At 38.7% G+C, this 69573-nt stretch overlaps 8 protein-coding genes across 15 annotated transcripts; 5 read left to right on the top strand and 3 right to left on the bottom strand.

Moving 5' to 3' along the window:
- Positions 1–18456: 18456 nt before the first annotated feature.
- Positions 18457–23491, top strand: LOC130747503 (phosphatidylinositol/phosphatidylcholine transfer protein SFH6-like). Of its 2 annotated transcripts, XM_057600458.1 has the most exons (14): positions 18463–18759; positions 18885–19188; positions 19295–19394; positions 19502–19768; positions 19857–19934; positions 20045–20146; positions 20244–20293; positions 20456–20555; positions 20658–20756; positions 20909–21022; positions 21283–21427; positions 22339–22742; positions 23021–23095; positions 23178–23491. In XM_057600458.1, the coding sequence occupies exons 1-14, from the start codon at positions 18690–18692 to the stop codon at positions 23196–23198; spliced, it is 1929 nt and encodes a 642-aa protein (XP_057456441.1). In that variant the 5' UTR covers positions 18463–18689; the 3' UTR covers positions 23199–23491. The 2 variants fall into 2 exon arrangements, with proteins under 2 accessions (XP_057456440.1, XP_057456441.1); XM_057600457.1 differs by having other exon boundaries at positions 18457–18759; positions 23021–23491.
- Positions 23492–24429: 938 nt separating this feature from the next.
- Positions 24430–30917, bottom strand: LOC130747504 (phosphatidylinositol/phosphatidylcholine transfer protein SFH3-like). 3 transcript variants are annotated; one of them, XM_057600461.1, is made up of 15 exons: positions 30787–30917; positions 30171–30319; positions 29483–29735; positions 28825–28924; positions 28461–28727; positions 28162–28239; positions 27366–27467; positions 27220–27269; positions 26848–26947; positions 26668–26760; positions 26494–26541; positions 26109–26217; positions 25555–25907; positions 25183–25254; positions 24430–25085 (listed from the first exon to the last, which is right to left on the bottom strand). In XM_057600461.1, exons 2-15 carry the CDS (start codon positions 30214–30216, stop codon positions 25074–25076), a joined length of 1683 nt encoding a protein of 560 aa, XP_057456444.1. In that variant the 5' UTR covers positions 30217–30319; positions 30787–30917; the 3' UTR covers positions 24430–25073. The 3 variants fall into 3 exon arrangements, with proteins under 3 accessions (XP_057456444.1, XP_057456442.1, XP_057456443.1); XM_057600459.1 differs by lacking the exon at positions 30787–30917 and adding an exon at positions 30581–30771; XM_057600460.1 differs by lacking the exon at positions 30787–30917 and adding an exon at positions 30581–30771 and having other exon boundaries at positions 30171–30313.
- Positions 30918–33464: 2547 nt separating this feature from the next.
- On the bottom strand, positions 33465–37314 carry LOC130745034 (uncharacterized). The gene is made up of 3 exons (XM_057597184.1): positions 37156–37314; positions 34292–34595; positions 33465–34090 (listed from the first exon to the last, which is right to left on the bottom strand). Exons 1-3 carry the CDS (start codon positions 37312–37314, stop codon positions 33465–33467), a joined length of 1089 nt encoding a protein of 362 aa, XP_057453167.1.
- Positions 37315–39639: 2325 nt separating this feature from the next.
- Positions 39640–45692, top strand: LOC130747500 (bifunctional dihydrofolate reductase-thymidylate synthase-like). Of its 5 annotated transcripts, XM_057600451.1 has the most exons (13): positions 39845–39977; positions 40260–40724; positions 40827–41226; positions 41304–41348; positions 41555–41620; positions 42394–42455; positions 42545–42619; positions 42714–42879; positions 42975–43098; positions 43449–43555; positions 43670–43832; positions 44249–44371; positions 45464–45692. In XM_057600451.1, exons 1-11 carry the CDS (start codon positions 39937–39939, stop codon positions 43778–43780), a joined length of 1662 nt encoding a protein of 553 aa, XP_057456434.1. In that variant the 5' UTR covers positions 39845–39936; the 3' UTR covers positions 43781–43832; positions 44249–44371; positions 45464–45692. The 5 variants fall into 5 exon arrangements, with proteins under 5 accessions (XP_057456436.1, XP_057456437.1, XP_057456435.1 ...); XM_057600453.1 differs by lacking the exons at positions 39845–39977; positions 45464–45692 and adding an exon at positions 39640–39799 and having other exon boundaries at positions 44249–44517; XM_057600454.1 differs by lacking the exon at positions 45464–45692 and having other exon boundaries at positions 39839–39973; positions 44249–44517.
- A 723-nt stretch (positions 45693–46415) lies between these two features.
- On the bottom strand, positions 46416–47871 carry LOC130747501 (uncharacterized). Its single transcript, XM_057600455.1, has one exon. It carries the CDS (start codon positions 47525–47527, stop codon positions 46559–46561), a length of 969 nt encoding a protein of 322 aa, XP_057456438.1. The 5' UTR covers positions 47528–47871; the 3' UTR covers positions 46416–46558.
- Positions 47872–52967: 5096 nt separating this feature from the next.
- Positions 52968–55103, top strand: LOC130745033 (uncharacterized). The gene has a single exon (XM_057597183.1). The coding sequence runs from the start codon at positions 52968–52970 to the stop codon at positions 55101–55103; it is 2136 nt and encodes a 711-aa protein (XP_057453166.1).
- A 1105-nt stretch (positions 55104–56208) lies between these two features.
- On the top strand, positions 56209–57783 carry LOC130745031 (uncharacterized). The gene has a single exon (XM_057597182.1). The coding sequence runs from the start codon at positions 56209–56211 to the stop codon at positions 57781–57783; it is 1575 nt and encodes a 524-aa protein (XP_057453165.1).
- A 9391-nt stretch (positions 57784–67174) lies between these two features.
- On the top strand, positions 67175–69003 carry LOC130747499 (40S ribosomal protein S25-2). Its single transcript, XM_057600449.1, has 4 exons — positions 67175–67306; positions 67389–67463; positions 67664–67798; positions 68708–69003. Exons 1-4 carry the CDS (start codon positions 67304–67306, stop codon positions 68819–68821), a joined length of 327 nt encoding a protein of 108 aa, XP_057456432.1. The 5' UTR covers positions 67175–67303; the 3' UTR covers positions 68822–69003.
- Positions 69004–69573: the final 570 nt, after the last annotated feature.

Raw genomic sequence — 69573 nt, 5'->3', positions numbered from 1 at the left:
TTGTTGGCGTCCAGACAGATATTACTTCAGAAGGTTCACACATCAGAGAATGCAGCAGACATGTTGACTAAGCCAGTCACCAGTGACAAGTTTAAGCATTGCTTGAACTTGTTGCATGTTCTCCAATGTTAAGCAGAGGAGGCTCACAATCCCAGAAATCAGAATCAGGAAACTAAAGCAGCAGATCTTCATAGGGGGAGTCCGGAATTCGCCAAGGTGGAGATTGTTGAGATTTGGCTCATTATATCTTTAGTTTATTAGGATTGATTTAATGGGGATTGTAAAAGGTTTTAAGGGATTGTTATAGGATTTATTAGGATTTTATTGTAAAATAGATATCAATAGAATCCACTATAAATAGGATAACAATGTAACCCTAAAAACACAAGAGACACAAGAGGCACTAGTGCAATTGAGAGAGATTGCAATTGCTGAGTGATTGTATTCAGGTTCGAATCAATAAATGGAACTATAGCTGCTCTATAGTCGCAGAGGTAGGCAATTTGGCCGAACTGCGTGAACAAAGCTTTGTGTGTTTCTCTCTACTCTGATCTGTATTTGTGTTGCTGTTCTAACAATTGGTATCAGAGCCGATGGTTCATGAGACCATGACGGCTCCTTGTGTCGAAAGTCTTCCTAGCAGTGTGGCTAGGCAGCGGGTTCCGTTGGCAGCGAACGGCGGTGCAAGGTGGATAACTTCCGCAGACGGGAGGACCATGAGTTATGTGGTTGAGGGACTCACACTTGAGGGGGAGATTGTTGGAATCAAGTGTTGGAGTCAAGTCCCACATCGGAGAAGTCAAGGTGAGAGGGAGAGTTTATAAGGAGATGGACCCATAAACCTAATGCCTTAAGGTTTTGAGTTAAGATGTGGTGTCCAAGATCTCCTTGGTGTTTCCCCTCGACCTTGCCTCATGGGTCCTCGCCGTGACTCTCCCCAACAAGTGGTATCAGAGCCGATGGTTCGTGGGACCATGGTAACGGCTGGACAACTTCCGCTGAGGGACCGATGGTTAGTAACCATGGTAACGGTCGGGTAACTTCTGCGGAGGGGCCGATGGTTAGTAACCATAGTGAAGGCTGATATCTTCCGCTGCGAAGGGAGGTCAACAAGGATTGCAGAAGACGTTGTGAGAGGAGAAACCGACGGATCTGAAAGACACGGAACAAGGTGGAGATCTGTCTACTTTCAAGAGGCGATGACCACGCCAGGGAAGGAGAAGTGGATGGATACCAAGGTGGAGGAGTGAAGCAACATGGTGTTGAGCAAGGTGGAGTTCAATCCCAGAAATCAGAATCAGGAAACTAAAGCAGCAGATCTTCATAGGGGGAGTCCGGAATTCACCAAGGTGGAGATTGTTGAGATTTGACTCATTATATTTTGGGCTAAAATCTTTAGTTTATTAGGATTTGATTTAATGTGGATTGTAAAAGGTTTAAGGGATTGTTATAGGATTTATTAGGATTTTATTGTAAAATAGAGATCAATAGAATCCACTATAAATAGGATAACAATGTAACCCTAAAAGTTGTACTTGGTACCACATGCTTCATGCCACAAGTAATACAAAGGAGCTATAGCTACTCTTTAGCCGCAGAGGTAGGCAATTTGGCCGAACTGCGTGACCAAAGATGCTGTGTGCTTTATCTGTGATTTCTCGCTCTACTACTCAGTGCAATCGAGGTGCCTGAATTCCCAACACTTTCATTTTTGCAAGTGTAACCAAAACAAATTATAAGTTTGAAAACTCATCATTTAAAAATATAATTAAGAGTCACACTCAATTCACTCTCTCAAAAATAATTGGCATCCTCTCTTTTTTTTTTCTCATTTCATAGTCACACATAAATGAGATGATTATCTATTATTTTTAAAATTTTAAATGATAATCCTTATTTTTCTAAAAATGATGCTATTTTTTAGCACATTTTAATTAAAAATACACGTGCAAGTCACACTAAGCCAGTCTAGTTAATAATTAGTTTATCAAAATATCACTACTCACTTTGTAATTTATATTTATATCTCATTATTTTTTTCTACAAAATTTTACTTTGGGGGAGTGAAAAAAATAATTTATATAACTAGTTTATGTGAATTCAAAAAAATAGGTATATATTAGGTTAATAGACATATGATCAGATACTATACCCCTGGCTCAGGTAAACACTTCTAAGTTCTAATCACATTCTTAACATGGACATGTTGTCCCAGCTTAAATAAATGGACATATTTGTCTACAACATTCGAGTGGCCCAACATTGACTGTGATACTCAATATTCTCATATGTATTCGACATTTTGCTCACACCTTATTTCTTGTAGCAAGTTTGTAATTAAATTGTCGGTGATTTACAGATGAATTTTTTATATAATTGTTTTATTTTTGATTGTTTATTTCATTCGCTAACATTTTAATGGCCTGACATGGATCTGATTGCAATGGAAAGAAGTCGTCTAAAAAGAGTGGTTGTGTTACAAAGTAATGCGATCGAATTGGCTATCATGTGTCCAATTTTCATATCATATATTCTTGGATGAAGATTCTACATCTCTCCTATCAATAAAATTGTGTTATGAGGACAAGAGTAAGACTGTAAGACAAAGAATAAGAAATTAAAGGACAAGAGAAGATTTATATATTTTTATTCACCCATGTATAGTATTTTTTTTATCATGTTTAATTTTCGTTCAAAATGTTTTATTTATATTTTGGAAAGAGCTATCGGACGTCCAAGTGGTCAAAAGCCATTACCAAAACGATTAAGGCTTAAATACAATGACAAAGATTACCCATTTGTTTTAAAATTTTAAAAGAAAGTGAATGTGTTGGGTGTGTAAAAAATAAAGAGAGATGTGTAAAAATGAATCCTTAGTTTCAGATAATTAGGAAAGAGGAAGTCCCAAAGTTCCACTAACCCAATCAGCTAATTAAATTTCTCTGATTCCATTAAAAATCATGCATCCGTTAATCTCATTAAACACTATTTGATGATGATATCTCCTATAGAGACTATAGAGTGTCTAAGGATGACAATTTTTATATGAAGATGAAAGACTACCCTGTTTGGAGTTCTAACCTTGGGAATTTTTTTTCCGTGTGATGGTGACACGACTGAAAACCCCTTGAGAAAAAATTAGGGATAGGGTCGAGAGTTAGCTCAAGTGGTAAGAACTAGGGACATAAGAGTTGTGGAGGAGAAGATCTAGGGTTCGAATCCTGGAAGGAAAATTTAAAGAGATTTTCTAACTTACTAACAACTAAACCACTAACATTTGTCTATAAAAAAAAATCAAAAGTCTCTGTCCGCTAGATATTCATCTCAAAATACAATGGTACTCTTAATAAAAAGTTAAAAAAGCAAATAAATAAAATATAAAAGGCATTAAATACATATTTATGTGTTTTTTATTATGTCGAATATTGATTTATTATTACATAAAGACTTAACATTTTGAACCATGACGTGAGTGTTGGATGATTTATTTTTACATATATAAAATGAAAATTTACCTTTGTAATTTGGATGAGTTAAATGCTCGATAAAATAGTGTGTGAGAGACTTCACTTTAACTAAATGTGTTGGATGTTAAATTTTTCATTTTGAATTGCTAATTGGTAGATTTTATATACTTTGCGATTTCGTTTAACTTTATTTGAACCTTAATATATTTATATTGAATTGGTGTAATTGGTAATCTTTAAAATAATTTCCTAAACCTTTGAATTTAGATATTCAAATGAATTTTAAAAGAGTTTAATGGACATGCACTGACAGTGTAAAATAGTTTTACATAGACATCCAATTGATTTTCGCCAAATCAGAAAATATCTTATTCTTTTAATTAAAATTAAAGTCAAATGTAATTATCTCTCATATGTGGCATGCTTTGATTGGATGACACTGTCAGTGCATATCCATTAAACTCATTTTAAAATACTTAATAACGTGTTCAGCTCGTGAGGATTGGAAGTGGAAATGATATAAATATTCACCCCGCCACTACAAATGAAAATACTCCTAGGAACGAGGGCGAGTCCAGAGGATATATACAAGACATAGCAGGAAGACACTCCTAACCCCACCCGCATAGGTGCCACAAGAGTGACCATAAAATAACACCACTATGGGCAGCACAGAATTGTCATTTTGTTGACAAATTGTCCCTAATTAAGATGTTGTTTGGTTTCGGTATATGTTCTGTTAAATGCAATAGTATCTCGTTTTAGCAAATTGGCATTGCCTTCACTGATAAGAAAAGCAGGCATAAATATGTGGGTGGTTGTAGTAGATCAGAAAGTGAAAGCCAACACAACATATGCCGCCCCTTCTTTCTTCTGGTGCCTCTTTTTTCACTTGACTATAGTTTTGATAAAATTACACTTACTTTTCTTTCATCTACTTTTTGTTAATAAATTTACTTTATATTACATATTTTTTTTTGGTACATGGAAAAAATGACAATAAAGACAACAAATAAGGAAGAAAAGAAAATTAGCCACATCCCACGAGAGGGGCAATCTCAACAGGAGGGGTAATCCAAGAGGAGAAATCAACTCTGAACCTAAACCCCATCCTTGCTAAAGCATCATCCGGCACGTTCCTTTCTCGAGGAGCATGATGAAGAGATACTTCCCACTCCTGGTCAAGTAAGCTCATACGAATACAAGTGCAGAGATTTGTTGCCAGAGAGCACATCAACCACGTCCAAGCAATTAGAGGTTACATATTATATATTTCTCTTTTAGTGTAGGTGTAAATGAAGTTGTTTCTATATCTACTGTGATCCACTTATATATACATTTTAAATTAAATGCAAATTTCATGCATTATCAGAGTAAAATAGTCGACATTTAGTATGGTATGTCATGCACCAGTCACAAACTCACAATCCTTTTATTTTAATTAAATTAACAAATTATTTTTTAATTTGGCAGAAAAACAAAATAAAACACCGACAGAAGTACAGAACATAATCTTTCTAGTAATTACCATGCATGCATGATTCTTAACCTATATGGGGTCTGATTAGATTCAAAATCTATGACATTTGGGGGTTAATTTGTCCATTAATTGATAAAAGTTAAAGAGGAAGTGTGTTGGGAAGCATGACACAATTGTTTAGGTGAAAGAAAAGATATGTATTGGGTATACAATCACCATGCATATAGAAATTAAAATCATCATGGGAACTGTTATTGCATCATTATCTTGAAAGTTCAAGTCCCACTACTCAGCCTCTGAAGAATGGTAACTTTGTGCTGATGGTAACAGTAAATAAAAAAGAAAACAGGAACAAGCAATTGGAGAAAATGGAAGCATAGAAGCACGTTTATTGTATGTTTGGATAAATAACTTAATTATTTATGATAATAAGTATTTATTGCATAAGCGCTCATTCATAAGTTAATTTGATAAATTTATAAAATAAGTTATAATCAGAATTTTATTCATAAACTAATGTATGTAACTGATGAAATAAGTTCAAAACAATTTACGCGTAGACTATATATATGTTGTTCACATATATTTTCACAAACACCTTAATTACATCAGCAATTAAGTTAAGTTATAATGAGACTTTTATATAAATCTTATGAAAGACAAATTATGTTGTACTAGTAGCATGTAGATAAATCTTATAGCTAATTACATCCAAATTAACCTAGTGATGATCCATTATTGTTATACCATTGCTCGGAGTGTGTAGGTGGTGCACCGAGCGGAGAACATTAAGAGTGTGGTGAAGTAGTGTGAGTCCAGAGTGGGAATATATCAATAAAGATGTAGCTAAACCCGACCCAGTTGCCTACCCATGATCAGAACCAAGTGAGTGAAGAAGGTATCCTGCGTTTTGGATCTATCGAATGTGAAGGTGTGTGTGAGAAAGGAGACCTAGCTCTAGAGGGCAGTATTAATTCAGAGCGAATACGAGAGAACGACCCTGATGAATTGGTATCTGCTGGTGCTTCCAAAAAGTCGAGCCATGCGACTGTAGTAAATAGCCAAGGCCTTGCAGTGGTGTTGCGCAGACAACCTTTGTTGGGTGTGCTCTCATCAAAGGGGAGTGAAGGGTTTGGAATCAATTCTACTGGTGTGGTATCAAGTAGGAGGAAGGAGCGGTCTCAGGGTTTCTCAAGAGTTTCTCCTTCCTGTTCATCAATGTCAGATTCAAGAATTGAGGTCTATAATAGAAGGTTCTGGCTCAGGAATGCTGATGAAGAGGCAGGGAATATTTGGAATTTAGGCAAACTTCTTGGCGTTTCTTATACAGGTGACAATAGGGATATGGTTGAGAAATTGAAGGAGATGGAAGCAAGGGACTATGCAGAAATGTCAAAGGCTAGTAACTGTGATGGAGGGGAGGCTCAAATTGGTGATTAATGATCATTCTCAGTCTAAACGCGAGGGGGATGGGAAGTAGTCTCAAACAAAAAACTGTAAGAGGCACTATTTCTCATTACAAGGCAAATTTGGTTTGCATTCAGGAAACTAAACTACAGGAAGTGGATCTCAGGATGTGTAGACAAATATGGGGGGACGTGGATTTTGAATGGTTAATGTCACCAGCAGTGAATAGAGGAGGTGGACTCTTGTGCATTTGGAGGAAAAGTTTATTCCATGTTGAAAGGTCTGTTGTTGATGCTAATTTCCTTTGTCTGGTAGTGAGATTTTCTGGGGATGATTCTTTATGTTGCTTGTTGAATGTTTATGCTCCGTGCGATAGAGAAGGAAAGAGGCAGCTGTGGAACCGTCTTGTTGAGCTAAAGAACAGTTTTGTAGCTAATTTATGGTGTGTGGTTGGAGACTTTAACGCAATAAGGTCTCCGGTAGAAAGGAAAGGGTCCGGTGTAGCTTCTTATTTACATAGACCGGAGTCGGAAGATTTTAATAATTTCATTGATGATATGGAGCTATTAGATACTCCCTTGTTAGGGAGAAAGTTCACCTGGGTTCGTCCGAATGGAAGGCAGATGAGCAGATTGGATAGGGTGTTGGTTTCACCGGAATGGCTAAATAAGTGGCCTGGCTATGTTCAGGAGGTGTTACAGAGAGACATATCTGACCACTGTCCATTGTTATTCAGAAGAACTTGTCAGAATTGGGGCCCTAAGCCCTTTAGGGTCCTTAATTGCTGGTATGATGATGCTAGATTTAGAGGCTTTGTGGAAGATTCTTGGAGGGAGTTACAAGTTAATGGCAATGGGATTTTTATTCTTAAAGAGAAACTTAAATTGATTAAAGAAAAGCTGAAGCAATGGAATAAAGAAGTGTTTAGGGATCTACATCGGAGGAAATCAGAAGTGGTGACGAAGTTAAATGAAATTGAGAAATTGGCAGAAGATCAAGATTTGGAGGAGGAGGATATTGAATTGAGAAGGAAGCTTGGTGCGGATTTCAGGCAGTGCGCTAAGCAAATTGAATCTCTAACATTCCAGAAATCAAGAGTTAGATGGGTGCAAGAAGGAGATGCTAACTCCAGCTATTTTCACGCTATGTTAAACTTCAGAAGGAAATTTAATTCTATTTCTGGTATGCAGGTTAATGGAACTTGGGAGGAGGATCCCTCTGTAGTCAAGGAGGAGGTGAAGTCATTTTTTACTCATAAATTCAGAACAGCGGGTTAGTTGCGCCCTCAATTAGATGGCATCCCATTCAGATCTCTTTCAGAGGCATCTGTAACTTTTCTGGAATCTGAGTTTTCACCGGAGGAGATTAAAGATGCTGTCTGGAGTTGTGCCAGTGACAAGAGCCCCGGACCTGATGGTATAAATTTTAGATTCATCAAAATTTTCTGGGGAGCTTTGGAGGAGGATTTCAGAAGGTTGGTTGGGGAGTTTCATGCGAGTGGGGTGTGGCCTCGTGGTTGTAACGCTTTGTTCATATCTCTAATTCCCAAAGTGGAGTCTCCGCAAAATCTTCACGAATTTAGACCTATTTCACTCGTGAACTGTATGTATAAGGTGATATCTAAACTTCTTTCAAATAGGCTGAAAACAGTGATTCACACAGTTATTGATGAATGTCAGTCAGCTTTTGTGGGTGGCAGAAATATGTTGGATGGTGTTTTAATTGCAAATGAGATTGTACACGAGGCTAAGAGGAGGAAAAAACCAACTTTTGTTATGAAAGTTGACTATGAGAAGGCTTACGATTCAGTGGAATGGAGTTTTCTGTTTTACATGCTTAGGCGAATGGGGTTTGGTGCTAAATGGATAGGATGGATCAGGAACTGTCTTCAGTCAGCTTCAGTCTCTGTGCTAGTAAATGGAAGTCCGTCTGGGGAGTTTTGTATGGAAAAGGGATTGAGACAGGGCGACCCGTTGGCCCCCTTTTTATTTTTAATTGTTGGTGAGGGCTTGAGTGGACTGATGAGGAGGGCCAATGAATTGAATCAATTTACTGGTTTTAAGGTAGCTGGGGAGGATACTGTTGATGTCTCATTGCTGCAGTTTGCCGACGACACCATCTTTTTTGGAGAAGCATCTTTGAACAATATGTTTGTGGTCAAAAGTATACTGCACTGTTTTGAACTGGTTGCTGGTCTAAAGGTTAATTTTTTTAAAAGTAAAATCGCAGGTATTTGTGTTGAACCCATTTGGATGAGAAGTGCAATGTCTATGCTTCATTGTCATGAGATGAAGGTCCCTTTTGTCTATTTGGGTATTCCGGTGGGGGGAAATCCGAGGCGGTTATCTTTCTGGGATCCAGTGTTAGAAAAATTACGCAGTAGGTTGTCGAAGTGGAAACAACGTCATCTATCCTTCGGGGGTAGACTTTGTTTAATAAAATCTGTACTATCCTCTATCCCTCTGTTTTATCTGTCGTTCTTTAGAATGCCTGCTGGATTTTTAGCTAGATGTAAAAGTATTCTTCGTCGTTTTCTATGGGGAGAGAATACTAGGGAGGGAAACAAGCTTGCCTGGGTGCGGTGGGACAAAATTTGTAAACCAGTAGGTGAGGGTGGGTGGGTTGGGAGTAAAGGATTGGAAGACTTTTAATTGGGCGTTAGTTGCTAAGTGGCGATGGCGGCTGCTAAAAGAGGAAAACAACTTGTGGTGTCGTATTCTAAATGCTAAATATAGGGGAATAGTAAAACCAAATGACTCGATCTGGTGGAAAGATTTGATGGCGATTTGTGAGGAGAACAATTGGTTCTATGATGCTGTTTGTCGTCGAACTGGTGATGGAAAGAAGTTTTTATTCTGGGAAGAGGATTGGTGGGGTACTGGATTATTGAAAGATAAATTTCAGCGCTTGTTTAATTTGTCAGCTCAAAAGAAGAATTCATTTTTTGATATGGGTGTTTGGGATGCTAATGATTGGACTTGGGTTTTTTCCTGGACTAGACCGCTACTTGCCCGAGAACTCGACAAAGTTGAGGAATAAAGAACTCTGCTGAGGAGTTTTTCACCAAAATTAAACCAACAGGATTCCTGGTGCTGGCTGAAGGATGGTTCTGGAATTTATAGCGTTAAGTCTGCGTATGATTCGCTACAAGAAAGCCCGGCGTTTGTGGAAGGGAATGTTTTTAATAGAATTTGGAAGACCAAAGCTCCCTCTAACTCAATAGCTGTGGCCTGGAAAATCCTTCTTAATAGGATCCAAACTAAGGCTGATTTGGCTCATAGGAGTGTGTTACCTGCTAATTCTGGATTGGAATGTGGTTTATGTATGAGTAAGGATGAGAATTGTTCTCATCTCATTTTTGAATGTATGACTAGTTGGATTGTGTGGACGAAGGTATGCAACTGGCTTGGTGTTCGAACTGTTCTGCAGAAAGATCCTAAGGCATGCTTTATTCAATTTTGTGAGGTACTGGGTGCAGGTATGCGTTTTCCTAAATCGATGGGGATGATCTGGATTGCTACTGTTTGTGCAATTTGGTATCAAAGGAATAACTCTGTTTTTAAAGGAGAGGCAGTGGAGGTGGATAGGATTTTTGAGTCCATTCAGTTCAGAACATGGCTTTGGCTAAAAGCAAAGGTTAGGGGTTTCTCAGTGTCTCATTACGAATGGATCTCAAATCCTACGTATTGTCTCAGTATGGTAGGAGAGTGATTTTCTTGATTGGTGATACTTTGACAAGTCGAGCTGGTGAGTTGGTGGTTTGTAGGTACTGATCTGGAACTTAAAGGCTGTGTTGATCTGCTTGTTGGTGAATTGAGCCTTATATACTTATAAAATGCTATCTTGTGTGAATGACGGGTGGTGGCAATTATATTTCGGCTCTGTGGGGCTAGGCAAAGGTTGGTATAGCAGAACAAGTGTTGAAGCTTCTCAATTCTAGGAGTGGCTATCTAATCTTCTTATATGTTGGAGATTTTTGGATGTTGTGTCATATTTCTGGAGTTATTTGGTTCATGACAAGTCTATTGTTCAGTGGAGGTGGGCAGTAGTAAAAACACTTCATGTTGAAGTGATACGTGATGAAAGTTGGAGGTATAATCATAGCATGTGGGAGATTTCTTTGATAGCAGTGTGTAATTAGTGGATATTTCTCAAGATTTTGAAGGCCTGGTAAAGGAGAGAATTTATTATTGTTTAATTCAGGGCATGGTTGCCATGGAGGTTTTTGTGGAATGTAAGCATGTGGGAACCTGCTGCTTCTTTAGTTGGGGTTGGGAAGGGAATTTAGATTTTTTGTAAACCCTCTTGGAAATTACTTCATGTCCTTACATAATTGGTACTCTTTTTCCTTACTAGGTTTTTCCAAGGGGGTTTTATCCTAGTAAGGTTTTAATGAGGCCTATTATGTATTGACGATTTTCAAGTGGGTTGTAGGTGGGGTAGATTTTATCATTGGTAGGTTGGTTGTCTTATACTTGTTTTCTTTTCTTATCTCTTTCTCTTCATCTCCCTATTTGTATTGGGTTGAAGTACCCCTTATACTTCTATTCAATATTATTCTTATTGCCTATCAAAAAAAAAACACCTAAAGAGTGTAGACCACAAGAGAGATGAAAAAAGATGAGAGATTAGTAATAAATGTGACATATGATGTGAATCTATTTGGAAGAAAAAGATAAAAAAAAAAAATGTTTAGAAATGTCTGTACTATTCTGGTGGGAACCAATCATCACCCAAAATATATACATGCAAAAAAATATAAATCTAGGGGTCAAGTCAGTTTAATACTGTCTCCGGTCATATTTATAAGCATGAAAGAGAAGAAAAATCTTGGTCCTTTTTATAAGAACCAAATGAAAGTTTGAGCTATATTAATTACTCCCTCCGTTCCTATATGTAAGTCTATTTTACCTAATTCTCTTAGATTAAGAAAAGTAGTTACAAGCAATAAATTTATAAAAGAATTTATTCACTTTCCTAGACTATCCTTATTTAATTTCTTATAAATTTCTCTCTCCAAGTTATTATTTCAAAACCTCATTGTCCCTTTCATATTAAATATGAGGATAGTTTTGGAAAAAAATAATTAATGCTCCATTGATGTTGTAAATGGACTTATATTTAGGAACAAGAAAAACACTAAAAAATGACCTTATAATAAGGAACGGAGGGAGTATTTTTTTCCAATGATGCCCTTATTAATTCTAACTTGTAGAATGTGTCTCATTAATTATTCTCTCTCTTTCCCACTTTCAAGACAAATTTAATGCATTTTATCTAGTTAATAACAAAGGGTAATTTTGGAAGTTTATTTTGATTCAAGACAAATTTAATGCAATTTATCTAATTTTACTACATTTCTTAAACTATGTGAATTTTTTGTTGTTGCTTATAAATAGGACCGGAAGGAGTACTATCAAACAGAATGTTTCAAATTTATAAGAGCACCACAATTATAGAGATCAAGCATGTAATTAGAATGTCATTAATTGTAGGAAGCTTATGAGATAATAAATGTAATAGATCCAAAAATTTATTGTTATGGAGGCAATATACAATATGTGGAATATTATTCTTAAAAGTTTGTATATACATCATATTGTGGGGGCATTTTCTACCATATGGTAACATAATAATACTTATTATATCAATACTCTAATATACCCTTACTATATTTTTTAAATCAAGTGGGGGCAAATGCTCGGGCAAATGCCCATACCACTGTTAACCTGAATCCGTGTCTGGATTTAGTTGTGTAATATTGAATCATTAACTCCAACAACATTAAATAAGACGTACTTCATCTTGAACGACATTAATTATTACGGATATTATTAAGTCTAGATCTTATTAGTCCTCGTTACTTCATGTTTGTGATTTTTCAAATTTTTGTTTGTGGTTATTATCTGCATATAAATGCTAACATGTGTTCGCTTGGCAGCCATTGGATACTTGGCAGTGTGTGCAGCACTTGCCCACGAAAAAGAGAAGAGATTCTAGAGGCCCATGTTTGTTACTAGTAGTTTGAATGATTGCATTCGGGTCAACATCTTGGGCTACGTCGTTGTTGTTGTGTTGTTGTACAAACTACAAACACAATCTCGTAATTGCCCATACTCTTCACCATCATAATGTTTGTGTTTGCGGCGCGTACTGTCTTTTTCTCCGTGGCTTACATATCCAGGCAAAAAATATAGAATTTGAAAAAAAAATTGATTGTTGTAAATATTATAGTAATTATTGCTTAATATAAAAAGTTAAAATGAGATCATTAATGATAAAATAATTAGTCACACCGTTAATATGTAATAACGCTCTTACATGAATCTTAGATCAATGGATTTGGATACTCGGTGAAATTGGGGAAATTGTCCAATTCTTCATACTGAATTATGAGGTACATTCATGGTCCAGGCTTGCTCAAGCTTGAGCTATTTCTAAAGTGTTAATTGAGAGTGATTATGAGGTTGTTATGGATTTGTTGAATTTATAAAGTGACTCACTTTTTCCCTTCCAATTCGTGAGAGAATTCTTATCTTTAATTGGTCGATCAAGATCACAATTTTCATTGCAAACACATTTTGAAAATAGCAAATTTTATTGCACATTTTTTTGCAAAAAGGTAAACGGTGTTGAGCTCTTTTAGGATGTTTTAGAATCTTCTTCCTTTTAGTATAGTCTCTTTCATGTTTAATTTATGTAATGCTTTTTACTTAAAGTATTAGTTTCTTTTATCTGACCTTGTAATCTCGTTTACTCATGAAAAAAAAAACTAAGTACCTATCTTTTTTCACCTCACACGTTATCAATAAATTTTCATTAACATCCCAATTTAATTCTTACCGAAAAAAAAAAGCAGAGAAATGGAATATATAGTATGTAATATGAAAAAAAATACAAAAAAAAAAGTTACTCCATGAATGGTGTGCAAGTGTGAACAATTCAAAACTCTCTTATCGGCTGTGTTTCCTTCTATGATATCTTCATAAGTGTTTTCCAAGCCCGACTAGTAAATAGCGTTTGTTGATTATTTATATTGGGCTGAAAGTTTTGGTTGAAATAAGAAATAGGAAAGCAATGACATACTGGGCTTAGTTAGTCCATAACTGTTTCTCTAAAAACTTATTGGCTTCGTTAGTCTAGAACTGTTTCTCCCCGAAAGCTTCTATGGAAAACAGCTGCTGTAGATTGCTGATTTTGGCCCAGTTTGGAAGAGCTTATTTGAGCTTATCTGACAGCATAAGCTCTTATGCCAGTGTTTGGGAGGGCTTATGCAAACAGCTTATGACCTGCCATAAGCTATTTTCAGCTTATTTTCATAAGCTACTTAGGATAGCTTATGAAAAACAACTTATGCTTATATACAGCTTATTTTTAATTTATTTCAATAAATTTTCAAAAATAACTTATGAATAAGCGCTTATGTCATAAGCGCTTATGACCATAAGTGCTTAATTAAGCTGTTTTTCCAAACGGGACCTTTATCAAGTTTAGATCCCCTTTTGGAAACAGTGTAGTCTTTGTCTCTAACTGCCAGGCAGGGTGGTTGAAGGATTTATGCTGCTCAACCGAGACCCCTTTAATGCTTTTTTCTCTACACTGTTTTCTTTTTTTTTTTTTGGTCAAAGGTTCATGATTCATTCAATAAAAGAGTTGCCTGAAGGCACTTACAACAGATGTTCATTCATTGAACGAAAGAAATTTGGGCCTTTAGCCCAAATCAACTTACAAGGTAGTTCAAAAACAATTAAGCCCATGACTACTTAGGACATCTAAACAAAGTTAGAACTAAGTGAGATTACAGCCAAACTACTTGCAAGACACACCAAAGGAAATAGGCCCAACAGGCCTATGAACTTTATTGCATTTTAGTTGGGGCCCTGTGAATATGGTTGAATGTACTGTGGCCCAGCCACCTTTCTGGGCTTTGACCCACTTTGAATGAATCGTCATCCTTTGACCAAAAAAAATTCACTAGGATCTAGTCTTAACAAATAAATCTAGGAAAGCTGCTATAGTGGTTATAGAAGGGGAGTTTCATTCATAGCTACAAGTTCCTCCCTCCGTTCCAGAAAGTTTGTTGTTTTGCACCATTTTTCAATATCCCAAAATGTTTGTTATTTTAGAAAATCAATACATTTTTTGCTAATTTTTTTCCATCTATACCCTCATTTAATACAATTTCTCTCACTTATCACATTTCATATTAACCAACCACAACTCTTCTCTATTAATTACATTCTTCTCTATCTAAGTATAATTTAATAGTTGCACATCATACTAGTAAAATTAAATAAGGGTAATGTAGTCAAATTATACTATCAATAATTGTTTTCTTACTCTTTGCCCCGTTTGGAAAAACAGCTTAATTAAGCACTTATGGTCATAAGCGCTTATGACATAAGCGCTTATTCATAAGCTATTTTTGAAAATTTATTGAAATAAATTAAAAATAAGTTGTATATAAGCATAAGCTGTTTTTCATAAGCTATCCTGAGTAGCTTATGAAAATAAGCTGAAAATAGCTTATGGCAGGTCATAAGCTGTTTGCATAAGCCCTCCAAAACACTGGCATAAGAGCTTATGCTGTCAGATAAGCTCAAATAAGCTCTTCCAAACTGGGCTTACCACAACCTTAAACTACAAACTTTATGGAACGGATGGAGTAATAGATTTAAATTAACTCAATAAAACAATGGTTACTTTTTTACTAAAATTTGATTTAAAAATATTGATCAGGTAGCCTTTATTGGTGTGTGTGCGTTGTGCAATTCGAATGGTGGAGTTGATCTTGACAGATCAAACATATGTTGGATTCCAAAGTTGCAGTACAAAACAGTTGATATGAACTTCACACTGATCATAAATTCAAATTTGGACCACACAGCTCGTTGAGATCTTCATGAATCACCAACTCTATCCCATGTTTGTTTCTTTGTTTGACCTAAGAATCATGCAATGTTTGCTTTCTGGCTCTGCCCTTAATTACTTGGATTTTACGGCAAGTGGCAATGTTTGACCACTGTCCAATTAATTTTAGATAAGTATAATTTAACTCTTGTGATGTTGTTTTTTTAGCTGTTTTGGTGTAACTAGCTAGTGTGGGTTTTTTCAATGATTTCACCTATATAAAAATTTGTTGTCGCAGCTTGTATCGAATCAGATTATATTTTGCCCCAAACCAACTTGTGTATACCCTACCTCAACCTGGACCCCTAGAATCCTTTGGTAATACGTACCGCAATATTTTTTTCTCAACAGTTCAAAAGTGTAGTCATATGTAAGGAAAATATGTTTTTAAAATTTTACGGAATAGTTTTGACGGTCTCATATTTCAGCGTTACATATTCTCTTTAGTAACAGTTTATAATAACATTATAATAAAACTATGATAAAATATAACCTATTATGTGAAAAAATAACAACAATATTATCAAAATGTAACTTATATTGTTAAGCTTTAAAATGACAATTGACAAATAGTTTGAGTTAAAATAAATTTTATATGTGACTGTTATTTTGACTTTGAGACGGTCTTGGAGTAATGGTATAACTGGTAGCTAGGTGCATGTTTGACCAAAATTGCATGCTGTGGCTGATATCCACTCATTCATTTCATTACTGGCAAACAAGTTCCAGCACTTTTTTTCATTGCTTCAATTTATAGGGACATGATAACATGGGACGTGTAATAAGGAAGACAGAACACTACTTAGGACCATAAACCTTGTAATTTCTTTGCCATTACTTCCCATATTCACAAAAAAAAAGTGAGTATCATTATGATTGGTAAAAAACACTCACTCAAAAAAAGATGTAGATGTTTTCGGTTTTGCCTCCATGAAGAGTTGCACAAAAAAAGATAAGCAATACAAAAAGCAACTTGATGATTATATAAAATAAAAAAAAAGCAACTTTGATAAGACAGCATGTTGAGATAGATATCACGCGGGACTATTTAGTATTTTATTAAAGAAGTAAGTTTTTTTTATAAGGTTGTCTAAATGACTCATCAGAAAGTTTGAGTTAAATAACTTATCATTTAATTATATTGGAGATAAGTGAGTTGAAAATAAATTAGTAAAATTTTAACTCACTTATCTTTTATGTAATTGGATGAGGGGTTACTTTTGAAAAAAAAAATTTAAACAAAAACTAATACAAATGAAAAGCAACAAAAAATAATATTCGTGGTGGGTCAAATGACAGAAGTTTTATACGGACTTTGCACTTCTTTTTACGCTTGAAAAAAAAAAAGCAATAGTAAATTTGTAATATTCATAATTTTTTAAAAAGGAATATTCACAATTTTTAATGGTTAGGAACTAATTTTTTTAGAGACTCTTCATTCCAATAAATATAAAAACACTTAAAATTGATTATAAAGTCAAATTTAATTTTAAATTAACTCTGAACCGCAAAAAGTCAGATTAAATTTGATAAAAGGGGAGTTAACCTAAATATCTTAAAGTAATATATATCTATATTTAATTATCACTTTTGTGGAAAATATCTGTAGGCCGCAAATGACACTACAAATGAAAAGCATGATACAACTAGTTACTTTTTTTTTTGTTTGACGGAAAACATGAAGTACGAGAATGAGAAAAACTTGTATGTGATTAAAATCTAACAATGTAAGATTGTGTCGTCTCCAAGAAGACGAAATAATGTTGTGCAATATATATACTTATATAGTGTTTCCGTAAATAAAACACTTGAATTTTGATTAAAAAATATTTTTATTTGGTGAAATTGTTTTCAATTACTCAATGAATGCTGATTGTAGTGATCAAAACTGGTTTTTTTGAATATCTAAGCCAATAGTTCAATTTATAAGAGTTGAACTTTTGGGAAGATCTTAAACTTTTAGCACATCCGAATTAGAACTGCGGGTGTAATTTAATTAAAAGCTTTCCTTTGTTATTTTTTAGTTGCCTAAAAGATTAGAATAGAAGCCATAATGTTTTCCGAGCCAAAAGATAAAGACCATAATTAGTACTACCTCTATTCCTTATTACTCCCTCCGTTCATAATCTTTTGTTGTTTTAACTTTTGGCCTAAATTTCAAAATTTTTGTTGTTTTACAAATCCAATGCATTTTTTCTCAATTTATTCCATATATACCCTCATTTAATACTATACCTCTCACCTACCACCTCTTATTTTCACTAATCAAAATCATAACAAATTTCTTAACCAATAACTATAATTCTCTCTCTTCACTATAAGAGAACATTAAATAGGGGTGCTTATGTCAACAAATATATCAATGATTGCACTCTTAAACAATGTGCATAACCTTAAACAACAAAAGATCAGGAACGGAGGGAGTAACTGCTTCCTCTGTTCCAGAAAGTTTGTTGTTTTGGACCATCTTTCAATATTCCATAATGGTTGTTGTTTTAGAAAACCAATGCATCTTTTGTTAACTTTTTTCACATATACCCTCATTTAATACATTTTCTCTCACTTATCACCTTTCATATTAATCAACCACAACTTTTCTCTATTAATTGCATTCTTCTTAATCTAAGTATAATTTAATAGTTGCACATCATATTAGTAAAATTAAATAAGAGTAATTTAGTCAAATTATACTATTAACAATTGTTTTCTTAATCTTCACAACCTTAAACTACAAACTTTCTGGACGGAGGGAGTATTTACTTTGAAGAATTTTTTTATTCTTATATATCTGTACACTTAGCATTTCAAGAGAGTATTAAATGATGTTTTTCCTAATAGTACCTTTATAGGAGCAATAAATGAGAAAAGATAAAACATATTTTAGAGGGTAAAATAGAAAAACAAGTAGTAATAACTTTCTAAAAATTAACAAAATTAAATGTACTCCTTAATATGTGTTTCTTCTCTCATTTAACAGTTAAATAAGAACAGAGTTAGGAGATCAAGTAGCTGAAGAAATGATGTGGACGTATCCAATGGGCTGCCCCACTAATGCTACTAAATTCTTTACTATATTTTCGGATAAAACGTTTTTCAACGGAATCTAACGCCGGCGCCTCCATCCTCATTTCCACCGCCATGTGTCAGTCACACCCCTCTACCTCTTCCTATCTTTAACCGGCAATTAAAACCATGTGATTAATGATAACATTAATTTGGATGATTAGTGTCTTTAACACTGTGATTTAATGTAGGTTGAGTCTCAGCAGGTAATAGCAGAGTGCAGAGAGCAGAGCAGTGACATTCCAATTCCAATTCCAATTCTTCTCGTGATTCCCGAACATTCTCTTCATTATTCCACGCGCCACTCTCACACGTTCCACGCGCCTCCTCCTCAATTCTTCCTAGGGTTTTCCCAACTGTGAATGTACCTTTGCTCCGACATTCACCACCGTTGCACAATGTCCGGCCCGCTCGACCGTTTCGCCAGACCTTGTATGAATGTTCCTTCTCTTTCTCTTTTGATCTCATTCTGGTTTTGTTTGTGTTGTGTTTGACTGTTTCTGTTTTTCTTGTGTGTGTGTGTGGTTTGTTTATTTTTCATGTTTTGGTTTTGATAGGCTTTGAGGGATTCTACGGTAGTGATGAGAGAAAAGAGAGGAAGTCTGATTTTGAGAACTCTGAGGATGAAAGGAGGACCAGAATTGGATCTCTCAAGAAGAAGGCCCTCAATGCATCTTCCAAGTTCAAGCACTCTTTGAAGAAAAAGAGCAGCAGGAGGAAAAGTGACGGGCGGGTTAGCTCTGTTTCCATTGAGGATGTTCGGGATGTTGAGGAGTTGCAGGCTGTTGATGCCTTTCGCCAATCGTTGATTATCGATGAATTGCTTCCGGAAAGACATGATGATTACCACATCATGTTAAGGTGCCCTACATTGGTCTTGAGTTGAATTTATTTATTTGATTGCCCTGCCCTTGTTGAGTTCAATGATCTTATACTGTAGTACTTTCTTAATTTATATATTTCTCAGATTTCTGAAAGCAAGGAAGTTTGATGTTGAAAAAGCAAAGCATATGTGGGCCGATATGCTACGATGGAGGAAGGAGTTTGGCGCCGACACTATTATGGAGGTAACTGCAGATACAACTTGGATTGTTGCTTTAGCTTCTGCAGATTTAAATTTAATAGAACTTGGATTGTTGCTTCATCTTGGCTTAATATTTCATGTTTGTTTCAGGATTTTGAGTTCAAAGAATTAAGCGAAGTTGTAAAATACTATCCACATGGCCATCATGGTGTTGATAAGGAAGGAAGACCTGTTTACATTGAAAGGCTTGGAAAAGTGGATGCAAACAAACTTATGGAAGCCACTACTATGGATAGATATGTAAAGTACCACGTACAAGAGTTTGAGAAATCTTTTGCGATAAAGTTTCCTGCCTGCACAATTGCTGCCAAAAGGCACATAGAATCGAGCACTACGATCTTAGATGTTCAAGGCGTGGTATGTTGCCATTAGTTCTTCCTCATTGCATTTTACCTACGAATCTCTATAACATGCAAAAAAACTTATGTTATAGTGTCACTTCTAGGGCCTTAAGAACTTTTCAAAGTCTGCCCGGGAACTCATGATGCGATTACAAAAAATTGATGGCGACAATTACCCTGAGGCGAGCAATCTCAATTCCTCTCTTATTTTCTTATGTTCCTTATTTTGCTTATTGGAAATTTTGAAGATAAACATGTACTAAGGTCCCCAATTCTTTTATTGATGATACAGACTCTCTGCCAAATGTTTATCATAAATGCTGGCCATGGGTTTAGGTTGCTGTGGAACACTGTCAAGTCTTTTCTTGATCCTAAAACAACTTCAAAGATTCATGTATGTAAACGTGATATTTTCTAGCTGTCTAAGGCTCTTTTCTTGATGGTTTAAGGCTGCTGACATTGTTTGATGTCTCTTTGGAAACATCACTTAGGTTCTTGGAAACAAGTACCAAAGCAAACTGCTCGAAATAATCGATTCCAGGTACTTTATCGACATATATCTTAAATGTTTCTATTTCCCTGTATGTTTTCCATTTTCTGAGTATTTTTTTCCTATTGACGAATGTACTGTACTTTTAAAGCATCACTACCAATTTGCATTATCCAAAGGCTTAATATTTTTTTTTGGTGAACTTAAATGAAGTGAGTTGCCAGAGTTTCTTGGAGGAACCTGTACCTGTGCAGATCAGGGAGGTTGCCTCAGATCCGATAAAGGGCCCTGGAAAAACCCTGAAATCTTGAAGGTAGTATGCTGGCCTTGCTTGGCTGCTAATAAGTTCATCACGTGTTCTTCTATGTCAATCTTGTTATATGCTAACTGTTAATTACATGTTGACATTTTGCAGATAATTCTCAGTGGTGAAGCAAGGCGGGCAAGGCAGGTAGTAAAAGTTCTAAACAGTGAAGGAAAGGTTATTGCATATGCAAAACCGCGTTGCCCAATGGTAATTTGTTGTATGATATATTATTGCCTGGACTGAGTGGAGCCTAGTTTTTTTTCCCTGAAGAAGCAGTGGAGCCTGATTTGATTCCTTTGTACTCTTTAGTGTCCTTTTCATCGTGTAACTTGATTGACCATGACACTTCTTTCTTGCAGATAAAAGGCAGTGATACATCAACAGCTGAATCAGGGTCTGAAACTGAAGATATAGCTTCTCCGAAAACAATGAAGAGTTACTCGCACCTTAGGTTGACCCCTGTTCGTGAGGAAGTAAGCGATGTCCTTGTGATCTGTTCTCATGTTTCTATTAAATAGCGGAGGTTTCAGTTGATGGACTGTAGGTCTTTTGTGTACCCGTTTTCCCCTTAAATTTAATGGTAGCAAATTTTTTATTTTTCTTGGATTCCTATTATTCTGGGAGTTTAAGGGGTATTATTTTAAATGTAGCTTTTCAAGGAGATTTGTTCATAGGATTTATCCATGGTCTATCCCAAACGCACAAATTATTTACAAGTTGTGTTCTTTGTCAGGCTAAGGTTGTTGGAAAGTCAAACTATGCTGGTAGTGGCAACTTGGCAGGGTATGACGAATACATTCCGATGGTGGACAAAGCCGTTGATGCTGGCTGGAAGAAGCAAGCATTACTCCAGATCCAGAGGTCTCATAGTACAAAAGGTTAGCTTTAATTGGTATTTGTAGTAGACATGCCTTTTCTGGGGCTTATTCACCAAAAATAGATACAGTTATTTGAAAAAATAATCCGACACATCAAAATTCATTTTCAGCCATGACACTAATTGGTTCACTAACTATGGAATATGGAGGACATCTGATGGATGTACATGTATTAATGTCTGGACTCCAGATCTCCATTTTGTAATATTTTCCCATTTTGGTATGATAAGAAAAGATTATGTTCAATTAAATAATGAATTTTGGACTAATCCATGTTTGTTTGAAATTAGCTGATATTTTGATAGGCTTTATTGAAGATATGAACTTGGTTTTCTCTTAATGCTCATGTAATATCTTTTGGTATGTATGCTGCACACCATGCACCTGTTGCCATAAATAGCAATCCACTCCCTTGTTTTTAATTGCTATGAAGTTGCATGGCCCTCTCTTGACCCTTACAGGGATCTATGGAAAATCAATTTATATCATCCCTTATATGTGTTGACACTTGACGCCACTTTTGAGTTTTATTAGAACATTTTATTGGCTAGATGCATTTCGTCTAAGCTTTGTCTGGTGCAACCAAGCAGTTCTCTTTATGAAAATGGCGCATTGCATCTTGCATACTTAATTTCTTCTAAGTTAGACACAAACCATTTCAGGGCCAGCACTTGAGAGTTTAAAGTCTTGGTATAGTTGATCCTTGACATGATATTTGTGCTTTGTCAATGCTTTGAGCACAAAAGGCTTTTGTTTGAAGCTTTGGTTTGCTTAGGAGATAAACAAGTCCAGAAGTCCTGGAACTGCACCTAAAAGCTTGAGCTTTTGGGAGAGTTGGTGCCTTGCTTGGTTTCTCGACTTAAATTAATGTAATTTGCTGAGGAAATATTAAATTGAAATTTCCATTACAGGAACACCTCCCCTTCCTGACACTCCAAAGGCTCCAGAAGGGATTCAAGCTCGGATTTGGGTAGCCGTGACCTTTTTCTTTTTAACCCTGTGGACTCTCTTCCTCTCAGTTGCATGTCGTGTGACCAAGAAACTCCCTACAGTATCATCTACTGATTATCTGAGAACTTCAGAGCCAACTCTTGATACAACAAATAAGGAAGACTCTGGTTCTTCTTCACTGACTGCAGCACATACTGAGGCAGATCTCCTATCCTCCATGATGAAAAGGTTAGGTGAGCTTGAAGAGAAGGTTGAAACTCTCCAATCTAAGCCATCGGAGATGCCTAATGAGAAAGAGGAATTGCTAAATGCTGCTGTCTGCCGGGTGGATGCTTTGGAAGCAGAGCTAATTGCAACTAAAAAGGTGGAATGCTATAATTTAGTTTTTCATTATCTTTAAAGAAACTGCAGTCGTGATGATGCATTTTATGCGTACATGTATTACATTGAAGTATTTTCAATTTTCTGTTATTTTTTCTTATTTCGTTTGTGATCTTTAAAATAGGCACCCCCTTATTTATGTTTGGGTGCATTTCCTAAATGTCGTATTATAGCTGTGGATGTAGTGAATGCATAGCTTCTCATTGTTTTGTTCACCTGAGCAATTTTCTGACGTTTGGGTTTTTTTGGATTGTGCAATAGGCTCTCTATGGAGCTTTAATGAGGCAAGAAGAGCTGCTTGCTTACATTGATCGCCAAGAAGAAGCTAAGCTACGGGTAAGTTGTCACATGTATCTTTAGAACACAATTAAAACCTTATGGACATTGTTCGAATTCTTGATATCTGTTTGCTAATCAGAAAAAGAAGTTTTGCTGGTGACTTCTGTTGCTGCTGATAGAAAGAGAGATTCTGGAGGAGGATGTTTTCCAAACCACGTTGTTTCTATGGCGAGTTGACCTTGCAGTGATGTAAAATCTGAACACTGATTTTTAATATACGGGGTAAACTTTGATAAATTGTTTCAAGCTTGTGTGTAGCTAGAATGGCTTACCTATTGCTAACGCACAAGACTTTTTTTCTCCCTAGCTTTATTGTTTTTGCTGTGACCACATTTGTTAATTGTTGTATTTGGTGTGATTAGTTGTTAATTAGTAAAGCGTTTGTTCTTCTGATCTTTCGGAACTTACATTGAATATTAATCTATTTGGGGGCATCTTATTTCAAAGGTAAACCTTAGTAAATTTGTGAGGCAAGCAAGCAGTGATAATGTAATTTCCAAAGTAAAAGTGAATGGTTGTAAACGGGTTGTGGTCCAAACTACTGAGATGTTGATTCTATTGGCATCTTTTGGTAGTTGTATGGGTGAAGAATGAAGATCCATTTGATAAGTAAATATATGTAGTTGTAGATAGACGATTAGTTCAAATTGTATATGCCTGATGTTTATCCATTGGGAGAGTTAATTCCACTATCATCGGGATGAAATTTCAATTATTGTTAGAGGGATAAATTTATTGAGGGGATCAAGCTAAAGATTATGATAATGTGGTTCCATGACAATCAGAATAATGACCCGAGAATTTTATATATTGTGAAGTATGGATTAGCAAGGATAAGTTAGAAAAACTAAACAATATTTGGCAATTTTGTCTTCAGAGAAGATGTAACCAATAATTATGTTATTTTCTTTGGTGGAAATTTTTTATGATGGTTGTTGTGTTATTTTCTTTGAAGCTCCCATTTTGTTGAATGGTTATTTTCCGATGTATCTAGTTACTATAAAAGAAAAAACAATAGCCTTATGTGGAATTGCAAATAACTTTGATTTTTAGAACATTTAGTGTGTATTTGATTTCTTGTTTGTGCTAATGCAAATGGAAAAAATACTCTCACACAGACAAAAATAAGATTTTGTCACGCTGATTTCAACGAAGAATGACATTAGGTTTAATAGAGATTCAATGACGCAATTATTTTCTTTTTCATCTTTATCCCTCTTACTCTTCATTTTATCTTACTGTCTTTCCATCCCATCATCAATCACATCCGTCACTTTTTTTAATATTAAAAGTGAATCTACATTTGTCCACCAATAATTTTCCAATTGTGAATGAATGTGATACTTTCATAAAAACATATTGTATGAAAAAAAAGTTGCAAGGGCAAACAATACTTTACTGAGTGCGGCTTCTGATTGCTCCAAGATAGAATGTGTAAAGCCTAATCTGATTTTTGTTAATCTATACCAAACCTTGTATTATACATATACACAATTGTCAAGGATGGCACACTGTATTATACAGAAGATTCCAGTCCAATAATGGACAAATTATACTCCCTCCGGTCCTATTTATAAGCATGAAAGAGAAGAAAAATCTTGGTCCTTTTTATAAGAACCAAATGAAAGTTTGAGCTATATTAATTATTTTTTTCCAATGATGCCCTTATTAATTCTAACTTGTAAAATGTGTCTCATTAATTATTCTCTCTCTTTCCCACTTTCCAATACTAATAACAAAGGGTAATTTTGGAAGTTTATTTTGATTCAAGACAAATTTAATGCATTTTATCTAGTTTAACTACATTTCTTAAACTATGTGAATTTTTTTTTTGCTGCTTATAAATAGGACCGGAGGGAGTACAAAGTTGAATGCAATAGCATTCGATGGGGCTGATGATAATAAAGAAACGCCACCAACTTTAAAAGTCTGACTAATGTTAGATATTAGAGGTGAGACAGCAATGCATATCACCTTACCAGTGGAACTGCAATCACAAACCCCAAAAACTTGTGTTAGCAAAAGCAGGATCTATATAAATGTATGGCAAGTAATGGATCAGTGTCAAAGTTAAAATGACCTACCAGCTTCTTCTTTTTCTTTTTGTCAACAAGAGCTTGGAGCTCCACTTGTTTAACAAAGGCATCATCAAGTGCCTAAAGCAGCAACGAAGTAATGAAAATTACAAATGTGTTAGCAGTTAGCACACGTTTCGATGAGTAATGATTCATGGACATTTGCATAGTGTAGAACCTAGAGTGAGAAAGGAAGAGAAGAGAGAAAAGTAATAGATGTAATATATAATGTGATAAGAAGTGATGAATTGAGAGTAAAATGAGGTATCCGTACTGTTGGGGTGACCATCACTACTCTGTATCTATCTATTGTAAGATGTTTTTATCACATGTGATTCCCAAATGATGATGATGACATTCAAGTGTGATGGAGAACCATACCTTTTTGGCTGTAGCCAAGTCTTCTTCCAGAGTACATACTCGGCTTAGAGCATTATTCAGCATTTCCTCCTTTTCTGGTGGCATGGAAGGTCTCATGCTGAGGGCATTCACCTTCTCTTCTAGTTCAGCCATGCGCTTCATCAAGGCCATATGTTCATCAATGGAAATTGCTGGTGCTTTCATCATGTTGCCATCATAATATACAGAGCTGCCATACAAGGCAACTTCTGTGATTTTCCTTGGCATGTTCCGCGTCAAACGGATGAATGTTATGAATCCCATCACCACAGCCATGATTCCACCAGCAAATTGAGTTGTTAACCCAGTCTTACAATCTTTGTTAGGGAAGCAATCTGCAACTTAAGGAAAATGTATTTAGGCCGCTTTTAGAAGAACTTATTTGAGCCTATAAAATAGCTTATGATTTACCTATAAGTTGTTTTGAGCTTACTTTCATAAACTGCTCAGATTAGCTTTTGAATAAGCACTTATATCTATCTAAAGATGCAAGTAAAATTTTGAGAAGTGAGAACAAGTGGTCATTCTTGAAATACCTTGAGAAAGTGCCAATTTATCATTTTGTACTGCTTTCTTCCAAGAGACTGAATTACCAATCACTGGGACAAAGGCATCACACTGATATACATTACATTGTTTTGCAACCTGCAATATGTATGGGGAAAACCCAAAATCAGGTTAATTATGCAGTAGCAAGGAGTGAAATTAATAGGAAACCAAAAATTTGTTTTACATTTCATCAAATAAACTTGTTCTAGTTTGTCAGTTTTGGACAAAAAGATGTTTGTTCCCCGCCTTATAAATGATTAAACAAACAGAATCAAACCATGACTAGACAAATTTGCTGCATCATGCTACTTCATGCAGATCCTTTAACTGTTTAGTGCAATAAATAATACATAGGAAGCCTAAGAAACTTACTTCTGGAACAGCATAACATTCTGGATGCTCCACTTTTGGCATGCATTCCTTAATTTTATAGTAAAAAAAAACGATATTAAGTTATCAAATTTTCTGGCAATTAAGGATGCAAGGAAAAAAGTTTCAGAACCAAACTTTGCACTTGAACTTTGTAAGTAGTAGGGAACTTACTACCTTTTCATATGTTGTGTCATCTTCAATCATTGTTTTTTCCTCAATCCCAGATAAGGTTTTCCTTTTGCATTTGCCTTGACCATTTTGAACCATCTAATTTCATCCAAAGAAAGCACTTTATTATTTCATTTTCTAATTGTATAACTCAGAAGGAAATTGATCTTTCAGCAGAAAACATACCTTGAAGATTTCAGGGTCATTCCATGGTCCCTTATCAGAAAGCATACAACCACCTTTGTCTGCACAAGTACAAGTACCTCCCAAGAACTCTGGAAGTTCACTGGTAAAATAAAAAGTACAAACAAGGTGTTATGTTATAGTTTTAAGTACTAATGCTATTTACTTATTCAGTGATGTGATTTAACGTGTCTTAAGGTATCATCTGAGAAGCTATAAAATGCCACGTGGAGTTTAATGTGGATTGCAGAAGTAATATTTTGTCACATTGAGCTCAACAGAAAATCAAACGCACACTCAACGTGACCTTGAAGTTTACTGAAATGGGATAAAAATCATAAAATACTTCTATGGGAAAGGCTAAGAAAAACTAACCTGGCATCAATGATCTCAAGCAACTTACTCTGGTATTTGTTCCCTAGGACCTGATCATTAATTCAGCAATCTGGTCAGTGCTGCTATTTACCTGAAAATTGAAATCAACATTGCTTCTAAGTGTTACGTGTTATAAAATTGCTTACATGGATTTTTGAAGTGGTCTTGGGGTCAAGGAAACTCTTGATAGTGTTCCACAGCAGCCGGAATCCAGAACCAGCATTGATGATGAACATACGGTTCAGGGACTGTGTGAAAAGAAAAGTAAACTTAGTTTAAATTCAGAAGATGGCATTTTAGTGTATTTTTGGTTCCCCAATGGAGAACTTCAGAATCAATTGTCACTGGTTGAAGTCACTTTTGGATGTAATACAGATCTTTGAGAGTCATTAAAGAATTGATTTTAGTTCCAACATTAATTTGCATAGAAGCTAAAGAGACTAGCTTCTGCATTTAACATGATTAATTGTGAGATTTTACAGCGCATTTCAGAAAATTACTCTACAAAAATTTCTGTTTTCATAAATGTATCCGAACATAAATAATTTCACTTTCAACTTACTAATAGAACCTGAGTGACAGAACCTGATTCTATTTCTGTAGACGAACCCTAATTCCCAAATTGGGAATCAGGGGAGATACATGAGAGAGATGCCAAACACCCTCCCTAACCCTAGAAAGAGAACCACTTTTCTCTCTAAACCCAAATCCCAAATAAATACCAAGATGATACCCTAATGCTCACTAACCTCTCTTATTTATAGGCAACATGCCTTTATTAACTTTCTAACTAACTCTCTAACAACTAACAATTCCTAACTAACCCCGCAATCCTATCACTCACTTTTACCATAATTAACTTGTGAAAACACTGATGCAAACATGGACTTAGCCAGTGAGACTGTGAGACAATCAAGATGACTGAAAAGGTGAAAATAGTACCTCAGGATAGTTATCACCATCAACCTTTTGAAGCATCTGGATGAGATCCCTTGCAGCTTTATTCAAACTTTTGAGACCCTGAGTAACCATGTTATGTGTGAAACTTCTTTTGCATATATAACAAGTGCTAATATGATATTAACAAGCATAATTGGAAATGGGGAGCACCTCCTTCAATTATAGTGACTATCATTTATAGCATGTTTGAATCGGCTTCTCTTTTCACATAATCAATTATGAAAGCTAGAAACTACATAGCTAGATAAGTAATTGCATAGTTTTATAACTTTCATACATACCACTCCTTGCACATCCAAGATAGTGGTACTTTGGTCAATGTGCTTCTTTGCTGCGATTGAACAAGCAGGCAACTTAACAGCAAAAGTCCTCTCAAACTCTCTTACATGGTACTTAAGATAGCGATCCATGGTGGTGACTTGCATCAGCTTGTGAGAGTCAACCTGACCTAACCTTTCTATGTAAACAGGTCTTCCATCCTTGTCAGTTCCGTGATGTCCTTGAGGGTAGTATTTTATAACTTCATCTATCTCCTGGAACTCAAAATCCTTAACCAAAAACAGAAGAAGTTCTGATTAGCCACAATAATGTCTCATGAATCAACTATCCCAAAAACCGAGTATTTTTTTTTATACAAAGGAGTACCTCCATGATGGTATCAGCACCAAATTCCCTTCTCCACTGGAGCATATCTGCCCACATTTGTTTTGCTTTCTCAATGTCAAACTTCCTTGCTCTCAAGAATCTGGATCATCATATAGTAAATCGATAGCTCAATTATAGCTGTGCAATTAAGGCATTAAATGATGCTACTTAGTACCTATACTACCTATCATTTGTAAATTGATATAGAAACTGTTTGGATGCAGACTAAATAACATTTACTGTTTATGTTTTTTTCTAGTAGATAAACTCTGGTAAGGGCTCTAATGCTCTTTAGTCCTTATCCAAACAGACTCATAGTGGTTTTGGTTCCTCGTTGACGAACCTCATAATCAACTATGATAGAGTAAAATCAATTTTGTATGACAATATTGACGTTTAAGAGTCATTTTGGAGAATTGATTTCAGCATCAAAATCAATTATGCTAGAAGCTAGAGAGAGTAGTTTATTCGATAAACACAATCAGTTCTGAGATTTTACAGTTGAATTTCACATTTTGCTACAAAAACTGTTTTTTCATAGATCTATTTAAACATAAATCACTTCACTTTCAGTTCATTGTTATTGTAATTAATTTTGTCTAAATCAATTTTAACCAAAACCAATTGTGACAACGCTGATACTATGTCTCAAGGTTACCTTAGCATCATGTGATCATCATCATGTTTAGAGGGTAATAGCTCTTCCAGGGTAAGAGCTTGGCGAAAAGCATCAACTGCTTGTAACTCTTCTAAATCAAGTTCATCCTCAATAGCAATAGACATAACCCTGCAGTGCTTTCTCCCCTTCTTTGTCAAGGAGTTTTTGAACTTAGAAGATGCACTGATTGCTACCTTCTTTAGAGAACCAAGCCTGGTCTTCTTTTCATCCTCTAAATATTCCATCTCAAGACCTGTTTTTGTAGAAAAGAAAATCTATTCACAGAAGTTTTGAACATTAAGACAAGGTATAGAAAGAAAGAAATTCACAACCTAGATATCCTAACCCATCCTTGTTCAGTTGTATTAACTGCTTTCTTTTTGTTTTGATCATCTTATTTGAGTTATGCTATATTTCATATTCCAATAATATGTTTGAAATTTTTTCTACAATTGATTTTGAAGTTAAAAAAATAACAATGGGAAAAAGTTTTTGTGAATAGTTTCTGACTTCCAGAATTGATTATGGAAAAAGAGAAACTGATTCAAACATGTTGTGATACAAACATTACCAATTTACCATATAGAATACATGAAGATTTCATTTCATAGGACACACATAAAAATATAACCAAATGACCAAAACCTACAAAGGGTTCATAAAATTGCAAAAAATGAGACTGACTAACCTTTAACAGGTTGATCTGTACTAGGTACGGACATAGTGTCACACATGATTAATTATTGAATCTCGTAAGCTTACTCCAATGAGCACAAACAGAAATCAACAACACACATATAACAAATCCCCCAATTAAGCCCTCACGTGCACCTGCACCTTTTAGTCCAGGAAACAACATATTAGAACCTGAAAAAACATATAATTATTGGTGAACACACGCAGACACTCAATAGATATCCCAAAAGTTTACATTCTCGAAACTATTTTCTGAAATTTACTGAAAACTAGTTGTTCCAATGTATTTTACATGTCCAGAAACTAGTTTCTGAATGTAAATTTTTGGGATATTTGCTGTTTGTTTGCATTTTGTATGTGTTCACGAATCATTGATATCTTTCATCAACAAAACAAATCAACCTTGTTCATGTTCAGCATGCATGGAGAAAGAAAAACCAAACAACAAAGATATATAGGTAAAGTGCAGTCAAGCAGCTAAGAATCATTAAAGTCTATGGAGGCTCAAAAAGTTCATGAAACAACATTATTATTGAAAATGGAAGAGGAAGGGAATTGAAGAGAATTAAGATGAAAAAAAAAAATGGTAGGAAAGGAAATTAAGATACCTTTGCAGTAGGAATGTGAGCATTACAAAGCAAGAGAGAATTTGCAAATTTATGATCCGAATATATCTCTCAAAGTGAGGCCATGATAAAGAAGGCCAAAAAATGGGAAGGGCCAGGTTGGTGCAACTCATTTTTAGAGCTTGCCGTTTTATTTTTGTTTACTACTAATTGATGAGATGGTTCTTTTTAAGGTTTTGTTGCTACTAGAAGGAAACAAATAAAGATGGTGTTGGCGAAATGCAAGCCTCTCCGTTCTTTCACATTTTCTCCTCTCCACTGCGCAACCTAATTAACCAATTCATCCCAAGTTTCTATAGGTTGTTTTTAACATATGGTTTGTGTTATTGATCTTATTTATAGGATTTTTTTTTAACTATATTTTGTATAGCTTATTCGAGTTACGTTTTAGTTTAATCATTTTAATACAAGTCTAACTATTATAATAAGGCTTAATTGCACTTTTGGTCCCTCAACTTTGGCCTTCCTGTGAAAATCGTCCTTAAACTTCAAAATTAGCAAAAACCATCCCTGAAGTTTACATCCGGTTGCAAAATTAGTTTTCCGTTACAATTCCGTGAGAAACTAACAGAATATTCTGTTAAAAATTATTAAAAAATAAAGAAAAAATAAAATTGAGAAAAACAATTAAAAAATAGTGGAAGCTCTTCAGATCTTCCTCTTCCTAGTAAGCATAAGTTAAAAATGAATTAAAAATAAAAAAATTCCAGATCTTCATCTTCCTCGTTGCCGGATCAAAAGTGCAAGAGGGAGTTGAAGATTAGGGTTCATCACAACTTCTCCTCTCCCCATCTCCTCTGTTGATCTTCTTTTTCCTCTCCCGTCAGTTCCTCAGTCGCGTTTATCTTCTTCTTCTCTTCTCTTCTCCGTTCCTCTTCTCCTCACCCATTCCTCTTCTCTTCTCGCGTTCATCTTCCTCCCACATCTTCTTCTTTATCTTCCCAAACCCAACAACCCCAAATCGCGAACCCAGCAACCCCAAATTGCGTTCATCTTCCTCTGCATCGCCTGAGTCTTCAAGAGAAAAGACCATAAACAAATCGCTGGGTTGGGAAAAAGAGAAAAGACCCATAAATTATTCCACCTTCTTTCTAGACCCATAAATTATTCCAGAACAGGTTAGGGAATTGAAGGGTTTGGATTTAATTTTAGGTCTGTATGGGAATTGAAGGCTTTGGGAAGATTTAAGGGTTTAGTTTTGGGTAAGGTTAGGGAATTGCTGGGCGTCCTAGGTTTTTGATGGGTTGAAGGCAGTTACAGGTTTGATGTGGAGAAGGCAATCATAGAGGAGCCAAATCTTGGAGAATCTGACGTCATTTCGGTACCGGTCACTGTTCTTGAAGTTTCTGATGCAGTCTCGGAGTAAGTCACTAAGATTCAGACCTGAATTGTTGGAAGTTTCTAGGCCTTTGCGAATGGACCTGGAATTGCGAGAGTTAATTGGTGAGATAGTGAAAAGAAAATTTGTGCAGGTGTGTGAGTGTGAGAGAGGAAAAGAGATGAGAAGAATCATAAACGTAATAGACAACTCTGGGTGGAGAAGGATTGGATCTGGTTGTTAAAAAAAATTGAGATAATTTTTATTTTTGGGATTTTCTGGGTTTTTAATGAAGAAAATGAATTGATGATGAAGATTGTTGAAGATGATGAGAACTCTTATGAATTTTCTGGGTTTTTAATTTTTTTCACCCATAAAGCGTTAGTTTCTCACGGAAGTGTAACGAAAAACCAATTTTGCAACCAGGTGTAAACTTCAGGGATGGTTTTTGCTAATTTTGAAGTTTAGGGACGATTTTCGCAGGAAGGCCAAAGTTGGGGGACCAAAAGTGCAATTAAACCTTATAATAAATAGTTTTTGTCATGAAGGATTTGGATCCTTGAGCCCTCCTGCTTGCGCATAAAACAACTGATCATCATTAATTGCTAAACTTTTTTTATTAATTAATTTTTCATACAACAATCTTAGCCTTTAGAAATAAAATTTAATGGTCAAGAATCAAGATCCTGCATGAGGGAAGATGCAGACAATCTTGATCCATTTTCGTGAATCATACCTCTAGTAGTGATATTTAGACATTCTAAATAGTTGGACACCCTATAAACAAGTAAAAATTTGGGAAAACTCAGGAGAGGCTCACTTAAAAGTAGGAGGAGTGTTAGTGGATTCTTTTTGGGAGGGTTGTCCACCAACTGATTGGATGCAGAGGGATTCAAATCATCGACTTATGAAAATGTGACAGTTAATTCGAGAACATGTGGTAAATGTGCCAACCAAATGTAGTGAGTTCAAGAGAGTTATGATACCATTCTTATATTATGATTATGACTAAATTTCTTTCCATTGAGGTGATATGCAACTATGCAAGTTGAAAATCAATAATAGTAAGTTGTCAATTCAGGTTGCCATGCAGTGAATTCCCACAATTTTTGAAATGATTACTGAATCCCGATCCTGGAATAATACACTAGTCTACAAAATATCCATGTATTTATATGTCATCACATGATTCAGAATTTGCATCAGAGCACATAATTCTTTCATCCTAAAGCACTAGAAAAAATTGGCAAATATAAACGAGAACACACAACTGAAATAACTATAAATATGTACTCAGTTCACAAAGTACACTGACATAATTTAAATAATATACTAGTCTTATCTAATCAGCTGAACAAAAAGGAGCATCAGCATGGTGGTGGTGATTGGAATGCAGTCCCGGTTTTTGACGAATGCCCTGCATCTTAAGTTTTTCCATTTCCATTTGAAATAGCTCGACATTTGTAACTTGTCCATGAGTCTCTTCAAGTATATCAAGAATGGTAGTGGTAAAACCCCCATATAACCTGTGTTGGTTAGGAGGAGTAGTGGTTGTGGAAGAAGCTACCCCTAGTGGGGGAAAGAACAATTCGGGTATATCGTAGAAAGGAAAGATGGCCTTCATCTGACCACCTTGGAAAGCATTGAAGAGAATTACACATGAATTTGGAATGCTGCTCTTCCTCATTGGAAAAATGGACTTTAAAAGCCCTGACAACATATGCACCTTCTTCAGAACAGTTACAGGATACAAACCGGTGGGTGTAAAACCCTTATAATCGGTAGAGACAAAGCGAACATTGTGCTTTACACAAAATCTTTCTGAGTCTCCTCGTACATATGTTGGAATTCCCTTACTACAACACACAGAATTTTCAGCAGCATCAGGTTCAATTAGGCAATCAGAGACCATTGTCAGGGTACAACCCTTACTGCAGGCAATGTTTAGAAGTGTCCTGAAATGATCATCTGTTTGCAAGCAAACAACCAAATATTAAATAAATATTGAACGACGACAGAAGCTTTCTAATTTATGAAAATAAAAATTAGGGTTTGTTTGTTTGAAAAGCAAGTTGTGTGAGTGAATGTCGCTCAAGTAGTAAGAGCTAAGAGACATAAGAGTTTGAGAAGGCACGACGAAGGGTTCGTGAATGTGAATGGTTTACTGACCTCCGATGAATTGTTTATCAGAGCTAGTGATAGAGAATTGATAGCAGCCATGGGCGATGATGTGGATGAAGAGGGTGTCACCTGGGTTAGCATGCTCAACTAAATGACATGCCTCGGCTCGAATGTTGAACTCAGTGGGCTGAGTGTAGGTCCGTGATTCATCTTCCTCTTGAATCAAGAGAGTGATGTTGTCCTCTGGAAACCCTCGAAGATCCATGGGGAATTTCTTCATCCTCAATATCTTCCCTTTCACATCATCACTATTGTTCATCCATGGGTGCTTCAATCCAATCAATACAGCTTTCTACGTCGAAAGATATTGATTGTTTTCAAATTAGGATTGTTAGGTGAAGACTATGTATCACCCATGGGGACATTGGTGTCCCCCAAAATTTTGATGTGAGATTACCAATATATCCCTTAAGCATTTTGGCGGTTTATAACCTCATGTAGTTGGCTGCTTCAATCCAATCAATACATATTCTCCGTGCAACGTACGGGTAAAAAACACTAGTAAAGTAATGGTATCATTTTTAATCACAATATTTTTTTGAAACTTTTTTAATCACAATTTAAAAGAACTAAAATATCCTAGCCGTTTTAAAAGAAATAATATTTGAAAAAAATGACATTTTTCTCAAAAAAAAAAAAACAAAACAAATTGTGTTTGTTATTTTCCATTAATTATGACATATTAAGGAACCGGTAACATTATAAATCACAAGGTCAAATTATCCTAGCCGTTAGAAATTATCTCAATTTAAAAAATACTCATTTTTTCCAAAAATTAAAAAACATTGTTTGGCTCACTCTCTCGTTCAGTCACTCTAGTCTCTGCATCTTCAACGCCATTCTTGAAGGTTTTTTTCTTGTTTCCAGGTATCACAACCTATTCAAATTGTATCTCCTTTCTATTCTTCCCTTCATGAGGCTTTTCTCATTGTAACCATATCTCTTCTTTGTTTCATGTTTGCAGTCAAAGAGATCACATTGTCTGAGGGATGAAGAAAACTTTGTTAGTATCATCAGACTTCAGGTCCAAGAGAAAATATCTACAGTGTATTAATGATGTGGCATTGATGCTACAAGTTCTTCTGGGTGTGTGTCATTTCCTAAGAAAAAACATTTTCACTCTAGTGAATTTGAATGAGTCGCCAAATCATCTCACTCTCGTGTCCGCTAGTCAAGAGTCAAATGCAAGGAACATAAAGTCCCATCTACTGACAATGGCTCAGAATTGTCAAAAAGGAGACGTCATTCTATTGTATTTGTCAGGGCATTCAGGGGTTTGCTTTGGGGAACCCATCTTTTTTGGTAGCGATGGATGTTGCGTGAGAGGTAATGGTTTTACTTTTACATAATAATGTTTGTATTGATGGGTTAATGTTTGAATTGGGTTTTCCATCAAGTTAATGTTTGTATTGAACTAACAATAACTAGATGTAAACCCGCACGTTGCGCGGACATATATTAATATTTTCTTAGCAAATTTTTTTTTGATGGAAACAAAATAATTTTTATAAAACATAAAGAAAATGGTAAGAATTATAAAATAGTAAATTAACATATTAATTGTTTCAATACTTATAGTATTTGATAATAATTACGTTCAAAAAAGAAAGATAATAATTAAAAGTTTACTTAGAAATAGAATTAACAATAGTTTATGCAACTAACTTAACTACACATTTTTAAAGAAACTTAGTTAACTAAAAGTAATGTTAATGAATAAAAGATATAATTTAATCTTTTCATAGTATTAGTTTTACTAAATATATCAATACATTTCATAAAATATTGTGAGCATTTGTGCGCGCGCGCATATATATATATATATATATATATATATATATATATATATATATATATATATATATATATATATATATATATAAGGATATATCTTATAATAAAGGTGTTCTTATATGAGAACATGAGAATAAATCATGACCGTCAGATCTTATCATGAATAGTTAAGATTAAAACATGAAGTCATGTGACTTTTTTAAAAAGTCACATGACATTTTTAAGTGATCATGTGATCACTAAATTGTTTTAATCTTGACCATCCATGATTAGATCTGACAGTCACGATTTATTCTCATGTTCTCATATAAGAATCTCTTTCTCACATGATACATCCCCTATATATATATATATTAAACATGTAATATATGTTGGTTATATAAACATGCATTATAAGTGTTTTATATATACATACATTATATGTTTTCTGAATGAAAACACAGACTCTATGAGATATAATCTAAAAGTGTCTAGATATATTTTGATTTTATATCTATAAATATGGAAAAAAAAATTATATACAAATAATATATTTTTATAGAATAATTATCAATAAATAGAATTGTGATTTACTATTATTTTATTAATTTAGAAAGGGCTAAATATGGAAATTGATATTAAATTTTTATATTTAAATTATTATCCAATAATCTGAATAATTTTTATCAAACTATAAATAGACTTTCTTGTATTATCACGAAGAACGCAATATATTAAAAACAATTCTACTGATGAAGCACTTTTGTTCCTAGTAATCGATTTTTTTCCCATTCAAATGGATATATTACTTACTATTTGTGTCATCAATAACTTAATGACGGTTGAGGTCGTTCGTAACTTACCAACGACTATTACCGTCGCTAAGTTACCAATGACTTTTAAAAATCGTTTGTAAATATTGCTGAGTGAACGGCGAAGGGTTCGTGAATGTGAATGGTTTACTGACCTCCGATGAATTGTTTATCAGAGCTAGTGATAGAGAATGGATAGCAGCCATGGGCGATGATGTGGATGAAGAAGGTGTCACCTGGGTTAGCATGCTCAACTAAATGGCATGCCTCGGCTCGAATGTTGAACTTAGTGGGCTGAGTGTAGGTTCGTGATTCATCTTCCTCTTGAATCAAGAGAGTGATGTTGTCCTCTGGAAACCCTCGAAGATCCATGGGGAATTTCTTCATCCTCAATATCTTCCCTTTCACATCATCACTGTTGTTCATCCATGGGTGCTTCAATCCAATCAATACAACTTTCTTCGTTGAAAGATATTGATTGTTTTCAAATTAGGATTGTTAGGTGAAGACTATGTATCACCCATGGGGACATTGGTGTCCCCCAAAATTTTGATGTGAGATTACCAATATATCCCTTAAGCATTTTGGCGGTTTATAACCTCCTGTAGCTGGCTGCTATTTTTTTTTTTTTATCTTCTTCCTCTATTATTTCTTCTTTCGTTCCTTCTCATTTTTTATGGGTTCATGTTTCTTTTCAATCAAAACATACAACTCAACAATATCATTTAAAAGAACTACACAAGAGAATGATTGGATCCAAAGCCACCGATAGAAAATTCAAAATTGACAAAAATAAAACCCAGTTATTGAACTTGCTGAATTTTTCAACTGCATAAAGAAGAAACAATATAAAGAAAACAAATTTGGGTGGCACCTAAGAAGATGACAATAGAAAAATAGATGAAATGTCATCATCCAAAAACAGATCTGCATCAATAGATCTTGTACTTCTAGATCTAAACACTAAAAATAAGTCAAGAGGAGACCACGAACCAAAAAATGAAACACAAATCTGGAATCATCATGAGGAAGAGAAAGGAAGAATCGGAGCTCTGTGCATGTAGCACACCAGCGATTTCACTGCAGAGCAGAACAACAGTGGTTGTGCATGTAGCATTTAGTGAGGAATCCTTAAGGGACACCACAAAGGCCGTCGAGGATCTTCGATTGGTCGCGAATGACGTTTACAATGGAGCCTCACGTCGAGTATGGTGCCACGACGGCGAAGGAGGTACTTGATGTGGGCGGGTATTTGGGTGAGATTTCTAGACTTGAGCAAAGGGGTACGGGGGTGGGGGCGCGAGGGGTGGGGTGATGGGTGGCCGTGGGAGGTGGAAGTACTCAACGTTGTTGCTGCGTCGTGGGCGAAAAAGGACCAGGTTGGGCAGAGGAGGAAGAAGGTGGTTGTGGAGTTGGGATGAAGAGTTTTTTTTTTTTTTTCAAGTGAAGAAGAAGTCAGAGTTTTTAAAAATTAGTATTTTGGTCACTTTGTTACTTCAATCCAAACATTCAATTACTTATTTCTGTTCATAGTATACCCACTTTTTTTTTTCATTAGATATATATGATATTTTCAATTATTAGATTTTTTTTAATATTATATCAACGATGGAAATTAAAGAGGGCATTGGATGTCCCCTTTTTATAAAAGTTTTTTTTCATGGGGCACCGGTGCAAAGGGAGACACCGTAGACTTCCATGTTGTCCACCAAAGTGTGATTAGTTATCTCCTATTTCATAGTCATTAATATTGAGAGTTTTTTTTTTCTCCATATAAGTTCGTTTAGAACTGGAAAAGAAGAAATATGAGAAAAATAAAGGAAGAAACAAAAGATCGAGAAATAACAAATATCATTATTGATGGAAAAAAATGAATTTTTTTTTGCCAATGATATGGAAGATAAAAAGGAATTAATGAATCAAAACCTTTATTTGTCGGTGATTAATTGATCACTAAGAGCATCTCCAATGCTAGTTCTTATTTCTTAGTTCTTAACACTATTCACGTGGGCCCGTACTGCTACATGTGCTTAAGCAACTCTATGGAGATTTTGCTCCAACCATGAGTTCTTAGTTTTTAGCACTATTCATTTGGTCCCACAATATTATTATAGTAGTAATATTTTTTACTTTCATATAATTTTGATTTAAATTTAAACGTAAATTTAATATTTAAATTAAATGAATGGATGAATGAGAGAGAAAAAATTAACTTTTCATGCTAAGAACTCAAAAAGTAAAACATCTTATATAAAAACCTAATTCTTATTTTTAAGAACTAAGAACTCCACGTCATCTCCTCCAATGGTTAAGAACTCAGTTCTTAGTTCTTAACTCAAAAATAAGAACTAAAAAAATATCATATCATGGACATGGACGGTCAAGTTGTGAAGAGTGGAGTGTACTATCAATGTTGATAGGTGTCAAGATGTTATTGGGTATACAATGTGCTTCCCGCCCTTGTGAAGAGTGGGTTTGAGTGAGTGTACTATCAATGTTGTGCTTCTGGTGCCTGCAACCCCTTTTAATTAAGATAAACCCGAAAACACCCTCCTAACCTCCCTATTACGATACATGATAATTTTCGGTCAATCAAATCAAATATTCATTTAATCTGATTCTTATCCTCAACAATTAATTAGGATTATTTCTCATGAAAGATAGAAAAAGAAGCAAGGGCATTTGTGGAAACATGAAGAGAACAGACACTGTCACACGATTACGGTCCTTGGCGTAGTCAACCGCGGTTTTGGATTTTGTTCACTCACTCTCCCTCCTCTTTTTCAACTCTCTCTCTCTCTCTCTCTCTCTCTCTTTTTTTCAATTTCTATTTTCCTTTTTGTTCTGTTCGGGTTTTTATATTGTTGAAGAGAAAAAAATAGTCCGTGGACCTTTTGCTGAAGATTTTCAGGTCAGACCATGCAAAATCCCCCTTTTCATTTTCAGATCTGCCACCACATTTTTCAGAATTTACATTTCTTTGCTTTTTCATTGGTTCAACATGTTTCATGTCTTGTTTATGGGGGTTTGGTTTCTACAGATAATTAGATGACACATGAGTTTGGTGTTAAGCTAATTTATTTTTGTAGGTTGCTTCTTAATTTCCCCATATTTCTTGATCATTTTGATGGTTTGGTTATGGATTGTGTGAGACATGGGTTTGACTTGTTTGGTCCTTATAGTCTTTGAACTATTGCAGAAAAATTGAATGAATTTTAATTTATGCTCATTTTGATGTAATGCTAAAACATGGATTCAGATGATTTGCATTCTTTCCTTGTGCTTGTTGGTTGTTTTGGTCATTGCAATTGTATACAGGATTTGTTTTATGTTAAAATGATATATTGATTTAGTAATTTGCTGGGGTTCAGATTCTGCTGCGTTTCGAAAGGAGTTCGTTGTACTATGGCCAGTGACTCTCTTGTGATCTCCAATGGCCATGACAATGGCAATTTAGAGCTGAGTCCACAGAGGACTTACCAAGCTGTAGTGATTGCGACCCCGGACATGGGCATTTCCAAAGATGGAAAATTGCCCTGGGCATTGCCTACTGATCAAAAGTTTTTTGAGGAGATCACTACAAAAACATCTGATCCTGGGAAGAAGAATGCTGTTGTCATGGGTAGGAAATCATGGGAGGCCATCCCTCCTGAGAAAAGGCCTCTCTGTGGTCGCCTTAATGTTGTGCTGACTCGCTCGGGTAGCTTTGATATTGCAACAGCGGAGAATGTTGTTATTTGTGGAAGTGTGTCTTCTGCCATGGAACTGTTAGCTTCTTCTCCTTACAGCATGTCAATTGAGAAAGTGTTTCTTACCGGAGGTGGCGAGATTTTTAGGTATATACATTGTTTAATCTTCTTTCTTTTCCTCTATTAATCTTTCCTGTCATAAGCATATTAAGATATTTCTTCATTGTAGCTGATGATTTTAATGTACAGAGAGGCTCTTAATGCTCCTGGATGTGAAGCTGTCCATATTACAGAAATTGAAGCAAGCATCGAGTGTGACACTTTCATGCCTCGAGTTGATTTCTCTGTATTTCATCCATGGTACTCATCTTTTCCTTTGGTGGAAAACAACATCCGCTATTCTTTCAACACCTATGTGCGTGTAAGGAGTTCTGCAGAAGAATCCCTTGGTCAGAATACTGATCCAAGTTTTGATAGTGATTCAGACTCTCTAAAATTTGAGGTCAAGAAATTTTCTTTTCTTCCTAAAATGATTTTTGAGAGTCATGAGGAGTACAAGTATCTTAGGTTGGTTCAAGAAATCATTTCTGAAGGTACAGTTAAGGATGACAGGACTGGGACTGGTACCTTGTCAAAATTTGGTTGCCAGGTAACATTTGAATTTGATTGGTTTTTTGAGGAATTGCTTTACTTTATATGCTGATTTCCTTCCCTGTAATTCCACAGATGAGGTTTAATCTCCGCAGAAGCTTTCCACTTCTAACAACTAAGGTATATGCAAATTTTGGTTTGAGATTTGTATAATAATCGACCGTGCATAGTAATGTGTTTTCTGTATGCTCCTATTCTTCTTATATTTTTTCATGTAGTTATTGTTTGTTGTTTTGTTTGTTACCTTGTATCGTTCTTAGGTAAGACTGTATCTATTTTACATTTTGACATAAAAAGATAACATGACTTCTTCATTTGGTTTGTAGAAAGTATTTTGGCGAGGGGTTGTTGAAGAGCTTCTTTGGTTTATCAGTGGCTCAACGAGTGCCAAGGTAATGATATATTTTGACCATCTTTCTGCACGTATAAATTGTTATTGATCAAAAGTATATAATATGATTGGATTCTTATGAATATACACGAGTAAATAAATTTAGTCTATCTTATTCCCGATGTCTTACTAGTTAATACAGAATGTCAAGATATTAAAAAATAAAATATGTGCTATGTGTTTTCTAGGATCATGAAGAGTTTGTTGAAGCTTTTCTTGGTTCTTTACTGATTTTTTTTTTAACGTTTAGTGACGTTAATACAGAATGTCAAGATATTAAGAAAATAAAATATGTGCTATGTGTTTTCTAGGATCATGAAGAGTTTGTTGAAGCTTTTCTTGGTTCTTTACTGATTTTTTTTTAACGTTTAGTGACGATTTAAAAGGCTGGCTTATGAAGCTCTTAACTCACAAAGATGCTCGCTCATATCTGTCACTGTATTAAAGAATTTCTAGTCTCACTAGTTTTCAAGTTGAGTAAAATTTTGACATTATATACTGATGGCTATTACAGATGTTCATGGAGTTTATTTTGTATACTGAAAATTTAGTAGTCTCTTTGTTATTGAATATGAATGGTTTGATGATGGCATGATAAACACCTGTTTGTCACATTGTTTCTGCATTTATTCCATAAAAATATGTGCTTCTGGACCAAAGTTCTTTTAAAGTGCTGCAGGCATGAGGTCTTTCTTTTAGGTTCACAAAGAATGTCTTATTGGTTCGTCATATACGAGTGTGGTAAATTGTATTCTGAAAACTTGTTATATACAGGTGCTGCAAGAAAAAGGCATTCATATATGGGATGGCAATGCATCCAGGGAATACCTTGATAGGCAAGCATGAATATCAACTTATTTATATATAAATTGCAAATATTTCTTTTCCATGAAGTTATTAACCGGCTTGACCTTTTAAATTACAGCATTGGTTTGACAGAAAGGGAGGAGGGTGACTTAGGGCCTGTCTATGGGTTTCAGTGGAGGCACTTTGGCGCTAGGTAGGTGGATTGCACCTTTATCTCTGTCGGTCTTGGATTAAACTTTGTTTTATGGGATTAATTAGCTCTTTGCTTCCCTTCTTACATTTGATAGGTATACTAACATGCATGATGACTACTCCGGCAAAGGATTTGATCAGCTTTTAGATGTTATTAACAAGATAAAGCATAATCCTGATGATCGACGGATCATTCTCTCAGCTTGGAATCCATCTGATCTTAAGTTGATGGCACTTCCTCCTTGCCACATGTTTGCGCAGGTCTGCAGCTATATTTGAGTTTCTCTTTTAAAGGTATCCTCACCCTCCTCTCTCCTTCTCTCTAAGTTTTTCCTGCTTCCTTTTTTTTCATGCAGTTCTATGTAGCAAATGGGGAGTTGTCATGTCAAATGTATCAGCGATCTGCGGATATGGGCCTGGGCGTGCCATTTAATATTGCATCTTATGCGCTCTTGACATGCATGATTGCTCATGTTTGTGGTATGCAAATTATGCCAGCTTTTGCTAGACTTACATATTTATCCAGATGTACCTTAAGTCTTTACTTTCATGGGTTTAATAGGGATTTGTCATTTTGTCCCATTATTCCTACACCTAGTTTTTGCAATTATTTTTACACTAGTCATGTTTCTCCTTATCTCCTTTAGATCACTCATCCCATAATTCTTTCTCTTCCCTTCCTGTCTCCTATGTGTAAAAATAAAGGAAATAAAATAAAGTAAAAATCTCTGTTAATTGAATAATTAATTGAGGACAAACTTAATATTGAAAGAAAATCAGCATCACATATTGGACTAATCACTCCTTATTTGATGTCCTTTCCTTGCCAGACCTAGTTCCGGGTGATTTTATCCATGTTATTGGGGATGCACATGTTTACCGCAATCATGTGAAGCCTTTGCAGGAACAGCTCCAGAACCTGCCAAGACCTTTTCCGGTATGTGTTCATGTTTAAGAAAATCATCTGATTTAATGTATGCATACAAAATATTTACCTTAAGGCTCTCTTTTTAATTGTTCTTTCCTTGTTGACTACCTTAACTTCGATCAGATTTTGAAGATAAATCCAAAGAAGAAAGATATAGATTCTTTTGAGGCTACTGATTTCAAGCTCATAGGCTATGATCCTCACCAGAAGATCCAAATGAAGATGGCTGTTTAGGAATCTTGAAGATTCTCAGCCCCATCCAGGCTGTTATGCTTTTTGAAATAAGGCAAGTGACACACACACTCATCTTACACACATATATCTTTTTATATGATTATTCATGTAAAGGAGATTTATATAATGTGGCTGAGAGAGACTCGTCACCTGGGAAGTAACGCAAACTAAAATATCACTATTCAGGATCTTTTTGAACTATTTTTGACTTAACTGTTAAACTAAGATCTAGCTTTTCAAAAAAATTGTTCCCTAACCTAAAAGATTTGAAAACCAATTTCACTGAGAGTTATTTGCTTTCTGAGTTAAAAGCACACACTAAATACATTATCAAGGTTTCTATTTTTAGTGAATTTATATGATAATGCATTGGTAATGTACGATACTTTTTTCAAATATATCTAGGCTCTGGTTTTATGTGCCATACTCTGTTCTTCATACTGAAGCATGTTATTTTCAATGTTTCAGGCATAACCAACCATAGGAGGTTTATGTTAAATTATAAAAGAAGACTAGTTGGACACACTTCAAACTTTTCTGATGTTACTATTGGGAATCCTTTAGTTCCACATGTTGTATCGTGGCTCTAAGGTGATTTAGGTTAACTGTGTTTAAATTTCTTTCCAATATAGACGCTCTGATATACTTTTGAGGGATCAGCAACTTGACGTTTTAACATTAGAGATGTTTTGTGGGGAGAAGATAGAGCTAAATGACCTATTTTTTGTTTGATGATCTTCGTGATTTCTATTTTTTCATTTGCCTATAGCTTATGACCTGTTTATAAACTGTTTTAAATTTATTTTCATAAGTTGTTCAGATTAGCTTATAAATAATTATTTATACAAAACTAAGCCTATTTTGAGGTAATAACCTATGATGATTGATGACAACAATGGAGGGTGTCAAGCATCAATGATGTTGGTTGGTATCAGGTGATTGAGGTGATGGATGATGTTAACCTTGATGAATGGTGATGAAGGGCTGCGGTGGAAGTGGAGGATGTGAGGTTGTAATGGCAATAGTGGAAGGTGGCAACAATGTTGGTGGAGGGTATCAAGCGGTGGATGATGTTGAGTGATTAGGGAGATATTGGAGGTTGTGGCGGTGAATGTGTCAGAGCAATGAGGGAGGGTGGTGGTGATAATGATAGAAGATTGTAAGCGATGATTATAGCAGCGGAAGCTGGAGCCTGGAGGGTGGTGTTTTTTTTTTTTGATAGGCAAATGTTAGTTGTTACTAATATTAGTAAATTAGTCATCTTCAGGGTTCGAACCCTGGATCCTTCACCCTTCATGATGGGTGTGAAGGGTGATAGTGGAAAGGTCAGCAATGGTGCTGGAAGGTGTTAGGTGATTATATGTGTGGGAGGACTATGCGGCAAAGAGAGTTGGAAGATAAAATGAAAAGAAAGGAAGTGAACAATTACAATGTGATGGAAAAAGAAGAAAAAGGAAATGAGAAAAAGTATGTGTGAAAAATGTATTATTAGTGACATAGTGAGCTTTCATATATTAAAGAATCTCTATCTTAATAGGCCAATATATTCGCGCCACTCAAATTCTCTGTCCCATTTTACTGGAATCTTTATCTTGTTCATTAAATATGTATATAATTCTTAACAGACAATATTATATTTTTTAATTAGCATTATTTGATTATTTCAATTGTTTTTTTAATCAGAACAACAAAGGTGTGGAAATAAGGCTTCTGCTTTGTGACAAAGATGGATTCGTCTTTTCACTTTTCTAGAAGAGACAGTGAGTTCATAGTGGAAATGCTTTGTTGCCATGTAGGTTTTTCTTTTGAAATTTAAGTAACGCACTTGACTTGAGAACTTTGACACCAAGAACATTCCTTCCCCAAAATTGAATTTGAAATACATATTATCATAATTACATGTTTGGATCAACTTATTCTTCTTAGAATTAGTTATGAATTATTCACATGAGCTTTTCTCAGAATTAATTTTAGCTTTAAAATCAAATATAGAAGAATTTTTAAACATGCAGTAATTTGGAACCAAAGAATAGTATCTCCTGTGCCTCCCGGAAGTTCTCTAATCTGTTTACCACTCACTGTAACTGATAAAGAATCAGAATACCATTGATGGTGGGACTGAATTGACAATCACCAACTAACTGTATGATGTAGGAACTCTAGTTGCACACTTATTACGATTTGATTCATTAAAATGCTTAGAAGATGACATATTGCATTAACATGCTCAGAATAAGATGACAACAATTTTGGATAGGAGGCTGCTTGATTTATTTGCCATTGAAAAATTAAAGTAGTTTTCATAGTAAATCTGATAATGAGTTGATGATGAAGTGAACTAGATCTTTGAAATTTTGAGTGACTATGACAAACCCAGGGAGAGACTAGATAGTGGTAAGACCTAAGGTGATAATTGAACTGAAAATCTAATGTCATGACAAAACTTAGAAGAAAATAAAAGGTTACACTGTAAAAACAGAAAACATAAAGAGTGATTGTATGTGGACATATGATTTCTGGGGGACATTCAATCGACATGGATTTAGCAAACTGCCGCAAACATTAGCGGCTGTTGAAAAATATTGCTAAGCCATATCTCGATTGCATGTCACCAGACACATTAGCGAAACATTAATGAACCTAAACTTGCAATAGCAACTTATATTACAAATTGAAGATACAACATTACCATGACACTAAGTACTCCAACCATTCAGAACCATATACATACACTCTTATTTAGTACTTTATTTACTTGTTTTATTCACATACTGCTTCTTAAACTAATAGAGAAGCTTCTTCTCTGCGGATCCTCTGTTCCTTGGCAATGAAAGCCTCTACAATGCGACGAAACTCCTCGTTGCTCATTTCATCCTCAGCAGGAGAAGCTTCAATGCTTTTCCTTCCATTCTCAGTCTCACACCTTCGTAGCACATGATGTGGTTTGCTTAGAACCTCTGTCTCACACCTTCTATAATCCTTCTTCACCTTCAAACCAAAATTGGCCTCCTCTGTTTTGGTTCTCTGTTTCTCTGACCATTTGATCTTCCCTTCATCAAATTTCCCACTCTTTATGATATAACCAGTTTCCACTGTTCTTGGAAATATTTCTTTGTTTTCTGGGTAATTCTCGATTTCTCCATTGATTCTCTGACTCTCGACTCCATCCTCTGTTCTTATCCTCTGGTTCTTCATACCATAGCCAGTTTCCACTGTGCTTTCACAGATTTCGTTATTTTCTAGGAATTTATTGATTTCTCCATTGATCATGGTATAACCAGATTCCCCTATGCTTGAAAAATTTTCATTATTCTCTGGGGACTTCTCAATTTCTCCATTGATTATCCTATTTTCAATGTCCTCCTCTGTTCTTATGCTCTGTTTTTCTCGGTACTTTGTTGTGCTTTTCTGCAGAAACTCCTGGTACAGATCAGGTTCTGTTTGAACAACGTTTTCTGCAGAACCCTGAGCTGAGAATTGACCATACTGCGCAAACAGCGTGATGATTATGGCGTTTCCGATCAGAAAAACAAAGCGAGGGCTATTCATGAAGAGTGAGAACTCTCTTAAGTACTCGCTAGTGTTCCTCACTGAACCTGGAAGCTTCATAGAGAATCTTGAGACCAAGACCACAAGAACACACACCTCAATGATCCGTAACAAGCTCGTGATCCTTCGAAGCTTGTCGTGTTTAAGGATTGCGTTGGCTCTCCCTGCTTGGAGGTTGTTGAAACTGAAGGAATCCATTTTTTGTTGGTTATTTGATAAGAAAATGAAATAGCTTGTGTTTCTCACTCGTAGGGGAATGGAAGCTCGTCTATTGGTGCAAGAGAAACTATGTATCTGAAAGCTGACAACAGTGTAAGTGCAGAAACAGGGGACACTGAATCGGTTTCTACACTCGGAAGCATGAAAACAGAGTAAAGAAAGTGAGAGGTTTGGATGAGAATTTGAGACACAGAAAGTAAGGAGTGTGAGGGAATTTTATACGATGTGTGGTTGGACAGAGAGGCAGAACAGGGTGGTTTTGTTTGTTTATTTCAAAGGAAGAAATGCTTAAATTCCACTTTGCCTCTTCAGATTGGGTAGTATTCCACCTCTTATTTATAGACAGGAATCCAATCTTTTTCAAGAAATGAAATAAAGTTTCTCAATATTCTATTATCTACTCAATGGGTTAATCATTCTTATAAACATAATACAAAATCATATCTTCCATCAATAACTTAAACTTGTATGATAATTTTAGTTTATGAAATAGTTTGAGAACTTGTATGACCGAAGTGGTCGAAGGCTCAATCCCTCACCTGGGGTTTTAAATTTAGGTTGAGGCTGCAATTGCCGCTGCATTGCGGAATTGCAGAAAATGTGGGGGAACCCCAATTCCCCAATTCCATCGCGGAATCGCCCATCACAAAGTTAGAGCTTCAGCCAACGAGACATCGACCTTCCCTTCCTATCTAGATGTCGCAAAAGCTAGAGGATCAACCGCAACAGTTATGAAACTTATTCTCTCAATACTTGAAGATCACATTATGTGAGTCGATATCCTCAACAAATCATTCTTTCAATGAAGTAGATCATCATTGTTGGCTAGCACCTAAAATATATAATCTGAGGGGGGAAAATGTGATGCAAATATGCAATGGTTTCAATTATTTTGCAAGAAAGAAAATAAAAACTTTGCAATCATGACGACTTTATAACATTTTATACTTAAATTTGTGAATAATTTTTTAGATAGTATTAAAAAAAAAGGCTTAATTGCACTTTTGGTCCCCCAACTTTGGCCCTCCTGCGAAAATCGTCCCCAAACTTTAAAATTAGCAAAAAACATCCCTAACGTTTACACCCGGTTGCAAAAATGGTCTACCGTCAAATTCCATCCAATATTTAACGAATTCTGGGATAAAAATTAATAAAAGATAAGAAAATAAAACAAAAACCTAGAAATTTATGAATGTTCATGTTCTTGAAAGATATGGGTTCTAAATCTCTTATCTCTTCAACCCAAAACCCAGATGCAATGAACTCAATTACCCAAAATACATGAAACCCAAATACATAATTCAAACATTTTGACCGACAAATACATTTCAAAGATCTGGGTTCTAAATCTTTTCTCGGATTCGAAGAGATATACCTAGTTTATGGGTTTTTTTTGCGGTTTCAACCCGTTGTTCCCTTCCAAGGGCGAAGAGGCACCTCTCTGTCACCGCCGTCACACCTCTTCTCTCCAAAATCCATATCTGATGAAGATCTCTGATTGTTCATGCAAATATAGCAGTGGCCGCTCCAATCTCCCCCTCGAACCTTCACCCAACGTAACAACGACGACCAAGTGTGAAGCATTTGCCCAGATCGCAGAGGAGGTGATGGGTTGAGGATGATGATGGCTGGGGGTTTTGAGATGGCAGTGCTTGCATCTTTATCAGACACGGCAGAGCAGAAAGAGGTTCCGTGGTGACTATGGCTGATTCCGGTGACAGAGCTTGAGGCCGGAGAGGACGAGGCGATGCAACAGATCTGACGAGGTGCGTGGCGGTGGCGATTTAGAAGGGATCTGGCTTTTTTTTTTTGAATGAGTTTCCATGGGTTAACTCTGTTTCTTTGCTTTTTTTCCTGATGATGTTTGAGTAGCTGTGTGAGGTTGAGGGTGTATTTTCTGCTTGATTTCATGAATATTGTTGGGTGGTTTTTTTTAGCCTTGTTGGTGATTTTTTGGGTGGATTTTCATTTGCCATTGGTAATGGTAATTAGTTTTTAGTGGTGGTGTTCAGAGACTTCGAGTTGATTCCTGCCTGTGATTCTTCATGATAAATCTGATGGCAATTTCAATTTCATGAAGGTGAAAGCTGTTGTTGTTGTTGTTCTGTCTGCTGGACTGTTGCTCGTCCCTAAGGGAGTAAGGGCTTTGATAAGTATGAATTGAAGTGAAAGATGAGTGGGAGGTGGTGGGTTTTGGGTTGGTGCTGGAAAATTTAAATTTAATACTGTAGATTCAATTAACTTAATTAAAATTATCATAAGTTAATTTTTTTTATTGATATACGATAGTGATTTTTGGATGAGAAAGCTTTGATTTACTCATTTATATGAAGATGAACGAAAAATGGGATGAAGATGATGAATTTCTGGGTTTTTAATATGAAGATGATGAATGTTTGAGACACTAAAATTTTTTAATTAATTTTTTGAGGAATATTCCGTTAGTTTTTGGATGGAATTGGACGAAAAACCAATTTTGCAACCGGGTGTAAACGTTAGGGACATTTTTTTGCTAATTTTAAAGTTTGAGGATGATTTTCGCAGGAAGGCTATAGTTGGGGGACCAAATGTGCAATTAAGCCTAAAAAAAATCAATCACCTATACATAAATAATCTGCGAATAGAAAAAACTCCTTAGTCAGCCCCTACCGCTTAGTGCGCTGACCGTGGGGCAAGGGATTAGTCTCACGGCTGTCGGCTGTGTGGATACCTTGGTCAAGACCAAAAAAATAATCTTCACCCAAAGTTTCCGAGGACTACTATTGTTGATCATGCTTCTCACCACTTTACCTAACAGAGCTATGTTTGCAAGTGTCATAACTCTAACTCTCAGCCCTCCATGCAGTTTCTCTGGTGTAACCGTATGCTAGTTTATCAAGTGCCATCATCCCTTTCCATAACCCTTCGACCATATAAACCTTCTCATTATCTGGTTTATACGATTAAACAATCATATGTGCACTTGTTGGGCTCCTCCACCAAATGGGTATATGAAGCTTAACGTGGATGGCTTGCTTTTGCATCAAGTCAAGGATATAAAACGATTATGTGTGAAGTTGACTGCGAATAGCTCTTAATTACTTTGGAGGATATAGACAACTTGTGTTTCTTCCCGATAGCTAAGGAAATCAACAATTTGATGACGAAGTATTGGTTAGTGTCTCTTTAACACATTTCTCGTGAGTGCAATTCTCAGGGTGATTGTAATGATAAGTTTGGTGTCCACTCTCCTCGGCCATGTGTTCATGTGCTTGATATTCCTTTCTTTGAGTTAAGAGACTCCTTTTTGATTCCATAGTTTTTTGTGTAGTTGTGTAATTTTCTGAAGAATTAAAAAAAATTGTACCCTAAAAAAATCGAATAATTCATTTATTTTTTTAAATTAAATATATAGGATATACCTAGAATATACATATATTTTTTATTCATCTAGAAAGAGTATATCTCAAGACACTACACGCACACGTAACTATGTATGATGATTAATTAAAAAAAAAACTATGTATGCTGATTATTCCAAAAAAAGACTACTATGATGATGATATCAATATATACCACTAATTAGATTAAGAAATACTATAATTAACAATTTTCTTTGTATTAAATTGATATGTAATTTCATTACTTTTAAGTGACTATTTCTTCTCTTTGGCTATATGTGGATTGATGAAATATAATGGAGGAAAGCATAATGAAATATTATAAAACGGAATGAAGCGGAACATAATGAGTTAGAAATCTCACTCTATTGTTTAAGTATTTTATGATGTGGTAGAATAAATTTACCATTTCATTATTTGGGTAATGGATGAAACATAAAGAATTGTAACTTTTTATTCCAATTATACCCTTGAGATTATCATTAAATTGCTAAATAATTAACTTATATTTATGTGTTGAACTATTGTTTATTTTATCAACTTGTGATTAACTTTTTCTTTCTTCCGTGAATCTCTTTCCTCCAATTGCTTATACTTTAATTGGTGGATAGTTTACAATACCTTTTATCAAATTAGTCTTGAAGCATGTCGATTTCAAGCATCTTGCTTGCATAGCAAACGTAGGTTGAAGCACGTCAGCGGAAACAGAGCGCAAAAGAGAAGTAAAATAGCCAAAATAGCAAAATGATAATTTTATAAAAAGGTAAAACTCCAAGCCCACTCCATACTCGGAAATTGGATGGGAAGCGAAATAAGAAAAATCAATGGGATGAGATGTGTTCCGGGAACCCTGACCGGGGACGGACAGGGGACCTAGGACAGGGCCGGACCCACCAAAAGTCCCAGATAAGGGGCCGTTTGGGGGAAGCCAAGAGCCCCCTACTCCCGAGCCCCACCACTAAGGGTGAGGACAAGGAACCCGGGGCCCACTACATAGGGGTTGACCTAGGCCAACTACCCTAGGGGTAGGTTGGCTGGTGCAGGTCCGTAGGGCCCCCCAGACCGTTGGATCACTGTTCCTCTGCAGGGGATCCAACGGTGATCCATGCCCCCATGTACGAGCCATGCATGACGTTGCATGGCTCCAACCCTAATCCTGCCTCTCCTATATAAAGGGAACACTCCTTCTATCTAAAGGTAACGTATTCTCTCCATCTTCACCATTCTTTCAACTCCCCTCACTGACTTTAGCATCGGAGTGTCTTGCAGGAGCCCCTTCCGGGACCTTGCCTACTTGGAGCGTCTTCAACACGTCCAGATCCCTCTTCTCCTACCCCTTGTCAACGGGTAGCTTGGTCTCTCCCAGATCAATTGGCGCCGTCTGTGGGGATCTGGTAAAACTCTTCCCAGCACCGCGTGCCTTCGCCTCAAGTCATCAACCAGCAAGCTATGGTAGAGACACGTCAGACATCACGCCGGCCTGCACCAACTTCTGAGGGCCATGTGGAGACCATCAACGAAACTACGGATCGCAGAACCCCCCTCCTCCTCCCCAACACCCTCCTCCCCCGACTCCTCAACCGCAGCCACCCCACTCACCGGAACCCGCAGCCATTACCCCGCATGCGGCCCACGAGGCACTCTGCCGCTTGGAGGCTCGCATCCGGGCAATGGAAGAGGACAACGGGGCTGGGCGAGAGCAAGCCCGTAGTATGAGAATCCGAGACGCTCAAGAAGAGATTCACATGCTCCGCGCCCGCCTCCGACAACTGGAGGAGCAGGAAACTTGATCGCGCCCCCCGCCAGCGTTTTCGCAGGAAGAGGAGACGACCGGGGGCCCGATCCAACCCCCCTACTACCAGGAAGCACGTCGCAGGGCGCCCGCGGCCGAACGGGTGGCTAGCCATACACCACGGAGACGCTACTCTCCCCGCAGAAGCCCCACCCCGACCCGGGACCAGACGCACAACCGCCCCAGGTCCAGCAACGCACTTGTCACCTACCCAGCGCCGATCGGAGGCCCCCTATCCCCTGAGATTATGGCGTTTCCTTTCCCTCAGGGGTGGGCACGGCCCAAAGTGAAGCTCTACGAGGGAGACACCGACCCGCAGGAACACGTGAACTTCTTCGTGGGCGCGATGCAGTATGCTGGGGCCAGCGACCCTTTATACTGCCGCTGCTTCCCCATGAGCCTTGGAAAAGGACCCATGAACTGGTTCCAGAATTTACCGAGCAACTCACTGCACGACTGGAACGGAGTTGTGTCATGTTTTTTAGCCCAGTATTCCTCGGTGCGCAGCATACCGAAGACCGCGCAGACTTTGGCCTTGGTTAAGCAGAAGGAGAAGGAGTCTCTGAAGGCATTTCTCAATCGGTTCAACAAGGAGGCCGGTGATATCACCGGACTCCTCCCCGACACAAGGTTGGTCCTGGCTACCGCAGCCCTTGCGCCAGGACCGTTCCTGACCTCTCTGGACGGCAAGCCCGCCAACACTCTGGAGGAATTCCTAGCTCGAGCAGAAAAATTCATAAACATGGAGGATGCCGCGACCCTAAGAGCCGCGAGTCAGACGCTCGCGATCAAAGGACCGCCGAAGTTGAAGGAAAATAAGGACCAACCTTCGACCCGAGAGTCCCGACGGAAGGGTCAGGACGAACGGAAGTCGAAGCGAAAGAAGTACGATAGTTATACCCCACTGAACTCCTCCCTTTCACGCATCCTGAGGGAGAAAGCCTCCACCGACCTCAGAGACCGTCCCCCCCCACTCCTGACGAGAGGCGACAAGCTGGATTCTAAGAGATTCTGTGAGTTCCACGACAGCCCGGGTCACAACACTGACGAGTGCCTGAACCTCAAGGACAAGGTGGAAGAACTAATCAGAGCAGGACGACTGTCCAGGTATGTAGCTGTGTCGACGGGGGCCCTCCAGCGCCCGCGCTCGCCACCCCCAAGACGGTCACCGACCCCTCCAAGACACCGAGACCGGTCTCCTCCCAAACGCCGATCGGTGGAACGTCGCGACAGGTCTCCTCCGCGTCGCCACAGCCCCGAGCGTCGCCGGAGCCCCGAGCGTCGCCGGAGCCCCGAGCGTCGCGGACGCAGCCGGGAACGGCGAAGAAGCCCCGACCGCCACGGCCAGGATGAAGTCAGAAGACAACACGGGAATAATCTAGTCAGCGTCGGCTCAATAGGAGGAGGATGGGCCGCAGGCGGTCCCACCAACAACAGCCGGAAAAGGAGTACTCGCGTCATCATGTCAGCGGCTGGACGGCCCCGACCAGGGTCCCTCCACCCCCCAAGGCAGAAGGTGGCCATAACCTTCACAGAGGACGATTACGGCGAGGACACCGGCGAAGAAGATGACCCCATCGTCATTGAAGCTCTGATCGGCAACGGTAAGATCCGAAGGACACTCATCGATACAGGTAGTTCGGCGGACATTATGTTTTATGATGCTTATAAGAGCTTAGGGCTATCGGTGAAAGACCTGCTCCCCTACGACCATGATTTGGTTGGGTTCACAGGGGACAGAGTCCTACCCTTAGGATATTTTGATACTTGCCTTTCCTTGGGAGATTACAGAATTTGCAGGACTATAAAAGCCCGCTTTCTGGTGGTGGAGTGTCCGACGGCGTACAACGCCATTCTGGGCAGGCTAAGCCTCAACACTTTCAGGGCGATCATATCCACCCACCACCTGATGTTGAAGTACCCCTGGGCAGGAAGGGCGGTACCAGTACGCGGCAATCTAGAAATGGCGAGGAGCTGCTACAACTCCAGCTGCAGACTGGCCAGGGAGGAAAGGAAGAAGAAGAAGTCCAAAGTGCACGACCAGCAGAACAACTTTCACGTTCAACACACCAGTTTCATGACCGACCTTGACCCCCGCGTGGACCAGTCTAGAGACGACCAACGCCTCAAACCCGACGGGGAGTCCCACCCCATCCAGGTCGGTCCCCTTCCAGAGAACACTACCAACATAGCTCGGGACCTTCCCCGAGACCTCTCCAAACGAATGGAAAAATTGCTACTTTCCAATGGGAAGCTGTTTGCCTGGTCGTCAGCCGACATGCCCGGCATTGACCCCGCCTTCTGTAGCCACAGACTTTCCGTCGACCGGAAGTTCAAACCAGTTGCTCAGAAGAAGAGGCAGATGAGCGCTGAGAAGCAGTAGGTTATCCAGCAACAGACCACAGAGTTGCTTCAGGCCGGGATCATTCGGGAGGTCAAGTACACGACCTGGCTCTCCAATGTGATCTTAGTCAAGAAAGCAAATAGGAAGTGGCGCATGTGCGTCGACTACACTGACCTCAACAAGGCTTGCCCCAAGGACCCGTTTCCCCTACCGAGCATTGATGCGCTGGTCGACAATTCCTCGGGATACGAATACCTCTCTCTTATGGATGCCTATTCAGGCTACAACCAGATTCCCATGCATAGGGACGATGAAGAGAAAACTGCCTTCATCACCGACCGGGGCACCTACTGTTACACGATGCTGCCCTTCGGCCTCAAGAACGCAGTGGCGACCTACCAACGAATGATGACCCGAATCTTCGGGGACCTAATGGGAAAATCGGTCGAAGTCTACATTGAAGATATTATAATCAAGACCCCAAAGGGAGGAGACCACGCGGCCGACCTCGCAGTCGTTTTCGAGCAGTTAAAGAAGCACAACATGCGCCTCAACCCCGACAAGTGTACTTTTGGCGTTCGAAGCGGGAAGTTTCTGGGGTACATGCTCACCAACCGCGGCATTGAGTTGAACCCTGACAAATGTCAGGCGATCATGAATATGAAGAGCCCGCGCACAGTCATGGAAGTCCAACAGCTGGCCGGGCGCATGGCCGCGATCGGCCGCTTTTTGCCAAAGGCTGCTCTCCGGGCCCTGCCTCTTTACACCCTCCTGAAGAAGGGAGCGACTTTTGAGTGGTCGGCGGAGGCCGACGCTGCTTTCACTCAGCTGAAGGAGACTCTATCCTCCCCCTATTCTGACTAGCCCAAAACCAGGGGAGACACTATACCTATACCTAGCCGTGCGGGAGAAAGCAATTAGCTCTGTCCTAATCAGAGAAGAGGAAGGAAGGCAGCTACCAGCCTATTTTGTCAGCCGTTCATTGAAGGGTGCGGAGCTCAGGTATAAGATGCTAGAAAAGGTGGCACTGACCCTACTAACCACGGCGTGACGCCTAAGGAGGTACTTTCAAGCTCATCGCATTGTGGTGCGAACCGATCAGCCGGTCCGACAAGTCCTTCATAAGCCTGATCTAGCCGGTCGGATGGTAAGCTGGTCCATCGAGCTCTCCGAGCATGACATCCGCTACGAGCCCAGGAGAGCCATTAAAGCACAAGTCCTAGCAGACTTCTTGGTCGAACTCACAGATGAGGAAGAGCCTCCTGCCGAGACCACCTGGGTGGTCAACGTAGATGGCTCGAGCAACAAGGAAGGTGGCGGGGCTGGGATCGTATTGCAAAGTAGTACCGGAATGGTGGTCGAACAATCCCTCCGCTTTAACTTCCCAACTACAAACAACCAGGCCGAGTATGAAGCGTGCATTGCAGGGCTGGTCACGGCTCGAGACCTGGGAGCTAAGGAGATACTTGTCTGCTGCGACTCACTTCTGGTCGTTTCACAAGCAAACGGAGACGCTCAGGCAAAGGATCCCATCCTGGAACAATACTTGACCCATTTGAAACGACTGGCCTCGACCTTCACCAAAGTGGAGTTCCGCCACGTCCCCAGAGCCCAGAATAATCGAACAGACACCCTGGCCAAGCTGGCCAGCACTGGAAAGCCTGGCCTGAATGGAACGGTCATTCAGGGGACCTTAGCCCTCCCCTATGTAGCTGACCCCGATCGTCCTGTAGGACAAGTTATGATGCCGATCGGTACCGAGGAAGACTGGAGGACCCCGATCATCAAGTATCTCAGATCCGGGTGGCTGCCCGAAGAGAAGGTTGAAGCCAAGAAGTTGGTACGGCGCGCCTCCTGGTACACTATCGTTAATGATGATCTCTTCAAGCGGGGATTCTCCACCCCCCTTCTGAAGTGCTTGGCTAAAGATAGAGCAGCCTATGTCCTGGCGGAAATCCACGAGGGCAGCTGCGGCCATCATCCGGGCGGGTGTTCCCTTGCCCGAAAGGTACTCCGAGCCGGCTATTACTGGCCAACCCTAGAGAAAGACGCCGCGGAGCACGTTAAGCAATGCGACCCCTGCCAGAGGCACGCCGATCTGCACAACGCTCCTCCGGCCCATCTTACCTCTCTAGTCTATCCTTGGCCTTTCCACCAGTGGGGCATGGATTTATTGGGTCTGTTCGACACAGCGCCTGGCCAACTCAAGTACTTGGTGGTAGCAGTGGATTACTTCACCAAGTGGGTCGAAGCCGAAGCACTAGCAATGATCACCACAGCTAGAGTGCAACGCTTCTTCTACAAGAACATCATCAGCAGGTTCGGAGTCCCTGGGGTCCTGGTCACAGACAATGGAACCCAGTTTACCTCTAAGGGGTTTAGGGACCTCTTGGACGGGCTGCACATCAAGCAGCGATTCACTTTCGTCGAGCACCCCCAGACAAACGGGCAGGCAGAGTCGGCCAACAGGGTCATTCTCCGAGGCCTCCGGAAGAGATTGGGGAGTGCCAAGGGCGACTGGGCCGAACAGCTCGATCACGTCCTGTGGGCATACCGCACCACTCCGCACTCGACTACGGGGGAGAGCCCTTACCGCCTCACCTTTGGCACAGAAGCTGTGATTCCGGCTGAGATAGGAGAACCGAGCGCCCGAACAGTGGGTTTTGACCCCAACCAGAACGATCAACTCATAGGGGAAGACCTCGACCTCCTGGCGTAAAGGAGAGCGGTGGCCAATTGCAGAGAGCTAATCGCAAAGCAGCAGGCAGCCATTCGCTACAACAAGAAAGCAGTTCTCCGCTCCTTTGCCACAGGGGACTTGGTCCTCCGGAAGGCCAGCGTCGGAGCACGATCAACCGAGCGGGGAAAACTAGCGGCCAACTGGGAAGGCCCTTACAGGGTTGTCGAAGCAACCGGCACGGGAGCTTACAAACTGGAAACTCTAGCAGGAAAAGAAATCCCTCGTACATGGAACGCAGCCAACCTGAGAAGATACTATAGTTAAGCCGCGACCGATCAAGCACCCGCAATCTTCCTAAGCATGGTTTTTTAATTTAGTCTTTTGTAATCGAGGGTACACACCCATCTCGTCCAAGTTTGTAGACGACTAGAGCCACGAGCTCCAAGTGCAGAAATGAAGCAGTGTTTTATGTTGAATTTGAATATATTCGACCACATTGACAAACTATCAAAGACCCACCGGGCACGAAAGTAACTAAGACCCATAGGGCACTAAGACCCACCGGGCACGAAATTAACTAAGACCCTTAGGGCGCCAAGACCCGCCGGGCAAGAGATTATTAAAGACCCTCCGGGCACCAAGACCCATAGGGAGCTAAGACCCGTCGGGCACAAAAACATCAAAGACCTTTCCGGCACGGAATAACTTTAAGACGAGTAAAGAACGAAGAATACAGCGCAAAAAGAAAATATAATAATAAGTTCTTACAAACACCAAGTGAAAGGTAGGAACAACAAGTCTTTACAAAAACGGAACAAACAAGTTTAAGCAAACGACAGAACGATCAGTAAACACATTAAATTACAATAAAGAGACAAGAACTTCAAGGAGCTGGCTCGGCTGGGAAGGTCGGAGTAAACTGCTTCTGGTCGTCCAAAGTCCCGATCTTTCCCCCCAACACAACCTTCCGATAATGAAGAGGGCCCACATCCAGTCCCGGATGGACCACTTCAAGCTGAGCCAAAGCATTGTCAAAAGAAGCCTTGTGAATCTCCTTCAGATTCGACCTCAGCTTCTTTCTCTCAGCCCCCAGATCGGCAACTTTCTTCTTGAGCTCAGCATTGCTCGCTTTCAAGGCTTCCATCTCCTTAACTTCACTCTCTCGAGCAGCCTTCTCGTCTTTCAGTGCCTGCTCGGCTTTCTCTGCCCGGGAGCGCAACCACTCGTTATCCTTCTCGCTCAGCTCCAGCTTCTCCGCAAACTTCTTGGCCGCAGCCGTCACCTCGTGCACCTCCCCTTGTAACTTCGCCCTAGCAGCGGTCAGCTCTTGAACCGATTTCTTGGAGTCAGGCAACTCTTTGTCCGCCTTAGCGAACTTATCCTCGGCGGCGTTCAACTGCTCCTTGACCTCTTCCACGTCGAGCACCGGCCCCTGCTGCACATGCCGAATGACGGAGGCAGTCTGAAGCACTGCTTTCAGAGCAAAGTTCAAGAGATTGTAGGGTTCCTTTGTGCTCAGGAACGACTGGTCGAGCTCATTGTACACCAGATCATCGATTTGGTTGTTGTGCTCGTCCGTGTCCACCGCATCTCGACCCCACACAGAAATTGGCTCCGAGGGACCCACTTGAGCAATCGGAGTCGCTCGTTCAGGGGAACAGACCCCCTCGCCTGAGGAGCGGCGTGTCCTCTTGGCCGGGCGCTCTGAGCCGGCCCTATTCCCCTCAACGGAACCCTCCTACCGACGTTCTGGATTCCCCGAGACCGACCCGGGGTCTACGTTTTCTTCGCCACCGACCGGGCCACTATGACCGGCCCCAACGGGGTTAGCCCCGGCTAAAGGCTGCTCCTGGTTGCCAAGCCCATCACCCTCGTCTCGGGGCACCTCCTGCTCCCCCTCACTGTCAGTCTCGACCTCATCAACTGGAACCTGCAGAGCAGCGACCAAGGCAGCATTGATCTCCATCTTAGCACCTGCAAACGGATTACAAGAAGAAAATTAGTAAGACGAAAGGGCACACAACACTTTGGACATAGTAACAAAAACACCCTACCTCTCTCGCGCAACAAGCAAGCGTTCTTACGAACGCTATAAGTACAAAGATCGTAACAACGCAACGGCCGAATGCAGAATTCTTTGGGTGGATTACCCCTTACTTCCTTCCGTATGGCAGCCACCAAGAGGATTTTGAAGGCCAAGTCCACTTCCGACAAGGCCCCGGCCTCGTAACCAAAAGCACTGATCTTTACGTCGTAGTGCTTGGCGTTCCAAGTCAGCGGGAACCGGGCGCGACTGCCGCCGTTCGGGGCCCTCTCGAACCACCAGTGAGGGGGCGGAGTAATAGGCGCCACCCGGAAGAATTGATCTTTAAAATCCCGGTAAGACTCTGCGAACGGGTGAAAGATCTGGAGGTCTTTACCCGACCTCAGGGTCACGATACCGTGCCCGCCATATCCTTGAGTGTGGGCCACCTCGAATAAATGGAAAAAGAGCGGAATCGACGGCTTCTGGCCAAACAAGACGCAAGCAACCTCGTACGCTCGTACGAAACCCCAAGCGCCGGGATGGAGCTGCGACGGCGCGACCCCCATATGGCGAAGAACGTCACATTGAAAGTCCGTGAGTGGCATCCTCACCCTCACCTTCTTCATGGTGTAGATATGCATGTACACCCCGAACGGCGGGGTGTGAGGTAGCCGCTCCTCCTTGCCCGGCGAATACACCATGTGACCGGGGCCGATCTGAGTCTGCGACATAAAACGCTGACTCCAGAAACAATCCTCCTTCTCGTTTGCGTACTCCGACGGGAGAGCGAGAATGGTGCGGCACCACTTGTCATACACGGCCTCGTCCCCCTTCAGATGCGGGTACTTCTCCCGGTCGATCTTCTTATTCTTGGGGGCCCCTGACCGGGGCCTAGAAGTTAAGGCCCCGCCCGAAGCCTCGTCTACGGTCTTGCCCTTCTTCTTCTGGGTAGGTTTCCCCATAATGACACCTGCACAAGGGAAAACGCCGTATCAACACCTAGGTCGTTGGAATCGGCTCAAAGAAGGACCCACCCGGAGTCCATCTTTGCCCTAGGCAGGAAAACGCGACCGTGCGGCGGCGCAGACCCTCAGAGAGAATCTCCCCCGCCGCAAGAGGGGGCCACCAGGGGGGGAAACTCCCAACTCCCCCAGGAGCAAGCTACCCTCTATGCTAAAAGAAAGAAAAAATTAAAACCTTAAAAAGGAGAGTCAAGTGAAGCGAGGACTTACAAGAAGAAACTGGAAAAACTTCCAAACGACCACCGTGCGAAAGAAGACACCACCGTGAAACGCCGGAACTTGGAGGAAGAAAAGGGAGAGAGCTTAGAGAACTCAGAGATGCAAAAGTGCAAATGAATCCCCCTCCCCTCTCTTTTATAGAAGACGAGGAGGGAGACGTGACGTTTCGACAGCCCTAGGTTCCCTAATCATGACGCTTGGGGAAACCAAGGGGCATCGTCCAATCAAACCCTGCCACGTCAGAAAGGGAGCACTGACGGGGAAGCGACACACGCCTCCAAAAGCACGTGGGAGAGGACTAGCGAAGCGACGCGACCCACCCGGAAACGACACGTACCATCCCAAGAGTCAGGTGCATTAAATGCAGTGGGCCCGAAACCTCACACTGTTCCATCCTCCCGCGTCTTTTTGACTTCTCAGATTCAAACCATGCAACAACCCACTCGGTACTAGACCCGGTCGTCCTAACACCGAGCCCCACCCGGTCACTCGAGGTGGTGTATACAACCTAAGGGGGCACGCATTGACCACCGACCTCAGCATTTAATGCCCCTCTCATTTCCTAAGAGAAACGCATGGGAAAACGCTAAGGGGCGTTACCTCCCACGAACGTTTCGTTTATAAATAGTAACCGCCCCCCTTGCAGGCTTCACACTCACCCCAAAGACAAAATGATCTCCACGGAGACTTACCTGAAGGCACTCAGGGCCGAGGCTCTGGATTGCGACCTATACTACTCCTACCAAACGCAGGTCACCACCCCTGATAGGGTCAGATCCCTGGTCAGCAGGCTTCTGACAGAGGATCTGGACCCCCAACTGAAGGCGGGTTTGCTGACCTTCTTGGAGCGGACGGAGGTGATGTGGGAATTGCACCGACGCCGCCTGGAGGTTAACATGCTAATTTGGGGCCTCGAGGTGTCCGCCGCAGAACACAGGGGCGAAGAGACGAGAACGATGGGCGAGATCGAAGCCGAGCTGGCCTCCCTTCTGGACATACGAGAGGGTCTCGACAGGGACCTAAGGGCCGTCCGCCTCCGCTACAACGCCATGCGAGTAACACCCCCTTTCTAGGGGTACTAAATGTAATGGCCGAACGGCCCCACCATTAATGAATAAATTAATGAATAAAAGTTTAAATGTTTGACCTCTACGTAACGACCCCGAGCACCTCCATGACACCACCAGCCCAGGACACGATTAGCCCACGCTCCGCTGTAACAGCCGACCAGGGCTAGGGGGCTACTGTTCCGGGAACCCTGACCGGGGACGGACAGGGGACCTAGGACAGGGCCGGACCCACCAAAAGTCCCAGATAAGGGGCCGTTTGGGGGAAGCCAAGAGCCCCTACTCCCGAGCCCCACCACTAAGGGTGAGGACAAGGAACCCGGGGCCCACTACATAGGGGTTGACCTAGGCCAACTACCCTAGGGGTAGGTTGGCTGGTGCAGGTCCGTAGGGCCCCCAGACCGTTGGATCACTGTTCCTCTGCAGGGGATCCAACGGTGATCCATGCCCCCATGTACGAGCCATGCATGACGTTGCATGGCTCCAACCCTAATTCTGCCTCTCCTATATAAAGGGAACACTCCTTCTATCTAAAGGTAACGTATTCTCTCAATCTTCACCATTCTTTCAACTCCCCTCACTGACTTTAGCATCGGAGTGTCTTGCAGGAGCCCCTTCCGGGACCTTGCCTACTTGGAGCGTCTTCAACACGTCCAGATCCCTCTTCTCCTACCTCTTGTCAACGGGTAGCTTGGTCTCTCCCAGATCAAGATGATACTTAACTCACTCTTTTCATCTCATCCTCAACTTCATTAACATATTTAAATAATAAAATATTAAAATATTTCATTTCATATCATCCCACTTCATTCTCTATTATCAATTCAAACATAGTCTTAGCACTAAGTACTTTGTATTCATTCATGACGTAACTAATTCAATTTAATTGTTCTTTCCTTCCCTTTTCTAATTCAAAAACTGAAATTCGAAAAATAATTGTATATATATGAACATATATGTATGTGTATCCAAATGGAAGGAGTAGAGATATAAGTGAGGTGCTAGAAAAAATTTCCGCGTGATGACCGTGTGAAGGTAGATTTTATTAAAGAAAGGTAGATCTTGGTTAAGATAGATAGTGGATATATTTTTCTCTCGAATCCAAGGAACAACTATGGAAAAGGATCCATTCATATCATGTCACAAGTGCAACATCTCTGTCTCGTTATTCTATACAGCGGTTTTGTTTATATCCTTTCGAATAATATTGATCATAGTCTCATCAAAGTATTTAGAGTGTTAATTGAGAAGAGAGCGGGGAGCTTCCGGGTGATGGACGTCTCCAATAATGAGGTAGTGAGGCTTCATTGTTGAGAAGCGTCTGGTGGGGTATTTGTGAAGAAACTCTAACACCTAGTAAGAGAAATGAAGTTTGTAAATAGAAGATAAATATATATATATATATATATATATTATATGAATAATGTGTATCTCTCAAATCTTCTAAAACTAAGGCTTGCCTTTTAAAGAAAAGAGGTATGGGAAATCCAAGATTTGTAATGAGCACTTGGTACGGTTTATGATAGGAGTCGTCGGATCCTCTGAACAGTGGTGGAGGGGTTTGTGTACTTAGTTGTGGCATTGAGCTATGCGTCTTCTCTTTGGTTGTTGGGCCACTTACCTTGGATAGGACGCTAGTGAAGGAAAGTATTTAGGTTAGACTCTTAGCTTAGTGGGGGACATCAGAATGACATCGGTTTCGAGGCATACTCAATCAGACGCAAGATCGTGGTCGGTTTTGGCAAGATCATAATCAGGAATTGAAGGGCTAATTGGTAGTCAACTTTCCAAGATGACTTCTAAAGGGTTTCAACGTCTAAGTTTGGGACTTCTTGCAAGCTGAGTTGCTTTGTCAGAGGCTCTTGAGTCCTTCGGAGGTCAAGCGAGTGTTCGGAATCATAGGCTTGGGAGGATTTTTGGAGACGAGGGTTGGTGTAGTTTGAAGGCAAGGTAGTGGTCTCCAACCCGCGCCGACGCATGTTGGTGCAGTAAAAAAGAGATCACTACTTCATGGTCCTGGTCGGAGACTGCACCAAGCCTCTTTTGGGTTGTTTGAAATCTAAAAGAAATCTCATAGGAAAAAACTTAGTTTGTAATGAATTTGAAGAGGGCAATCATTTGTAACCTAAATGCGTCATCAACAAAGAACCGTGTGCTCCTTAGAGAGCAGCTTTTATTGTAAAGTTGCTCGAGAATAATTTTCGCGCTTCGAAAATCAATTTTTACGATTTAATAATAGTTACTTTGAATTTTTTTTATCATTTAACAATAGTGCTGCTTTTATATTTTTTTTTTATCATTGTAGTTATCTTTTTATATAAAAAAAAAGTGTTATTGCACACAACATTGCAAAGCGCGACCCCACACCAATTGGTGTATTTAAGCACTTTCGAATTGTCTGTGTGATATAACTTTGCCATTATTCTTAATTGATAAGAAAATGCCAAGGAGTACTCTTGCTTTACTTTGCCTAGCTTTCTTATATTCCCTTCATGCATTCATTCTTCAACGCTCTAAAGGCTTCAGTTAAACTTTCCGACGATTCCCATTGTCCCTTCTGTCCCCATTTGATGCAACTTTTCGCTTCAGATGGAACATGCCGTGCATCAAATTCATTGTTTTTTTTTTTTTAAGGTAAACTGAATAAAAATTAAGGGCCAACCGGCAATTGAGTCATTACATCAGAAATAACCAAATAGGAAACGGCTACCGGAACCTCCTCCACCCATACTAAATTAGCATAGGTCTCAGAGTTTCTAGACAAGTTCATTGTTGGGAATCAAGTAAGTTTGGTTAATATAGCGGTTCAACACATCATCCCTTAAGTAAGTAGTTGAAATTTTGATTTTCAACTTGTGGATGGAGAAAAAAACTCATTGACTAGCTTTATACCCCTTAATACACTAACTGCAAGATAAATGATTAATCTCTACCAACTATAAAAAGACCTTGGTTAGTTATGAGTTAAATTAAGAATCGATGCGACAGGGTTCCATCAATTATTCTTGGCTTGTTATGATATTTTTTAGTTTTCTTGTAGATATGGATCCAGATTCTGTATTATTAATCAACAGGTCCAAGCACACAGATAATTGAAGTGTCCACTTCAGGCATAATTTGTTTGCTAGCTGCCAAACTGATTCTTCACCATTTTTTTTCCTTCAACCAAGATGGATTGTAGTCGATAAATATCAGTGAGATTAATCTCTCACGGTCAACTCATTAAATGATAAAAAGTGATAAATGATTTTTTTCCATCTACAAGAATTGAAAATCGAACCCTCATTTAGTTGCCCACATTGAAGCTATAAGTAAAGACCAAAGACGGGGAGGACTAAATTTATATGACAAAAATGAATAAGAATATTAGTCTAGAGCTTTTGACTATCAACGAATGTCATCATCAATTCATCACTACTCAATTTAAAAAAAAAAATTGAGCAAAAGGAAACGAGCATTAAATCCTTACTTTGTCTAGAATAAATGGTGTATGCACTAAACTTGATTGTATTCAAATGATAATTTACTAGCTTTTAAATTCTACCCTTACTCGGCAACAATTTCGAATGAGATTAACTTTGACAACAGTATTTAATAAATTTATTCGCAACTTCTAACATGAAATCCGCAGTAGCACATTTGGCAATGTTTAAGTAATCATCCGGGTTCGAATCCCGGCTGCGGAATTTTTTTCATATCTATTTTGTTGCTTTTACAAGTAAAAAAATTAAAAGAAAAAGATTAATTTTGAGGCTTATTGGCTGTGGGGTATGTCTTATTTTTGGCTCCTAATTTTTTTTTTTTGGTCAAAGATGAATGGAATATAACCCAAAGGATTGCCTCACGGCACTTACAGCATGCCTAATTGGCTCCTAATTTATGATATTCAATTCCGTTGACAAAAAACTTATTATTGTCTTTATTTTGGTCAATTGACTTATTATTGTCTTGTGTTTGTTGCATAGATTGTATTGGGCTTTATGGGCCGGAAAATTCCATTAAACGACCTGAGTTTTTGTTTGGAGTAAAAATAAAGTCTGTGTGCTTATCCATAGACCAAAAAAAAGGTTTATTATATAAAAGAAAATAGCCATAGGGTTTGTAAACTTTTTTTTTGAACAAGGGTTTTTAAACTTTTTTTTGCTTCATCGGAAAATTACAAAACAAACAAACGAAAACTAAGGAATAGAAATAGAGTCCTTCAACAGAAGGTACTCAACATCATGGTCTGGGCTCTGAATAATCTAAGACCCATAACTCATAGCAGCAGCACTCCTCCGAGCTAAATGATCTGCAACAACGTTGCTATCACGGTGCACACTGTTAATCCTAACTTGCCAGTCCCTAGCCAAGAGCTGAGTAATTGAGTGAAGGACATGAAATTCAGAATGCATCTCCATTGCTGTTGCCTCAGCCAGAATTTCCACTAAACTATCACAATCCACATCACAAATTAGCCTCTTGTAGCCTTTGTTCCATGCCAGCTCAAGCACTTCCAACAACGCCTTTGCTTCCGCTCGGAAAGCATTGCCTGCCGCTTCCCCTGAGTAGCAGCCCGCCACCCAGCGCCCTTGGTGGTCACGGATGACACCTCCCCCACCCATTCTTTGCTCATCCTCACGAAAGCTGCCGTCGAAGTTGCATTTCACAGTGTCTGCGCGGTGGTGGTGACCACACATGGCACAACAGCAGGTCGTTGGAAGGGGCACAACGAGCCCAATCATCATGGTCATGAGCTATCCTCCTCCATGCCACCTCAATTGGCCAACGCTGCGAATCCAGAAGCCAAATGATAATTTATTAGCTTTTAAATTCTACCCTTAATCGGCAATAAATTTGGATGAGATAAGGGATTAACTTCGATAACGTATTTTATTAATCTATTCGCATTTCCTAACAACAAATCTGCAGTAGCACATTCGGAAATGTTTGATTAAATCATCCGGGTTCGAATCCCGGCTGCAGAATTTTTTCATATCCATTTTGAGGCTTATTGTCTGTTTTTATTGGTTTTATTTTTGTCGCATAGATCGTGTATTGGGCTTTGTGGGCCGCCAAAAACCCATTACACGACCTGAGTTTTTGTTAGACAAAAAAAAAAAACAAAACAAAAAAAAAGAAGTTTATTATATAAAAGAAAATAGCCCTAGGGTTTGTGAACTCCTTCTTCACTCTCATTTTCTGCGCCTCTGTGTGAAACCCTTCTCCTTCCCACAACTGATTTCATGGTGTGTCTCTCATCATCGTTCTGCCAATTTCATCTTCCTCAATACTCATCTCTCTAATTTGCTTTCTGTGTTTTTCTTGCAGGCTCCAAAGAAGGATAAGGCTCCCCCACCTTCCTCCAAGCCCGCCAAATCTGGCGGTGGCAAGCAGAAGAAGAAGGTTCCGTTTTCGAGTTCCAGAGCTTAGATTCAATTTTTGATTTCGATTATAATTATTGTTAGATTTGATGAGTGTCAGATTTTAGATGCATTTTTTGATTTTGATTATTTTGGAGAAAAGTATAAATTTTTGTTAGGGTTAATGCAATATGAGAGATGGGTGTTTGATATAATGGTTATATGTTTGTTGTGTTTTAACAGAAGTGGAGCAAGGGAAAGCAAAAGGAGAAGGTCAACAACATGGTGTTGTTTGATCAGGGCACCTATGACAAGCTTCTCTCTGAAGCGCCCAAATTCAAACTCATCACTCCTTCCATTCTCTCTGATCGTTTGAGGGTATTTCTTTTTCTCCCTGCCTTTTAGTTAGTTAGTTCTGGTATAAATTTTACACATTGATGAGAAATTGTATGTTTTGGTGTTGTTTTGATGCATGTCTTGTGTTATGGTATGCGTTTCAATTTTGGCTTACCGCATTATTTGAACAGTCTCTGGTTTGTATGTTATAAGGCTTGGATTAATCTAACTGCATTTGGCTTTTGTATGTCTCTGATTGCTATGCTGCTTCGATTTCCAAGAGTAATCCTTGTCTTGTGTATTCATTTGGTTAGTCTTTTGTATATATGGGTTTGTGCACATAATTTTGCGATATTGTTTAGGTATCTAGCATCTTAAACTTGGGTAGATTTCTTTTAAAATGAATAGAATGCCACATGACTCTTTGGCTTTTGTGTGTTATCTGACAATTATGGATTTCCTAACTAATTAGTCGCCAAGATTTTTGATTAATGCGGGTGGAATATAGAAATCACTAACCGTCACCAAACTTAGCATTGATAAAACTATATGATTGCAATTGTGGTGCATCTGTGTACTAGGACTCTTGTGTAGTTCTACACGTGTCTGACAATACTGAGTACGAATGTTTTTTGTTATGCATTTTATGTGTTTCCCCATCTTGCAATGGATACAGTCTTGCATGACGTCTGCTTATCTTAGATGCCATTCTTATTTTAACATTTAAAATTGTGTATCTGCTTATCATTCAGCCAATTTTAGTTGTGAGAATGTGATGTTTTCTTTCCTTTACAATAAGTCCCCCCCTTTTCCAATACACACTCTTGCTTCCATATGTATGATGTATGCACTTAAGATCACTGATACTATCATACTATTTGAGTAAAGTTCTATCCCTAAAATTAATTTGTAAAAAATGGAAATAACATGCTTTTTCCATGCACGGGACAGGTTAATGGATCACTTGCAAGGAGGGCTATAAGAGAACTGATGGCTAGAGGTTCAATCAGGATGGTTTCTGCCCACGCAAGCCAGCAGATTTACACCAGGGCTACAAACACTTAGGTGTAGTGCTATATTGTCTTGCGGAGTATTTGTAGGATTAGTGAAGGATTGTTCTTTTTAACTTTGAGATGCACCTTATGCTGGCTTCTATCCTTCTAGACTGTTGCTGAATCCATGGGTTCACATTATTTTTGTATCCTTGATATTTTTATTTGGCATCAAGCTTGTATTACTTTGGATTTTCTGCAGTCTCCTTATTCTTACTTTGGTGAAACAAGATTTTTAAAATAAAAAATAACCCATATATAAACTGGTCATGGTTTTAAGTAGGGGCATACGCAGTCTATAAATTTTTTCATGGTGCAGATTCTTTTTGAAGTCTAGATCATATGGCAACCAATTTCTGATGTTTTGTATTGGTCAGACCCTGAATATAACTTATCAGTAGTTACTGCACGCTTCTCTCATGAACATAGGTTTTTGCTATTAACATCTATTTGTGTCATTGATCAAAGGAATAAAGTTGGCCATTCACCATGTTTGGATTGCCAGTTTTAATCGTTAATGTGATTTTGTGGCTCTCATTTTGTGGACTTTTTAGGGTTTGCATATTTAATGAATTTTGGTGTTGCAGTTGATTGCGTTCCCTGGTAAAATAATTTAGGTGGAATATATTGGAGTTTAGTAACAGACAGTTAATGAGAAATCAATGTTTTGATTGTGATCATTTACTCAACCATTGATATCTCAACGAATGACTATGATGACTTATTTGGGAATGTTGTATTAGTTTTATTACTACAAAAAAAGGA

This window comes from Lotus japonicus, chromosome 3 (assembly GCF_012489685.1).
Source record: "Lotus japonicus ecotype B-129 chromosome 3, LjGifu_v1.2".
Lineage (NCBI taxonomy): Eukaryota > Viridiplantae > Streptophyta > Magnoliopsida > Fabales > Fabaceae > Lotus > Lotus japonicus.
This window is presented reverse-complemented; position numbering and strand designations above follow the sequence as displayed.

What these genes read in the sequence shown, in the direction of transcription:
- LOC130747503 (XM_057600457.1), top strand. Translation starts at nt 18,690, where the DNA reads ATGTACCTTTGCTCCGACATTCACCACCGTTGCACAATGTCCGGCCCG. An exon ending in GCGCCGACACTATTATGGAG is followed by an intron (nt 19,395 to 19,501) that starts GTAACTGCAGAT and finishes TGTTTGTTTCAG; the next exon opens with GATTTTGAGTTCAAAGAATT. An exon ending in CTCGAAATAATCGATTCCAG is followed by an intron (nt 20,294 to 20,455) that starts GTACTTTATCGA and finishes ACTTAAATGAAG; the next exon opens with TGAGTTGCCAGAGTTTCTTG.
- LOC130747504 (XM_057600461.1), bottom strand. Translation starts at nt 30,216, where the DNA reads ATGTGTGACACTATGTCCGTACCTAGTACAGATCAACCTGTTAAAG. An exon ending in GATGATCACATGATGCTAAG is followed by an intron (nt 28,925 to 29,482) that starts GTAACCTTGAGA and finishes ATGATGATCCAG; the next exon opens with ATTCTTGAGAGCAAGGAAGT. An exon ending in AGACCACTTCAAAAATCCAT is followed by an intron (nt 27,270 to 27,365) that starts GTAAGCAATTTT and finishes ATTAATGATCAG; the next exon opens with GTCCTAGGGAACAAATACCA.
- LOC130745034 (XM_057597184.1), bottom strand. Translation starts at nt 37,314, where the DNA reads ATGAACAACAGTGATGATGTGAAAGGGAAGATATTGAGGATGAAGAAA. An exon ending in AGTTCAACATTCGAGCCGAG is followed by an intron (nt 34,596 to 37,155) that starts GCATGCCATTTA and finishes CTTTCGACGTAG; the next exon opens with AAAGCTGTATTGATTGGATT. An exon ending in TGATAAACAATTCATCGGAG is followed by an intron (nt 34,091 to 34,291) that starts GTCAGTAAACCA and finishes GCTTGCAAACAG; the next exon opens with ATGATCATTTCAGGACACTT.
- LOC130747500 (XM_057600452.1), top strand. Translation starts at nt 39,937, where the DNA reads ATGACACATGAGTTTGGTGTTAAGCTAATTTATTTTTGTAG. An exon ending in TGTCAAAATTTGGTTGCCAG is followed by an intron (nt 41,227 to 41,303) that starts GTAACATTTGAA and finishes GTAATTCCACAG; the next exon opens with ATGAGGTTTAATCTCCGCAG. An exon ending in TCCAGGGAATACCTTGATAG is followed by an intron (nt 42,456 to 42,544) that starts GCAAGCATGAAT and finishes TTTAAATTACAG; the next exon opens with CATTGGTTTGACAGAAAGGG.
- LOC130747501 (XM_057600455.1), bottom strand. Translation starts at nt 47,527, where the DNA reads ATGGATTCCTTCAGTTTCAACAACCTCCAAGCAGGGAGAGCCAACGCA.
- LOC130745033 (XM_057597183.1), top strand. Translation starts at nt 52,968, where the DNA reads ATGGCGTTTCCTTTCCCTCAGGGGTGGGCACGGCCCAAAGTGAAGCTC.
- LOC130745031 (XM_057597182.1), top strand. Translation starts at nt 56,209, where the DNA reads ATGGTAAGCTGGTCCATCGAGCTCTCCGAGCATGACATCCGCTACGAG.
- LOC130747499 (XM_057600449.1), top strand. An exon ending in GTGGCAAGCAGAAGAAGAAG is followed by an intron (nt 67,464 to 67,663) that starts GTTCCGTTTTCG and finishes GTGTTTTAACAG; the next exon opens with AAGTGGAGCAAGGGAAAGCA. An exon ending in TTCTCTCTGATCGTTTGAGG is followed by an intron (nt 67,799 to 68,707) that starts GTATTTCTTTTT and finishes TGCACGGGACAG; the next exon opens with GTTAATGGATCACTTGCAAG.